This window comes from Dermacentor andersoni, chromosome 9, assembly GCF_023375885.2.
Source record: "Dermacentor andersoni chromosome 9, qqDerAnde1_hic_scaffold, whole genome shotgun sequence".
NCBI lineage: Eukaryota > Metazoa > Arthropoda > Arachnida > Ixodida > Ixodidae > Dermacentor > Dermacentor andersoni.
This window is the reverse complement of record NC_092822.1, coordinates 83,865,922-83,938,010: the sequence shown is the minus strand read 5'-3', so window position 1 is coordinate 83,938,010 and position 72,089 is coordinate 83,865,922. Positions and strand designations below refer to the sequence as shown.

The window sequence follows — 72,089 nt, the reverse complement described above, 5'->3', positions numbered from 1 at the left end:
TAATTAGTATATGCCAGGAAATATACTAGTCATTTTAAACATCATTGTCTACATACCTTAAGATACCCGTAATTTAAGAGAAAGGAGTGCTTAAATTTATTTTTAATGTGAGGCAAACTTCTTACTTAGCACATATTGCTAATTCAAGTTCCCATTTCAATATTCCCATTTCCTCCCTCGCCTTTTTTCCCCTCTTCTGTACAGGTATTGCTTGCCTATGTCTACAAGAACCGTCACGCGTGGCCTGTGACAGCAAGCTTTAGTGGGCAGCAAGTGCTCTCCTACGAAGGCTGGCCTGCTCTGGCAGCGGCGGTAATTATCTTCAAGATTTATCCATGATCACCTTTGCTGCTATTTGTCACTCTTTTTAATTACACTTTCTGCATCTTTTCTCATTTATTCGATAATAAAGTATGAGTATGTGACGTGGTGTGAAGTTGTGTTGCTGCATTTTCGCTTGCAGTCATATTTTATGCATGAAAAGCTCATCGTACAGTTTATAAAAAAATAACAGCATATTATGATTTATCTTTCAGTTCTGGTAACGTGCAACGTACAAGGAATTCACTAATGGACAATATGCCGAAGAACTGACCATTCTTTCTGCGTGATGCTGTGCAAGCATGTGGCGTTACCTTACAAGAGGCACCCACAAAGTAAGTTACAATTTACTTTTAAATGAAGCATGGACATCAGAAAAAATATATTTATATTGGTAGTTAGAGTGGTTCGCAGAGTGTTTTTCCAGATGTGTACTATCCTTTATTTCTTAACTCATTGCAGCACAGCGTTCTGTTTCGTATACTGGTGTAAGGCTATTGTGCCCCCTGTAGCTGAAAACAGGGTGCAATTATTGCCTGAACTGCAGCATCACTCACAAAATTTTTCTTTGCTAGAAACTACTTCAATTTGGCGGAGACCCAGCAGGGCGAAGTTTTATCAATAATGACGTGTATCATGCAGAGATGTTCTTGTTTAGTTCAATGGGCAAACATTGGAATGATATCAGCATACAATAGAGATCTTCTTTTATTTGCAAAATAATTCTGACAGGCGGCATGCAATTGATTGGTCTAATTAAAAAGCACTAATTGACCAATGAGGCTGTACTACACTATTCCCATGGTTCACATCTGGAAAAACTACCTGTGCATCACTCTATCCGACAATATAATTTTTTTTTCTGATGTCCATGCCTCGTTTAATATAAATTGTAACTGTGGGCGAACGTCGGGTTACTGTAACAGCTGCTGCAAAAATTTGAGGGAATGTCTAACAAAAGTCTTCAGTTGTTCTTTTCAAGCTGTCCATTAGCCAACTTTTAGCGTAGCGTTAGCAGGGCTTACTGAAGTACTTCTAGACGTCCATGGCTACAAAATGTCTTGATCAAGACAGCTACTACGCTTTTGAATTAGACGTTCAAGAGATATTTTAGACACCAAATAGCTGCTTGCGTGTTTCGTTGGAAGTAACCCGCAAGGTATAGGAGGACCGTCTGTTGGGCTAGTTGGTCTAACATTGTAAATTACAAATGCACTGAGTATTTTTTTGCGCTGTATTTGGAATTTGCAGCCCATATGCACCCACCATCCACTCCGCACACCCACTATTCAATGAACAGGCCCATCTCTTAAGCTGGAACCGCATGGCGCGTTTTCCGCGAGCGACATACGTGAGGCGCGGTGAACGCCCGCGTTGCCGCCGACGCGCGAGCACCCGCACGAAAAAAAGGGAGCGACGCTTTCGCGTCGCGTTTTCCGGGTTGCCAGACAACATAACTCCCAACAACATAAATTGTCTCTGTTACCGCATATATAATATGCCCTTAAAGTTACTGAACACTACAATAAAAATAATCTTAGTGTAATTAGACAGCGACGTTTTTGTCCAAAATGCATTTATCAAGCTTAATTTCAAGCAGCAAGATTGTGTGCGAAACTGCGACTATGTACCTTCCGCATGCTGAGAGGCCGCTACCTGTTTACAACTTCACATAGAGAATAGTGTGTCGGCCGCTTACTACCGAGCAGAAGAGGTGATCACTACTATTACGGGGGATGCTGAGGGCATCTGCTATACCGTCTACGCTGAGGGTATCTGCTATAGCTCGCCAAGCCTGGTCACGTTTGATGTTGTTCTTGTAATTGAGGTCGCGTACGTCCCACAGGACGCGACGCTTCTCCATTTCAGTTATTACTACCTCGTTGAAGGTTGCTTTGTCCATTTTAGGTGAACATGATGTGCGAACCAACACGATGCGCGAACGAAATCACGGTAACACGTGCTTTCTTTGACGCACACGCTAGTTCTGCCGAGAAAAAAAAATTGCGCCAGAGAGGTTCCGTCGAGATGCGTAGGGTGCCTCGATTTCCTCCTCGCCCACCGCTCCGTTCAGGGTGGAGACATTCTTTCAAGTTGGAACTGCATGGCGCGGCGAACGCCCGCGTTGCCGCCGACGCGCGAGCACCCGCACGAAAAAAAGGAGCGGCGCTTGCGTCGCGTTTTCCGGGTTGCCAGGCAACATAACTCCCGACGAAATGAATTGTCTCTGTTAGCGCATATATATTATGCCTTTAAACTAACAGAACACCACAATACAAATATTCTTAGTGTAATTAGAAAGCGACATTTTTGTCCGACGTGTATTTATCAATCTTAATCTCAAGCAGCAAAATTGTGTGCGAAACTGCGACCATGTACCTTCCGCATGCTGAGAGGCTGCCGCTTGCATACAGTTAGTAGAACAACCAGGCCCCGCACACTCTCAAGTTCAACAAATGGCCACAGAGGGCGAAAAATCAATCGAGGCGCGTTTCAGCGTAAGCGCGCAAGTGGAGCTACTGTAATTTGGTCGACTACTTTAATTTGTGCGTTCTCTGCTAGGGGCGCTGAACATGCTGAATTTTTTAATTTACACAAACCATTGACATGAACAATCGAGGTGTCTAAGGATGCTTTTTTACCTCAGGCAAATAGGCAGTTGATTTTTTAAAAATTTGATTGTTGAAGCTGCTTTTTAGTCATAGCGTCAAGGTTTTTGTGCTCGATTAACCACCGACAGCCGACAGCCTATCGGTATCGATGTGTTTCCTGGCCGTTGGCGTTCGAATACTACGGCGGTAAAACATTTTCGAAAGCATGCTGGTTTCGTCTGCGAGTCATTACATAGACTTGCTGTAAAAAGGTCTACTCTTGGCAAAGAATAGTGCCTCATTTTGTTTAGGCGTTGATTATCATAATGAATGCGGCGGAGGTCGAGGGAGTACGCTTGGAGGTACGTTTTTATGCCGTTGATCTCCATAACACCGCAAGTACGCAAACCGATGTCACAGAACACCCGATGCATCATTGTGTGTTCTCCGTCATCGCTTGTTTGCTGTATGCCTACTAATTCTTCATTTCTTCAAGTGTTGTATCCTCCTTTTGTCCTTGCTCTCTTGTGCTTCACTTCCAGTATGTCGTTCCGTCAGCTGTAATGCGCATTTGCAAAACCAATACGTTTGATAAGACGCAGTGGTTATCATAATTTCACTACACGTGTATTAAGCTGGCACATATGGTTCAGATACAGATACCTGTATGCGAACTTGCACGACGTTGATGCGGAGATTAGGATAATTATGACACCCGTAAGGAAGAGGCAGCTGACGGCCGTATAAGCGGTTGCGTTCTTTCCGCCAAACTACCCGGCCTGGTAGTGCTGTAAAGATGCTGTATAAAAGTGACACGCGGTGACAGGGAAATTATTATACTTAGCAGCCGACCGTACGTTTTGTAGCTTAGGTCTTCTTTCTTGTGCGTTTGTGCTACCCTTATTAATGAGCCATTTCTTGACTATGTTCTTGACTATGTGACCGCGTTTGTGTGGATGCGTAGACGTGTGCTTTTTGTTGTACTTGTAAAATGCAAATAAAATATTTTCAGGCTTACTCAATCTTTGGTGTCGTGTGCGTTTATTCCAGTCGAGGCCATCGTGCCACCTGGAAACCGCATTCTGTCAGTAGCCCTACACGAAATGCAACAGCTGGAGCGCGGCGGCACAATTTAACTCAGGGCAACGGCGGCGTAATAAACGAAAAACCGCTCGGGATGCCCTTAAAAGTCAGTTTAGAGTGTGCCTTAACTCGATATGACTCAGCGCTACATGTATTCTGCTGCGCCTCGATCGTGCTCCCGCCAGTTTGGTTGCTGTGTGGCAAACGTAGCGCCTACATAAATATGTAGGCGCTACGTTTGCTACACAGCAACTGAACTGGCGGGAGCACGATCGAGGCGCAGCAGCCAGAAACCCAGTAAAGCCACAGAACACCTGGTAAAGCGTGTGCAAAACCCCGTTTCCGTTTCCTGTTGTACAGCGCCACCTGTGGTCGCATACTTTAGTTCACGACGCCACCGCTATGCTTATTTCCGTAGCACTGTGGAAGGTACAGTTTCCCTTCTCTAAATTTGTATAGGTGTTCTGTGGAACAACTCTAGAGGAAAAGCTGGGCCGGAAAAGTGGGAACCTCTAGGGGGCCGCCCTGTTGCTACTGGTCAATGTGGCCATCGCAATTACTATTGAAAGAGCTGAAAACAAGTACAGGTCACTTATGCTTTGTCATCTAAAAACGCATACCTGATGGCTTTATGAAGGTGGTACGTAAATATTAAGTTTACAGAAAGCGATCGCTAAGTCCGTGAATTATGTAAATCACGATGTACGCATTCATGCAATAAAGGTTGACGCGAATTTCGGTTTCGAATCTGTTTTGTGGACGCGTAGTAGTTTCGTACAGTTTAGGTTTGACATGAGATCGTGCGTCAACATCAGACGCTATGGCACACTCGTGCCTTATGTGCCACCGAAGCCCCGAAGTGCTCTGGCATATACCTTCACATGTAAGTAAACGAATGTATCTCCTTGTTGAGAATATCACGCGAGTAGGCAGCTCTTGTGGTGCATCACAATCGTTTGAGAAGCGTCCCAGTAGAGCATTTTTCTACATGTGGAGCAGTGTTTTTATTTGCAGGATTCCCTTCAGTAGGAAATTGCTGGACAGACGGACCAGCGCACTGGAATTGTACTGGCGAAGCCACAAGCAACTCAAACAATCTGTTTAATTTTTGCACTTTGAACAAGCATGCTTCTACAAAGGCCACAGCAGAAAAACAGCCTGATGCCGAGTATTTCTGCGCCACGAAGTAATCAAGAGGCGAGTGCCTAAAGCGGACGAAATCGAGTGCATCGAGACTTAGAACGACAGAAAGCTGAGCTAGTTGGTAAGGATTCATTATGCAAAACAGAGGTGAGGCGTGCAGACAGGACACAAGAGTAGAGAAGTGGGCGGCGCTCGTGTTGTTTGCTTGTAAATACTCTACTCTTGTGTCCTGTCTGCACGCCTCACCTCCGTTTTGCATAACGAGTGCATCAACCCACATATTAATAGCGTAGGTGTTTTATTAACTGTGCAATATTTTCAACACTTCCTTGCATGCCATTTCATGTGGAATATCTTTTTTAGTCATAAATTTCTGCAGCGAATCTACTGGCATGATCGACTCCGGGTCTGTGGGACCGTTCATTTGCACTTGATGCTGAGTTTTTTACATGTATCCATAAACTGCAGATATGCACATGAGATCCGTGCGAGCATTTTCAAAATTCAATCATTTTGCACTACAGGCACATATGCAATACTGACATAATCTCAAATGCCACTAAGCATCTGGGACACATTTTTGTTGACCATACTCGCAGGTAAAATAAGTAGATCATGTGGACAGCTCCAGATCATTTTCCTTAAATCAGTGTGTACAAGGGGTATGCAAAAATGTTTTTCTCGCGCATCGATTATTTTGCTGTATAAGCAAGAGAACCCACCACATTAGTGTAACGTATCTTGTACATCACACTAATATGTGCTTTAATTTACCAAGTGAGATGAGTTACTTTTATGGCTCATTCAGTCATATCACACTACAAGCCGCATTCATCAATCTTCAATTGGATTTTGGAAATGTTTAATGAAACATGTTTCCCTTTTATGCAGATATGCAATGGCAAGCCCTTATGTGTGTTCCAAAGGTAAAATTTAAACTCTAAATTAAAAAAGACATTTCTAGTCAGAAACAAGCAAAAATGGTGAATGATTTTAACGAAAGAGTCGTATTTGAAAATGCAAGACTCTTTAGTGGAGGTCAAGCTAGTCAATATAGGCAGAATACTCTGCAAAATTATGCAAGTGAGGGGATGTCAAACAATGGGTCAGGAAATGCGTTGTTTTTCTGCAAAACAAAAGCTGATTGCCATTACATAAGTCACTTTAGCATCATGAGACTGCTGCTTGATAAATTCAGAATTAAACCAAAAAACAAGACACGCAAAAGTAAAAAACAATTTAATGATGCTCTCTCCACACTGGGATATATAAAAACAAACATATCACATCCAATGTGTACATATCAGACGCCTTGTGAAACACTAAAGGAAAAATTCAGTTTCGAGCTATGTCACTTGCCGCATAGATGTGGGGGGCCTTGCACTAATAGTGATAGTTACCAGTGCATTTAGAGATTGAAAGCATTCATGCAGACAAGGATGATTCTTTATATTTTTGGCTACCACTTCAAATGCCTCCACCAAGTGTTACAATGCTGCACGCAGCCATGCTAAGGATCCCGCAGCAACACCTGCAGGTAAAAAGCAGCGCAGTCAAAGTGCTGGTGTGTACTGGACACTATGTTTGAAAACTTTTAGGCCAGAAAAGTGCAAGAAGCAGACATAACTGCTTTTATTTCCATAATTCCCCATTTGAATGGTCTTTTTTTTTTCTTAGACAAAGCCTACACCTAGCCACAGCAGCTCCCTCATAAAGACTCCGCAAGCCAAGAGGCCGTGAGGCAAATGCAGGTGAGAGGCAAGAAGCAATAGCACTGGTATCGACATTCATCTAATTTCTTTCGTTTAGGCAGCCAGCACACCTCGAAAAGCCACCTTGACTGCGGGTGTGTCACCCTAGTCGTCAAGGAAACATTTGAGGGAAAGCGACAGGCAATGTGAACAGCCACTTCTCCATGTAAACGATACTCTTGGATGACTCCTACGCCTAGCCACGCCATCACACTTGGCACAAAAATGCCGCGGAGGCACGTGCAGGTCAGAGGCAAGAAGCAGTGGAACTGGTGTCGACATTCGCCCAATTTCTTTCTCTTACACTGAAGCAGTCAGCACACCTCGAACAGCCACCTTGACTGCGGGTGTGTCAGTAGATTCCTGTTGTACATATGCTCATAATAAACTTCAGTAAACTTGAACTTGATTATGAACTTGACGGCAAATGGGACATTGATGCATTGTCTTTTTAAACATTTTTTGTACACGTACAATATATGTTATACTTTGCAGTGCTACGGAGCGTATTTTGAAGCTTCCCCCTATATTTTGCACCTTTAATTACGTATGTGTTGTGTGGCCCTCAATGCGGTTCATATTTGTCGCAGCTGTTTTGTCTGTGTATCGCACATTGGCTTAAGCTCGTGATATCCATATACTTCTCTCACATATACAAAATAAAGTTCTATGTAGTCCTCAGGGTTACAACAAAACATGAAAGTAAACAATCCGATCGTGGAATTGTGATTGTTACAGTGATTCCTATGACAGTTACTGACAAGTTGACAACTTGAACTGGTCAATCCGTCCATAACCTCCTCTATTTTTCAAAAATAAAGGAGGCTATGATCCGTCATGGCAAGGAATTGTATGTATACATAAAAAAGGGGGGTATGTGTGCGTGTTTGTAGTGGGGGGTATAGGATTAGGGCGGTACGAAAAAATGTAGGAACACCGTCCTCTAGACGCATTCCGTTGAGGTACGGCAACAAAGCGTATTATGCATAAAGTTCATACAACCAACTCTGATATTACTACACACGCCAGGCGACGCGAGCTACATTTGGCATGACGCCTTCGCGACTGCACCGGATGCCCACCATATTATTCTCGTTAATCGTGCTCACTGCACCGAGGCAAAAGAAAGATCATGGGCGCAGGTGCCTTTAAAGTATCTCGACCTTGCGAGGCACTGCTGCGCGTGCCAGGGGAGCTGTCCGTGCGAACACTCCCTGGCACACACCTGCCTCGGCGGCCCCAACCTACGTACCGTTCTGCTTCGAGCTTTGATCCCCCCCCCCCCCCCTCCTGTCCCTTGGGTGCCCTGGAGTTCCTGCGCCGCCTGCTTTATTATAATCTCAGGTGCTCTCCTGAGACCCGTTTGTCGGTTACATGCGCCCTACAGCTGGATCAGTACTTATAATAATAAAAAAAAACCGATCTATCGTCGCGACGATAGATCGCGAAAGCGGCTTTTCCAACATACCGCGCCCGTGCGAAGAGAATTACGGAACGCCAACCGAGAATCTGACCACAGCTTCGAGCTCGTAACCTCGTTGAGTGACACTCCTGCAATAGGCGTGACCGCTGAAAACCGCATACCACCGGAAACTGCAACAGGATCATCCCTCGGTTGCATAACTGCCACCTGTACGGCCAACATGGACCACACCCGCACCGTCCCGCAACATATAATAAAGAACCAACTTATAAAGCCCAAACACACGGCTGCACGCACACATCCCGACACTACAAGCGAGACGCCATGCTGCTACGCTGCTACTGTTGCCGGATTAAACCTGACTACTGTCACCAAGTCTAGCAAGCGTCTCAGGAGCTGGCAACCTCGGCGCGTAACAACATGGCGGCGCTCTTGCGGTTCCCGATTTCAATGCATGGGCCCTATGGGTGGCTTGTCCTCTAGAGTGAGTATAGGAACTCTATGGCCGCTTGTTTACAACAGCACATAGAAAATAGAGTGTCGGCCGCTTACTACCGAGCAGAAGAGGCGATTGCTACTATTAAGGGGGATGCTGAGGGCATCTGCTATAGCTCGCCAAGCCTGGTTACGTTTGACGTTGTTCTTGTAATTGCGGTCGCGTACGTCCCACAGGACGCGACGCTTCTGCACTTCAGTTATTGGGGCCTCGTTGAAAGTTGCTTTGTACATTTTAGGTGAACACGATGTGCGAACCAACGCAATGCGCTAACTAAATCACGGTAGCACGTGCTTTCTTTGACGCGCGCGCCAGTTCTGCCGAGAAAAACAAATGCGCCAGAGAGGTTCCATCGAGATACGCTGAGAGCAGGGCCATCTGGTGGAAAAACCAAAAACCAAAATGCCACGTGACCAAATGTCACCTGACTTACCTGAACTCTGATTGGCGCATGCGCCGTGCGACGCGTTTTTTTTTTTTTCTACTCCAAGCAGCAGCACGCGGCGGCGCGATTTCGTGACGGATCATGCCGGGCACGCGTCAAGATGACGCGCGCGTCCCACCATCCGCGCGTCAATCGCGCATGAAATCGCGCCATGCGGTTCCGCCTTTTCCACCATGGCCAGCACATTTTCCATCACGCCCAGCATAAAATTGATGGTTAATGCTAGGATCTTCAACAGGTTGTGAATTGGAAATTTAACTATTCGTTGGGCCTAGTATCGTGAGCACTCTGAGCGGAACACGCGAACGCGTGGTAAATAGCCTTAAAACGGAGTTAGCGCGATACGCGGATGGCGCTCTCGAAAACAGAGGGGAAAGGCGCTCTTCCGCTAACTGTTTGCACTCCCACCTCACTAGTGTTGTTACGAAACGGCAGATGATTGCGTCTCACCGGCCGCTAGCGACTATAAGGCGGTTGGTTATAGCACGCAGAGGGTGGCAATGTGTTGCTCATAGTCGCAAGCAAAATAGCTCTCTATTCTCACTATGACTTCACGGAACGTATGAAATTGATGCCGGCTTGATACTATAGCGCCTGTAATAGCGTTCATGCGCAGGAAAAAGCTGTATTCTTTCTTATATCTATTTGGCTGTATCCTGGTTCCCGTGAATGGAGAAAAGCGGCCCACAGCAGTCGGTTAAAATGTCTTTATTGGGTGCTTGCGACAAGGTAACAAACTCTGAATGCACATAAAATAATGTACCGCATTTTATCAGAATTAGCTTGCCCTTGCGCGTTTGGTGGGTAATAACGGGACACGGCTCCGCCGGCTCGAATGACGGCTTTCATTCTTTCTGGCAGAGATAGAAGCGTGTCTTCTCCATGCCAGAGACAGAAGCGCGTCTTCTCCATGCGGCAAACTCTTTTCTGCTGGTCCCAGTGGCTTGAGCAAGTAGATTTGTCGGAGAAGATTACATATTTTCAACCGGCCACCTCCAAGCTCTGGTCATCGACAGCGAACTTCATGCGGGCAGTTTTGTTAGCAGCTGTGAGGAGGGGCTTCTGAGAGGCAATGCGACTTCGGAGTGCGGCTGCCCTTAACCTTCGCCATACCATGAAATGTTTTCTCATTGACTGCAACAATAATTTGTTGGTCTTTGTGCATCGTCATAGCTAGCGCGGGGTCGTCTCCTGCGCGGCGCATCCTTAATGTGTTTTTCATCTCTGTATGCATGGGCTATCGTAATGATGGTCTTTAACTGGCAGTCTGTCAAGGCAATAATGTTGCACTGCGTGTACCCTTTCGTTGACGTTTCTTCCCGCTCATGCAAATGCACTCGCGACATGGTTAGGCGCTGAACCACAGATGGCTGACTGCAAGGCACGGAAAGCCGTGGTTTACATATTAAGCATATTCCACGAAAACGTATATAAAACAGGCGTACCAATGCTCAGCCAAAACCACCTAGAGATAAGCAAATCCTGTGTATCACGGCAGACTAGGTCACGGCCGATCTCTCGGTAGCTACGCACTCATGGGTCATTCGATGTGACTGCACGCGCTGATATTACTGTTGAGGCCGTGATGAGTTAGGGTTTCGGTCTTCAGATGCGGACGCGTGCAGCCGCGTAGTGGGAGTCCCCGGAACTACACGTGAACGTTCCTTACTGTGTCGATAGGTGGCGCCACATCCCTGGCAAACCCTGTTGTGGGACAGTCACGTGGACACTGTGTTCGCGCCGCGTGTGTCTAGTTGTCGTACCAAAATCCTTCACGTGACCTGATCCTAGGTGCCTAGGGACGGCATCGTTTAGGGATTCCTGAGAAGGCAAGATGCTGGCGCCGAGCGACGCCGTGGCGTGCGTGTTCGTCCTCGGCGTGATCGTTCTCTGGACAGCGCGTTGTTCAACATTGCTCTTGTGATTGTACTACGTGCGTTGCTTGTGTGTTGGTTGTAAGTTCCGTGTTACTTGGCGGGAAGCCGTGGGTGGTAGCGGTGCGGCATTGGCCTCGGTGAGCTCTGGCAGTACATAACCTGCGTTGTGTGACCCGTGCTTTCTTGAGAACCCGGCGGTGGTGACAATTGAAATATCGAAGTGGCCTAGCGCCTCGGCAGCGAAGTTCTGCGAACCGCGATGTGTCGTCGCCGTGTCCGACTTTGCTTAACGCACATCGAGGGATGTGCTGCTCGCTGCAAGTCATGTAAATGCAACTGCGTCGACCGCCCACTGTTCAGCGCTGAATGTGTGTTTGGTGTGCTGTGCTTGAAACGAGTGGTGCAGCCGTGCAGCGGGAGTGGCGGAGAAGCAGAGTGGCTTAGGGGCTCCGTTTGCGCGTTCACAGACATGTGCTCCCGTCTTGGTCTCATTAGCGGCTGTCGCGGGATTGTGGTGTGCTAGCTCCTTGCCTAGTATGAAGTTTACGACGCTAACACACAGCATTCACGTTTTTCCGCGCTATATGTCATTTGCATGACGGCCGAGTTGAAAACGAGACGTATGTCTGTGTTCTTTGTGTTTGTGCGCTGTAAATTACTTTCTATTGTGGAAGTTCTGGGTGACTTATTACACAAAGAGTGCGAACGTAAACATAAACACATATGTGTGTCTGAAATTTTGAATTACCCATAATACCCTTTACGACTGATAAGTTGGCTACACGGCCAGTGTGAATCAGCTACCGTATGTTGCGACGTTCTTCCGTGTGGTAGACCGATGCATGGTGCGCGTTTATTTCTGTACTGTTGTAAAAACCGTTTGTTTATTCACTCAATACAAATGGACGGCTTCTTCGCCGCACTACACTTTAGTTACGTGGTGAAGCATACTAAAAGTGAGAGGGGTCCGCTATGGGGAACCAGCGCTGGAGTTTTCACGGCGCCTGCAGCGCCGCCCTGGCGGTCAGAACGTGCACAATGCAGCCTCCCCAGCGGACGAAAATTGCGTTGCGTGCCCTGAAAGTCAAAGGAAAACAAAAGGGCGCCGGCGATACCGTTGCGTATACAAATGCCACAACTTAGTCGGGATGAGGGAGGATCTTCTGCGTCTTTCCATCGAAACCCTACGAACAAGAACGGAGGCGGCGTGGATCCAAGCAGTCAGGCGAGCGGAGTAAACTCCCGTCTTGTCGCCCTGTCAAGCGGTGTCGGGCTGGTTTCTAAATCAAATTTCGCGTGTATCCTTGGTTTATTCGATAGTGAAGACGGTCAGCCATGGCAGATAGTACCAAACAGCAGAATCTGCAGTCGGTATTTCGTCGGAAACAAAATGAGCAATAGCATACACCATCCGGCATATGTACCATTTTTCCTTCGCAATGCCACCGCCAAGCCCCTTCCAACGCCACCGCACCAAGTGAACGATACGAAAGGTAAAAATTATCCATTCATTGCCAAGAATTATGTGGGAGGGAAGCTGCCTTGTAATACGAGTTGTATGCGCATAGTGCCGGCGCACGCGCGACTAAGCCACCTATGTCTTTATAAAACTGCGCATGCGGATGAGGAATCGGCGCTGAGATGCATCCGGCAAATTTATGTCATCATCATCATCATCAGCCTAGTTACGCCCACTGCAGGGCAAAGGCCTCTCCCATACTTCTCCAACTGCCCCGGTCATGTACTAATTGTGGCCATGTTGTCCCTGCAAACGTCTTAATGTCATCTGCCCACCTAACTTTCTGCCGCCCCCTGCTACGCTTCCCTTCTCTTGGAATCCAGTCCGTAGCTCTTAGTGACCATCGGTTATCTTCCCTCCTCATTACATGTCCGGCCCATGCCCATTTCTTTTTCTTGATTTCAACTAAGATGTCGTTTACCCGCGTTTGTTGCCTCACCCAATCTGCTCTTTTCTTATCCCTTAACGTTACACCCATCATTCTTCTTTCCATAGCTCGTTGCGTCGTTCTCAATTTCAGCAGAACCCTTTTCGTAAGCCTCCAGGTTTCTGCCCCATATGTGAGTACTGGTAACACACAGCTGTTGTACACTTTCCTTTTGAGGGATAGTGGCAACCTACTGTTCATGATTTGAGAATGCCTGCCAAACGCACCCCAACCCATTCTTATTCTTCTGGTTATTTCAGTCTCATGATCCGGATCCGTGGTCACTACCTGCCCTAAGTAGATGTATTCCCTTACCACTTCCAGTGTTTCGCTACCTATCGTAAACTGCTGTTCTCTTCCGAGACTGTTAAACAGTACTTTAGTTTTCTGCAGATTAATTTTCAGACCCACCCTTCTGCTTTGTCTCTCCAGGTCAGTGAGCATGCATTGCAATTGGTCTCCTGAGTTACTAAGCAAGGCAATATCATCAGCGAATCGCAAGTTGCTAAGGTATTCTCCATCAACTTTTATCCCCAATTCTTCCCACTCCAGGCCTCTGAATATCTCCTGTAAACATGCTGTGAATAGCATTGGAGATATCGTATCTCCCTGTCTGACGCCTTTCTTTATAGGGATTTTGTTGCTTTCTTTGTGGAGGACTACGGTGGCTGTGGAGCCGCTATAGATATCTTCCAGTATTTTTACATATGGCTCATCTACACCCTGATTCCGTAATGCCTCCATGACTGCTGAGGTTTCGACTGAATCAAACGCTTTCTCGTAATCAATGAAAGCTATATATAAGGGTTGGTTATATTCTGCACATTTCTCTATCACTTGATTGATAGTGTGAATATGGTCTATTGTTGAGTAGCCTTTACGGAATCCTGCCTGGTCCTTTGGTTGACAGAAGTCTAAGGTGTTCCTGATTCTATTTGCGATTACCTTAGTAAATACTTTGTAGGCAACGGACAGTAAGCTGATCGGTCTATAATTTTTCAAGTCTTTGGCGTCCCCTTTCTTATGGATTAGGATTATGTTAGCGTTCTTCCAAGATTCCGGTACGCTCGAGGTTATGAGGCATTGCGTATACAGGGTGGCCAGTTTCTCTAGAACAATCTGACCACCATCCTTCAACAAATCTGCTGTTACCTGATCCTCCCCAGCTGCCTTCCCCCTTTGCATAGCTCCTAAGGCTTTCTTTACTTCTTCTGGCGTTACCTGTGGGATTTCGAATTCCTCTAGGCTATTCTCTCTTCCACTATCGTCGTGGGTGCCACTGGTACTGTATAAATCTCTATAGAACTCCTCAGCCACTTGAACTATCTCGTCCATATTAGTAACGATATTGCCGGCTTTGTCTCTTAACGCACACATCTGATTCTTGCCTATTCCTAGTTTCTTCTTCACTGTTTTTAGGCTTCCTCCTTTCCTGAGAGCCTGTTCAATTCTATCCATATTATAGTTCCTGATGTCCGCTGTCTTACGCTTGTTGATTAACTTAGAAAGTTGTGCCAGTTCTATTCTAGCTGTAGGATTAGAGGCTTTCATACATTGGCGTTTCTTGATCAGATCTTTCGTCTCCTGCGATAGCTTACTGGTTTCCTGCCTAACGGCGTTACCACCGACTTCTATTGCGCACTCCTTGATGATGCCCATGAGATTGTCGTTCATTGCTTCAACACTAAGGTCCTCTTCCTGAGTTAAAGCCGAATACCTGTTCTGTAGTTTGATCCGGAATTCCTCTAGTTTCCCTCTTACCGCTAACTCATTGATTGGCTTCTTGTGTACCAGTTTCTTTCGTTCCCTCCTCAAGTCTAGGCTAATTCGAGTTCTTACCATCCTGTGGTCACTGCAGCGTACCTTGCCGAGCACGTCTACATCTTGAATGATGCCAGGGTTCGCGCAGAGTATGAAGTCGATTTCATTTCTAGTCTCACCATTCGGGCTCCTCCACGTCCACTTTCGGTTAACCCGCTTGCGGAAAAAGGTATTCATTATACGCATATTATTCTGTTCTGCAAACTCTACTAATAATTCTCCTCTGCTATTCCTAGAGCCTATGCCATATTCCCCCACTGACTTGTCTCCAGCCTGCTTCTTGCCTACCCTGGCATTGAAGTCGCCCATCAGTATAGTGTATTTTGTTTTGACTTTACCCATCGCCGATTCTACGTCTTCATAAAAGCTTTCGACTTCCTGGTCATCATGACTAGATGTAGGAGCGTAGACCTGTACAACCTTCATTTTGCACCTCTTATTAAGTTTCACAACAAGACATGCCACCCTCTCGTTAATGCTATAGAATTCCTGTATGTTACCAGCTATTTCCTTATTAATCAGGAATCCGACTCCTAGTTCTCGTCTCTCCGCTAAGCCCCGGTAACACAGTACATGCCCGCTTTTTAGCACTGTATATGCTTCTTTTGTCCTCCTAACCTCACTGAGTCCTATTATATCCCATTTACTACCCTCTAATTCCTCCAATAACACTGCTAGACTCGCCTCACTAGATAGCGTTCTAACGTTAAACGTTGCCAGGTTCAGATTCCAATGGCGGCCTGTCCGGAGCCAGGTATTCTTAGCACCCTCTGCAGCGTCACAGATCTGACCGCCGCCGTGGTCAGTTGCTTCGCGGCTGCTGGGGACTGAGGGCCGGGGTTCGATTGTTGTATTCATATAGGAGGTTGTGGCCAAGTACTGCACCAGGGTGGCCAATCCTGCTCTGGTGAGAGAGTGCGTTACCGGTTCTGGTCACCGGGATCAGGCCGCACTCCAGGCCTGTTTGTGCAATTTTCTCAACACACGGTTTTTTTTTTTGTATTTTCCGGTGGAGAATAGCGCGGCACCGGGATTTGAATCACGGTCCTCTTGCACTGGAGACGGATACTCTACCGTCCCCGTAGGAGTTAAATTAAAAATTAATTTATGGGGTTTTACGTGACAAAACCACTTTCTGATTATGCACGCCGTAGTGGAGGACTCCGAAAATTTCGACCACCTGGGGTTCTTTAACGTGCACTTAATTCTAAGTACACGGGTGTTTTCGCATTTCGCCCCCATCGAAATGCGGCCGCCGTGGTCGGGGTCCGATCCCGCGACCTCGTGCTCAGCAGTCTAACACCATAACCACTGAGCAACCACGGCGGGTCCCGCAGGAGTTGTACGCCCCATTTAACCTACAGTGGTGCCCTACTTGGTCAGTCAAGGTGGACCAATCTGAGCTCGGTTATACCGCATGGATGGCACTCGCCTAGAGAACCTCGTATTTATGACCTGCACATGTGAGGCCTTACATATTTGAAGATATATATCTATTTTTTTTTTTTTAGGAGGGTACCCGTACAGTGATAAAATAAAGGAAAAGACATGAAAAGAAAGAAAAAAAAAGAAAGAAAAAGGGAAAAAAAAAAAAAAAAAAAACGGAACATAACAGGTGATTTGAACTCGTGACCCTTCGATGTTGCCCGGAAAGATAGCTCAGTCGGTTGGTTCGTCAGGCCCCAGGCTACTTTCAAGCGCCACAGCTCCTCCTCTGAGCCTCACACTTACGTGGAAAGAGACTCATGTTGTCCGCGATAGTCGGTTTTTGCTGATTCCGAGTAGTTGGAAGGCATACTTTCTAGGAAAAATGGCCGCTCAAGGAGAAGAGCGAACTCGAGCGGCTTTAGAGGCTAGGAAAACTGCCTTAAAATATTTAGACTTGAGGGAAAGCTTCGTTAACAAACTATAACACGGCAATCAGCACTCGAATACGACGAGAGAAATTACTGAGACGTGGAAAATTCCCTTGAAAAAAATCTGGTTTGCTAGACAAATGCTCGTATGTATTGGACCTCTTAAAAGATGAGGGGTGAAATATGCGCTCACCGAGAGGGCATCTTCAGCGCGAGACATCCACAAGGCACCTTACAGAGATGTGGAGAGCTTCGCGGCCGGAACGAAGCATCCCTTCTCCGCCGGCCAAGAGGGGGAAACGTGCTTTCCGATCGCTCAAGGTTGCGCGGACAACGCATATCTCTAGCGTCTAGGAAAAGCTTAACCAGGTGCGATGGCGGCACGCATAGCGTGGGAAGCTAGCCGCCAGAATAACTATACCAAGGACTGCTGCTGATGAGGGCGAAGTACCTTCGTGTAATTATAATAACCCTAATAGGACTACTTTCGAAAAAAAAAAGGAAACGGCCCAGAGGGCTATACTACGAGAGCTATGACTGATAGTTTTCTATATATATATATATATATATATATATATATATATATATATATATATATATATATATATTCATCTCATCTATGGGATCGCATTCGCGCGCTGTTTCTTTGTCTCTGCGTGTAGTACAGTTAAGAGAGCCAGTTTAAGGGCGGAGAAGAAGAAAGAAGAGAAAAGCAAAAACTGCAGCGCCGTGGTTTTAAAGCGCACCCGTGGTAGAGAAACGGAATGCGATATAAGCGTGCGTAGCCATGATACGCACACGACAAACTGCCTTAAAATATTTAGACTTGAGGGAAAGCTTCGTTAGCAAACGATAGCACGGCAATCAGCACTCGAATATAATTATAACCCTAATACTAATTGTAAATATTCATCTCATCTATGGGATCTAATGCGCGCGCTGTTTCTTTGTCTCTGCGTGTAGTAGTTGAGAGAGCCAGTTTAAGGGCGGAGAAGAAGAAAGAAAAGAAAAGCAAAAACTGCAGCGCCGTGGTTTTAAAGCGCAGCCGTGGTAGAGAAACGGAATGCGATATAAGCGTGCGTAGCCACGATACGCACACGACAAACTGCCTTAAAATATTTAGACTTGAGGGAAAGCTTCGTTAGCAAACGATAGCACGGCAATCAGCACTCGAATATAATTATAACCCTAATACTAATTGTAAATATTCATCTCATCTATGGGATCTAATGCGCGCGCTGTTTCTTTGTCTCTGCGTGTAGTAGTTGAGAGAGCCAGTTTAAGGGCGGAGAAGAAGAAAGAAAAGAAAAGCAAAAACTGCAGCGCCGTGGTTTTAAAGCGCAGCCGTGGTAGAGAAACGGAATGCGATATAAGCGTGCGTAGCCACGATACGCACACGACAAACTGCCTTAAAATATTTAGACTTGAGGGAAAGCTTCGTTAGCAAACGATAGCACGGCAATCAGCACTCGAATATAATTATAACCCTAATACTAATTGTAAATATTCATCTCATCTATGGGATCTAATGCGCGCGCTGTTTCTTTGTCTCTGCGTGTAGTAGTTGAGAGAGCCAGTTTAAGGGCAGAGTAGTTGGAAGGCATACTTTCTAGGAAAAATGGCCGCTCAAGGAGAAGAGCGAACTCGAGTGTAATTTGTGCTAAATGTAGCCAGGATTGTTACGGATCAAGCAGCGGAGCACTCAAACCTTTGCTTGCGCGAGTCAGGTGATGCGATAAAGCTTTCTTCTCCATTGACTGCTGTGGCGAAGTAACATCAGAATTTTTTATGTCTAGCCAGAGAAATATGGAATATCTTCAGGCCAACTAATACTTACGAAACTATAGCGCAGCACGACCGGAGCCATAACTGCTCGATTTGCGAGGCAGGCAGCCACACAAGCATGGCATCGATACACGACGCAACCGTTATAGAAACACGTGCTCGCCGCGACGCACTGTGAAAAACATATAAAGCTTAAAAAGCTTCTTTCGTCATTTCTTCACTTGATGGCGCTAGCTTCTTTACAAAAACTGTCCACTTGAAGCGGCACGAAAACGGAAACATACGAACTATAATACCTGAGTACGTGTGTGTGTCGTCTGGTTGTGTGGCTGGAATATGCCGCGTTTCGTCGCCAGGGCGGCGTGCAACGCACTCTTTTCGACGCGCCGCCTATCCAGCGCTGGTTCCCCATGGGCCAGCATAGTATGTCCACTTAGGTGACCTGAGAGGCGGCGGGTTCGCGAGTGTATAATTAAAGAACTCTTATTATGTCTAGTGACAATGGCCCCTTTTCACTTTTAGTATGCTTCACCGCAGTATATTGCTTAGGCTTCACCGCGAAATATTGGTGTGTTGCGAGAAAGATAATCGTAAAAAGCCTAATTATGCAACGTTTCTTTTGTAGCTTGCTACACCGCAATACAGGGGTGTAAATCAGCATCCTGCAGTAAAGCATAAGAGTGGAAGGCGCACAGGTTTACATTGTGCTCATTATTTTCAATTGTGACACAATTTCCAAGTGCATCTGTGCTCATGGTAAGCTTCATTGACAAGTCTTCGTACATTACAAATTCATATTGCAGGGAAGCTTACTAAAGCACATTCGCCATTATGGTACGTGTTAATGCAGGAGCACAATGCGAACGAACTCTTGCCCCAGCTTTTGGCTGGACTGCACATGCTCTTTGAGAATTGATTCATGTCATTGATTCATTCTTTGATTAAGCGCAAGAGCTAGCAATGGGTAGTCCAAATATAGATTTGAGAAAACCAAAACGAATTCAGCAGTAAGAAGCTAAAGGGTTGTTTTGGTGTAGACCAGTGGACAAGTCCGGATATGAAAGAGGAGGAAGAAAAGCCAAGTCTTTACACTTCAACACAAGAGTCGTGCAACGTCTGCCCGACTCTTGGCCAATTCCCGTGAGTGGGTAAGCGCCAAACTCATCAAGGACATCATCATCATCATCAACACTGGGAGGCACAACTCCCACAAATAAATAAGACTTATTTTACTTTTTTAAGGAGATCATCGACTTGCATTGGCAAGTGTTCTCTTCAACAAACACTGGATGAAGTAAGCTTCCTGTGCATGTTTCACCAGCTACTGCATCATTGTTTCACATTATGAGTGAAACTGCAATTTTCTTTATGCCACAACTTGCCCAATTTTGTGGTAGGATGCTAGCAGTGCTATTAAGGCACTTAAATACTCATGAATAGTAGTAGAGAGAAAAAAATAAAAAGTAAGAAAGCAGTGGCTTTTCGTGCGTAGACTATGCATACACCTGGTGCTCTCATGGTCACTTTTTCCCTATCTGCCAAAATATTCTAAACCAGAAAAGTTTATACACAGACCACAACTAAACCACAGGTATCGTTGGTAAGTAAAGTATATTTATTCGGTGATATTTTCTGCAGCCCAGCTATTGGGCTTTCCTTCCTTTTCAGCTGTGCAGGTTCATTAAGAGGTGATGAGACAGTTTGACAATTTTAATTGTTGAAAGACTTAGCGAAACCTCTTTCGGTATGTTTTTTTTTGGTTTCAGACTCTGCTCATTGCATTTTAAGGCGTGTTTTCTGTGTTTGTTGCCTTTTCTTTATGGGTAGGGCATGTCAACATTTTTTACACCATGTCAAGTATGTGGTGCCATAGACTGTTCTTAGATGGAGTCTTGCCCTTTCATTGTGTACAATATGATGTCGGTTTTTTGTGTCCAAGGCCCTTTTACAGTGATTGTAGTATTTTCTCAAGTTTTGCCTCTGTCACCCAAGCTTGAAAGATTGTTACCCACTGGTGGTGGCATGACACATGTGACATTTCTTTTTCAATAAAAGGACGTCTATCACTTATCCTGTGCACTGGTTGTCTTTTGTCTCTTTGAATTGCAATTATTTGCCTATATTTGCTCTTTTGTTGCATTTCAGATTAGGAATGGCTATCATAATTGACATTTAACCATATTGTACACAATGTGGATGATATGTAATTGCAATATATGGGCACCATAAATATAATAGATGTTGATGATTCAAGAATAGTGCCTTTGCATGGTGGTGCAGCCATGAATTGTGGCTACAAGGTACCAGTGCTGCAGGTAGCACTGCTTGTGCAGAATATAGTTCAACTCTACTACTTTCAAACATCATTGTTTTTATCTACATTTGCATAGCTCCAGTTTCTGTGAACAACACACACCTGGTGGAAGAGTGGCTTGCACCTGCAGTTGGCTCCAATGAATAGCCAAATTTTTGCCCGTTTTCATGTTATTAGCATGTTAGTAAAGGCAGTCGTTTTTATAGTAGCCTGTTTGCTCAATGTAGAAGCCGCTGCAGGGTGTTAGGATCTCATACATATCTTCAGCTTTGCAGGGGACACAGCACCTGGCACATAGTTTGTCAGAGGCCATGTATTCGGGGCAAGTTGAGTTTACTCACTAGCAAAGGGAGAACCAAGCTTGTTGGATATGAAGTAAACTGCCTGTATACTCAGTGGCCTTCTTCATTTCGTGTGACATGTGGTTATAACGATCCTTGTTTTAAGCACTTCTTGTCCTGCAGCGGTCATTTGCTTTTGAAATACTCAGGATAGCTTTCAGCAAGCTGGACAGGAATAACACTGAAAAACCAGCAGATGTTAATTGTCGCACTTATCATGCGAAGCTTCGTACAGTATGATGAGGGCATAAATAAATGAGGGTGTTCCTCAAAACCTTGTAGCCCATGTCACGAGTTTGGAGGAACATGATGTATAGCACTTTTTTGATTGCATGCTATAGGTTTAGCAGGTGTGGCAATGGTTGAAGTGCCGTGCAAGGTCAAGAAAACAGATATTTATGAGCAGCACCCTGGTAAAGGAGACTCTGGGAAAACTAGTGGGAAGCCTGTTGAACATCTGGTTGACCCACTTGCTGGCTTCATCAGGCAAAGTGGGATAAAGAGAAGGAAGTCGTCAACACATCAGAAGGTTTTTACATATAAACACTGTGCTAAGGTCATAACATGCCAACAAGTCTTAGTGCGCAGGCTATGCACGACCAACTACATTGGCCTTCTGTTCGGACATTGCTCATTGTAACTAACAAGGATGGAGTGGACAAAAAAAGAACAGCAGCTCCATTAATTTGGTTTCACTGGTATTAACAGTGTTTTGTACGTGTACATTGTCATACTCCCCAATGCTTTCTTGGGTGACATCAGCAAGGACCAGCTTGAGGCAAGGGGTAATAGACGTCTTTACAAGCTAAAAATGCATGCATGCATGGAGAGCACATTGTGTCCAAAAAGTAGGCACTTCACAGGGGCACTGGCGAAGGAACAGATTATTAACAGTGGGCAAAGACAAGCTACTAAACGCCCAACACTGTTGCCATGTAACAACCTCTGAAACAATCCCTCTTAAAGAGGAAATCATCTTTGTGTATCCATAAAGAGGGCAGATGGGCAAAGCCCCTTCAGTAATGCTGCCAGCTTCAAAAGCCCACTTTGCACATCCTGAATGCTTCCTTCTTACGACTTTGCTGGGTGCAAGCATTCTACTGTCCAAAAGCTGTCATTGAGAGCACTGTTGGTTTGGTGGCAATACAGTTCAGAAGCGATTGCAACAAACCTCCCTTCCTAGTTAGACTGGATACTCACGGTGCTTATGAAGCAGCACCATGAGGCAAGCAAGGTTAACGGATGCCTCGAAGCCCTTGTTCGTTTAACACACTGTTCTGTTAGTAACAACCATGACACTTGAAAGCAACAAGCTCAAGTTCGGCACTCCAATAGTTACTGCGGAGGATCCATAAAAAGCACAAAAACAGAAAACTCAAGGGAAAGGATAAAGCACCATTTAACACTTAGTATTGCTGCAGCCCACCCCCTTCTTTTATTTTGTCTCGTCGTGCTACATCCTTTTACTATATATAGGCATGAACTTAGGTGATGTTCCCAATCAGTGTCCAATTTTATATACGCTATGTGCTGGTTCAAAGAGGCTTGAAACACTGCAATGGAAGCTTCAAGTAAAAAAGGTGCCTGGAAGAAAAAAAAAAAGCTCTGCTGCAACCATCTCAGCAACATCTTGTCCCCTTAATAAAAACTGTGCTTTCATATCAACTTGAGCCCTCCAGTTTAGAGTAAAGTACCAGTGCACTTATGAACAATGAACCAATTCTCAAAGAGCATGTGCAGTCCAGCCAAAAGTAGGGGCAAGAATCCGCATTGTGCTCCTGCATTGAAGGTGAATAACACGTACCATAATGGCGAATGTGCTTTAGTAAGCTTCCCTGCAATATGAATTTTTAATGTATGAAGAATTGTCAATGAAGCTTACCATGAGCACAGATGCACTTGCAAATTATGTCACAATTGAAAATAATGAGCACAGTGTAAACCTATGTGCCCTTTCCGCTCTTAGTATGCTTTACTGCACGATGCTTATTTACACCCCTGTATTGCTGTGTAGCAAGCTACAAAAGAAACGTTGCATAATTAGGCTTTTTACGATTATTTTTCTCGCAATACGCTAATATTTCGTGGTGAAGCCTAAGCAATGTACTGCGGTGAAGCATACTAAAAGTGAAAAGGGGCCACTGTCACTGGACATAATAAGAGTTCTTTAATTACACACTCCGCACTCGCCGCCTCTCAGGTCACCTAAGCGGACATACTATGCTGGCCCATAGCGGCCCCCTCCCACTTTTAGTATGCTTCACCACGTAACTAAAATATACTGTGGCGAAGAAGCCGTACATTTGTAATGAGTGAACAAACAAATGGTTTTTACAACAGTACAGAAATAAACGCGCACCATACATCAGTCTACCACACGGAAGAACGTCGCAACATACTGTAGCTGATTCACACAGGCCGTGTAGCCAACTTATTAGTCGTGAAGGGTATTACGGGTAATTCAAAATTTCAGACACACATATGTGTTTATAGAGAGTTTTAGTTTAGGGGACGCAAGGCGTTGGGGCCCCTAGCGCTTGGGTGCGTTTGTGTACGCAAGCAGAAACACGTTATAGGTTAGCGGCCCCAAACGCAAGCGGTAGTGATGTCGCATGCGCTCGCAGTGCCATCAACGTCTGTTCTTTGCTGCGTTATCATTTTTAAAAAGATTATGGGGTTTTACGTGCCAAAACCACTTTCTGATTATGAGGCACGCCGTAGTAGAGGACTCCGGAAATTTCGACCACCGGGGGTTCTTTAACGTGCACCTAAATCTAAGTAAAGTCGTAAAATTTATGAGCGTGAACACGGGAAACCGTGCCGAACTGTACAATCAGCGCAGTCTAGCGCTCGCTGGCAGTAATTTCGCGAACGAGATATTCCCGGCTAAGGCTGTTAGATTAGCGGATGCACCCCCTGCCACCAATGCGGTCTGTTGTCCCTTCTAGACCCGCAATCTGCTGCGTTAGCAATCTGCAACACGTGGTGATAACAGGTCAAGAAAGGCGCACTGATATGAACCCTACATGCCGAGCGCGTAACGATAAGAATACTGACGTGCTGTCCAACTCTGGAGTTTTTCTGCTTTTGTTTACAGCGCAGCTCTTATGCGCCCGTCCTTTGGTTTAACCGCGCCGCCGTCGGCGTTCCCGGTGTAACCGAGCGAAAGGGCCCGTGCAGCTAAAAACGGCCGAAAGAAGAGCTCTGCGTCGCTCGCTGGTTGAGACGTTTGTGATTGGTTGAATTTCTTGATCATAAAATAAAACACACATGCTTTGATAACGCTGATACAGTTTTGCGTATAAAAACATTCCTTGAGCGGTTTTCTTTCACTTCTTCGGGAGCCACACCATGGCGCGTGTACCCGACGAAGAGCGACGGCACATCATTGACCTAGCGTTGAAAGAATACAGCCAACGGTCTATTGCGGCCATGACCGGCCGACCGCTCAAGACTGTCAACAGAATATGTCAAGCCTATAAGACAGAAGGAAGAATCGGCGATGCTCCACACCGGCGCCGACCAAGAGCAACGACGGAAGAGGAGGATCAATTGATCATTGCGGCTGTGGCAGACGATCCTTTTCAGACAGCGAATGAAATCATGGAAAATACCGGAGTCAATGCCCACCCAGCCACTGTGCGGAACCGGCTGAAAGAAGCGGGCTTGCACAGTCGCGTCGCCGCACAGAAGCCCTTCCTGAACAGTACGCACAAAACCAAGCGACTCCAGTTTGCAGAACAACACGCGTCCTGGACGTCTGAGGAGTGGAAAAGAGTAATATTTACAGATGAATCCACCTTTTGCACCAAACAAGCCCAAAGGAAGAGAGTCTGGCGGCTAGAAAACGAGAGGTGATGCTTGCATTTGTATTTTATTTCCCGTTGAGTTGTCTCAATAGAATTATCCTAAATGTAGGACGAGGAAGAGGAGAAAAGCTTCACGCAATCAATGGCTTTTTAATTAACGATGTCGACTGCAGCTCGAAATTGAAATCTTCGGCTGCAAATGCTATAATGAGTTTAGTGTTCGCCAGTCTCATTCAAGAAGCTTTATATCCTCTTTGCACATTTGTGCTTATTGTCCGTGCGCGCACTCTTTATTTGCAGGCACCATCCGACCAATATTCAAAGCGTAGCCGCAAGCGGCCGCACAACAGTAAATACCTGGGGAGCCCTCTCGCATCTCGGACTGGGACCGCTGGTCCGTATCGAGGGCCACTTGACATCCGCCCGTTACAGCGAACTTCTAAAGGACGTTATGCTGCCTTACGCTCGCCAAGGACCCTTTCCCAACGGCAGTTTCATCTTTCAACAGGACCTTTCCCCTATACACACGTCTCGCCGTGTCAAGGAGCTGCTGGAAGACGAAAGTGTAGAGGTCCTGCAGTGGGCTCCAAAAAGTCCTGACCTGAATATTATAGAGAATGTTTGGGGGCGGATGAAGCAACCCTTGGTGCGGCGTCCGCTTCAAAGTACGAATGCTGACGGCCTTTGGCAAGCGGTGCAAGAAGAATGGGAGCGGCTCCGAAAGATGGCGCATTTGTTGCCTCCCTCTACTCTTCTTTACCGAAGAGGATGGCTGATGTCATTCGCCTAAAAGGCTGTGCTACTCGCTACTAGAAGCAGGCGAAAATGTTCACAGTTACCTTAAGTGCAGGATGCTTTCCACAGTTCTCACTGTAGTGCGAGTAGCAGTTGATTTTCGCTAAATTCTTCTTTCTCCTCCACTCTCAATAAAATGATTCTCCTAACCGCAAACTGTGCAGTGCTTGTGTTTTGTCTTTGACATATATGCACGCAAACTAGTCAGTAGTGTTTTACTTGAAAACATATCTGTATATATAAAATATATTCACGCATAAGAGAACGAAAAACGTGAGCGTCTTTGCAGACTTAGCTTATGGTCAATTTTTCACACAACTGAGGCCACTACAATGCGAAATATTGAGAGAAGCAGCAATGGCATTCCTCGAGATGTCAAAACGTATCTTTAGTTGTAGTAGTGCATGACTGTTGAAGGCGCCACCTCGATGAAACCACTGGTAAAGGTTATTTTAAAACGTAATTTTATTATTTTCTTTTCCCACCCGGGAAGTCGATCTGCAATTATAAGGTATACCGTACTCCACTGTTGAGAATATCTGAGCGGCGATGAAATGGTAATAACATCAAAATGACCATATGCATAGGTTTCCTTGCCATTGGTTACAAATTCGCACGCCCAAGATCCAGGCACTCCTTTTGGAAAGGAACACATGTTGCTTTAGCGGCTGGGAACCCGCATCAGATTATCGTTTTGCGCATGCATGGGAAAGTGACAGCCGCTTAGTGCCCGCGCCTTTGTTATCAGTTATCCGTTATCGCTGTGCGAAGTAGACAGTGAGCGGGAGCTGGCTGGGAGTGCATCCGCTGATCTAACAGCCTTAGCCGCGAATATCTCGTTCGCGAAGTTACTGCCAGCGTGCGCTAGACTGCGCTGATTGTACAGTTCGGCACGCTTTCCCGTGTTCACGCTCATAAATTTTACGACTGTACACGGGTGTTTTCGCATTTTGCCCCCATCGAAATGCGGCCGCCGTGGCCGGGATTCGATCCCACGACCTCGTGCTCAGCAGCCTAACACCATAGCCACTGAGCAACCACGGCGGGTTGTGATCATTTTTAAAAAAAAACCTGAAATCAAGCATATGAAGTAAAGCACATAAAACTATTTTTATTAAAAACAGTTAATAGAGACGTTTAGAGTGTCCGGTAATAGGGTAAACGCAGGCTGGGGCGTTGGGGCGGAGCCATGAACTAGAGCGGCCTGCGTGGTGCTGCCACCTGGTGGCGCAAAGCTCAAACAGACAAAAACAGCTAATATTGCAGTAACCAAGTGTATTTTACATTGCTGCGAGTATGAATTTTTGGCAGCAACACAATTACCCCAGTGCCGAAAGTTTACACCAGCAGCGAAGTAGAATAGACTTGGGTCGGTATAACGTAAAACTATTCCGTTCTGTTTCTATTCCAACATGGCCGACACCGCTCGCTCATTGGTCGAATTTTTTGAGGCCGCGCCCATTTTTCCTGCCTGTCAAGCGACATTGGGAATGCACAAAAACTGCTACGTCAAAGTGACGTTTACGCACTCATTATGCTAAATTATGCCGAACAAACCCGGCAAATTCGTGGAATAACCGGTGAGTGCCCCGTTCCGTTTGGAATAGAAAAAAATGGCGGCCTTCGTGATTGCGTTGGCGGCGGCGGCTCGTCAGTCCGGGCTCGGGAGGAGGGAGCCCGAGGATGCGTTTGACATGCCAGACGATCAGTTTCGGCGGCACTTTCGCCTGAAGAAAGAAACTGTGCGGTGGCTGTGCGACGAAGTGGCGGAGGAACTCGGAGGCGTGAGAACTTCAGCGCTGTCGGTGGAGCGGCAAGTGTTGTGCGCGTTGCGCTTCTTCGCAACGGGCAGCTTTCAAGCCTCGGTAGGGAGCGAGGAGACGATCGGCGTTACCCAGCCTGCGGTCAGCAAGTGTGTGCGACGCGTGGCGGAGGCAATCGTCCACGCCGGGGCCCGCAACAAGTGGGTCCATTTCCCGAGGACGTCGGAGGAGAAGGCGGCCGAGAAGGAAGGGTTCCTTCGACGCGGCTCCATTCCCGGCGTCATCGGATGCGTGGACGGCAGCCTTATAGCCATCATCGCACCGAAGGGCGAGCAGAAGGCGGCATTCATGTGCCGCAAAGGCTACTACGCCCTCAACACAATGTTCGTAAGTATCTTGATTTTTGTCTAATTTGCCCGTCATAGCAACGCGTGGCTTATGCTGCTGTGCGCGCTCTCGTCAGATCTGCGACGCAGGCATGCGGATCCTCGCCGTCGACCCTCTGCGACCGGGGTCAGACCACGACGCCCACGTCTGGAGAACTACGTGGTTGCGTCGTCGGTTCCTGGAGGGGCATATTGCCAAGGCCGGCGAACACCTCCTCGGTGAGCAGCGGGAAAATTTTGTACAGTTGCAATTCTAGCAGCATGCAGCAAAGCGTGCTCGCGCCGTAGGAGAATATTGTAGCCCGAACCCCTTATGTCATAGTCAGGTTATTAAGTATAGGCGACATGTAGAAATTTTCCAATGGTATCTGCACAAAACAAAGTGACAACACACCTGCGTTCTACTTTAAACTAATTATTAATGCGAGTGTACAGTGCACGCGTTGTCACATTCTTTTTTACACTGGCAGTCATTTGTGAATAAAGACTACACAAAGAGCTGCCTTGCTGCAAATAGGGATGCTGCTATGTCCCAGCTATTGTTATCTGTGATCACAGATGCGTCAGGTGCTCAGCCTGTATATTCCTTTATTACAGTCTCTCTGTAGTAGGTGCATTTTACATGACCCAAGCTTCGCCTACTAAACTTTGTGCAGATTTCACACCCTGTTTTGTGATCCTGCAGGTGACAGCGGCTACCCCCTGGAACCATGGCTCCTGACCCCAGTCACAGGCCACCCTCCCATACACACTGCAGAAGGCAGGTACAACACTGCACATGCTGCCATGCGGTCCCTAGTGGAGCGGTACATTGGGCTTTTGAAGAGCCGCTTCCGCTGCCTTCAGCGGTACCGCGCCCTCCACTACGAGCCAGACCGCGCTGCCAACATCGTTGCAGCATGTGCAGTGTTGCACAACTTGTGTCTTGATGAAGGTGACGTGTTGTTGGATGATGTTAGTGATGACAGCAGCAACAGCAGCAGTGACAATGAAAGTGGCAACCCCTCCCCACAGAGAGTTCCCCGAGTGAGGGCAACACGCATGATGTACCTGAGAGGCTGTGCTGCCCGGGATAATGTTATTAGCTCATTTGGCACGACACGGCAGCAGCACCAGCACTACCTGAAAAGGGTGCGAAGGCGGCTGCGTCGACAGCAGCACCGACAGCAGCAATAAACACGTGCCTGACACTGCAGGCAGATGTTTATTACTGCTGTCTACACACCTAATAGAGAGCAGGAACCAATGTGAAGAAATGTGTGCAATTAGTGGATAGCGTGCTGTTTCTTTATCGAATCTGCTCAATCATAACCAGCGTTTTCACGTGTCCTCTGCCAGTGAGCTGTTACTACCGGAGATGATTGCATCATTCCACTGTGACACTACATAAGAGCCTTTCATTTAGTACCTGTGGATAGAACACTGTGTTCATCAGCAGAATGCTGTAGCCACTTCTCTGGGCAGCTGTGGTTTGCCAAATGATTTGCTGCTGCTGCTGTTGCTTCTGTCATCACCGACACTGTCACCGCCATCTGCACTGTGTATGGGAGGCTGGTCTTCGTCTCCTCCCTTCCTATTTGGGCTGCTGTCAAGCACAACACTTCTCGCTCCACCATGTGTACTGTTCTCACGCACCTTGTAGGTCCTGCGCTATTTTGCCACACAGCCACCGCACAGTTCCTTGACAGAAGGCCAAGTTATGCCGAAAACAATCGCCTGGCATGTCAAGCGCGTTATTCTCCCTTGGGAGAGTGTACATATGTAAATAGTTCTGAAATTGAAGGAACACACATTGTAAATATTCATTTCAAGTGCCACTTGCATTGTTTAAAATTGTTTATTTATATCTGCATTGTAAATAAAACCATGTGACCCATCTTCAATGCCATCTTTCATCAAAGCAAATGACAGACAAGCACACAGAGCATGACTTCATGGCGCCAAAATAGCCGTGTGATGTTCAGTACATGGGATCCCAGTTGGCAGATGTTAAACTGCATAAATATGACACGAGCATTATGATGTTTTAGAGCGCAGCTCTTTGGCGTCCGTTCCTGGGTTTCGCGTCGTCGTCGGCGTTGTCGTCGGCCTCGTAACCAGCTCCGCCCCCCTTTCATCCCCCCAGCGCTAGCAGCGACCGACTGATACCGCTGGATGCCGCTGACGCCGCTAGAGAGTCAAGATAACGTGACTGCATAGAACACCGTCGCCGCCATGCAGAAAGAGGAGGAAAGGGTCCCCCCCCCCCCCTGTTCTTGTGTGGCGGATAGGGTGCTCTTCAGTTGCCGACGCGCCGGTTATTTCACGTAGGCCCCGGCACGTCGACGAATACGTGACCACCTTCCCACGGCTAGACCTGGTTCTTAGCGCTGCGGAAGCGAGGGTATCATATTGTTTGTGCCGGCATCGGCGGCGTTGTCCCTGAAGCCAACTCCGCAGCTGAGGTTGACTCACTATCGGCGTCAGCGGCATCAGTCAGTCGCTGCTATCTCTTCCCTCCTCCCTTTATCGTGTTGTCCGCTTGCTGCGCGCGCTTCTGCCCCCATCGTTTGCCGCTGGGTGTACACGCCGCCCCCCTCCCCCCTCTTCCTGCGAGTCTCCGGTTGTCAAAGCGCCGGCTCGAATTTAATTCCTTTCTTCGCTCCTCCTCCAATGCAACCCCTGTGCGGTGGCAATCAGAGAGCCAGATCGGTGGCGGCGGATGTGTATATGTGCACCGCCCGAGCCGAAATTGCCGCTGCCGTTCGCCCTGTGCGGTGGCAATCAGAGAGCCAGATCGGTGGCGGCGGATCTGTATATGTGCACCGCCCGAGCCGAAATTGCCGCTGCCGTTCGCCACTGCGAAATTATCTTGCTGGTAGTAGCTGCCTACTTCGCCCCTACCGCACTCACGAAAGACGTCGTGCACTTCCTGCAACGCGCATTAACCGTCCATCGATCCACACCGATGTTAGTAGTGGGGGACTTTAATGTTGACATAAAGACAAACAGCAATTTCCTAACACTTATGCGGGAGAACATCCCGTTCCTCTCGCTCGTAACGCGTCCCACGGCTGTGACAACCTCGCGAGGCACTTGTATAGATCTCGTCTTTGAGAATCAAGCATTGGTGTACCAAGTCGAACATATATCAGTCTATTTCTCCGACCACAAAGCTTCCTTCATGACTGTCAAGAACTGTTAGTGGAGTCTTTGTTAAAGGAATACGTGTGAAAAATAAAAAAAAAAAAAATCTGTGATAGCGCATACATGCGTTGCTCGATTTCTTTGCCTCAATCTATCGAAAAGGTGAAACAGCTTATTTGCTGCGCTCAAATTTCGCATTAGGAAGTAACGTAATCGTCGGTAATTTTTTTTTTTTGAACTCGCACACAACCATTTATCTTCATTCAGCAACTTAACAGCAAGAAAGATGTCTTGTCTATTATGTAGTCAGCGTGTTTGTAGCACGAAATAGTTCAATGACTAGTGCCGTAATAAGATCACAATATAAAACAGCCATCACATGCTTTTAAGGAAGGACAAGTGAGAAAACGTTTGGCACTTCAACGGTATTTCATATAACGGCTGCAAGAGCAGCCTGGCAGCGAATGTCAAAATAGTGGCCACATCGATGGCTCCATTATGTATGTCACAAACTGTGATCAACTACAATGGGGACTAGATTGTACTGCTATCATTGGTAAGGACACCTGAAATATCACAATAACTATCACAAGTAACAGGCGCTTGGTGTTAAAGAAAATTCAAATTCGGCTCCCTTGCATTGCGTAGGCGTTGCAAACATGACATACATATGGCATGAAAATTCATTTCCAGTTATCACAGCATTGTAGTTAAGTGCACCTGTATGTGTGCGAGACAATGTCGAAGTTGCTGTAAAAGTGATTGCATAGTGTATATCTTCCTTGGAAAAACGGTGCGCATTGAAACATATCAGTAACAGCAAAACAGAAGTGAACAACACCTAACGGAAATATGGCAAATATTCTACATATAATTTATGTCTCACTTGGGCAAACTGGCACTGCAAGTGAAAATACACATGAAAAGAAATTACCTTGAAAAAAAAAATGATTAGGTAAAGAAATGTAGGGAAAACAGTCATATCATCCTTTAGTGCTACATAAAAAAAAAACACGCATTTGTGTTTCAAGTGACATCACAGCACTATCAGCTTTCGCTGCCATGGTCGCACATGACCTGCACATAATTTCACAAGACTGGCTACAACTCGCCACAACAGCTTTCGCGGAGGTATGGGCACCACCACCAAATGCTGCAGCGGTGATTTGAACGGAAAGATGGGCAACACTTGTACCTATTAGTACTAAAGGATTATAAGGGGGGACTGTCCCTCATGGCTGAGGATGCTCGCAGAGGCGAGCCAGGAGCTGGCGCAGTGTTGTCGCGATGAGGCCGGTGGCCTCTCTCAAACCACGCATCTCTGCTGCCAGCTGCTGCTGCACCACCCGGGCCGCCCTCAGCTCCTCCACCAGCTGCTGATGATGCTGCGAAACAAATTCGCTCACTTCAGCTGCAGGTTATGCAATGTAAACGTTTATTCGCACTGTTTGCAAGTGCTACAGGTTCAGCAAGGTTACTCTTGAGGGCAGCGAGATCATTTACATATGACATGAGAAATGGCCGTGCAAACGTATATGGTCTGTTATGTTTAAAACATGTGAAACGTAGCAAATCCTACCAAGCTGCCTCTGCCTGTCAGAAGACAGTATTCGTGACTAGTTAAATTGTTAAACAAATGATGATCATGCTGTGGTGATACATGCAACCATGGAAATGTTTTGTAAGTTGCTATGTGTTAAAGAACACCTCAAAGGAGATGTATAAACGTGCATGAATCAATGAGCCAAATGACTACAGATGCCTCTGATGTGTAATATGGTTGTAATGTACATTACCATGCGCACTAATCACCTCTTTAAAAAATGACCTGGCCAAGTTGTACGTACCTGCCTATTTTGCTGCAGCAGCAGCTGGTGGAAACTGGCGGCCTCCGCGTTCACTGCCTCAGCCAGCTGCTCCTGCCCCTGCCGTGCATACTCGGCGGTTGCCCTGCAGGCCGCATCCTCCAGCGGCTGTTGGCGGAGTATCTGTACCGCCCGCACGGGGGAATGTACCACTTCGCAGCAGTGTGTCGCAGAGAAAAAAAAATGAGCCTCTGTTACAGACCACCTTCGATTTAAAACATGACCTACATTCGGAGATAGTTGCGATCGTTTATAGAAAATGTTTACTTACCAGCTATCTGTTGAGATGCCTTCCAACCTTCATCGATTCTTCCGTATCCTATGCGAATAAAAGCAAGAGTGAACACCGTGCGATCACCGCAGATGTTCAGATGCTACTGCTCAGTCATTAAGCACAAGAAAGAATGATGTTTACTCACCGAGCACTACGCTTTCACAGTCTTCATGATGTTCATAGCTTCCACAATTCTTCTCGGGCGAAAGTACCTCGTACGCCGAGATTTCATCTCATCAGGCAGCGTTACGGACAAAAATACACCAAGAGCGGCCCACAGAACCGATCAGCTGTTTTCACGTAGCCGCCATCTTAAGTGTGCGTAGCAAAATGGATTGGATGCGGAATTGGCACGTGTGTGGCTATGACTCGAAAAATTAAAATATTTGTGTTTACATTCAAGCGCGCTTCAACTTCTCTTGCGTTAAAAGATTACAAAACACTTTTACTCTCAGCGACATACAATTGTTCTTTTATCAGACGTTTATATCTAAATGTCACTTGCTATACGGTCCCTTTGCAAATAAAAAACAAGCAAAACATGCTTCCGGCAACGATGGAGGCTGCTGATTGGGCAGATTGAAAAACGTCGCTGGTTCCCGCCCCCATACGCAGAAACTGTCGCGTCATTTTGACGTCCGGAGTTTGGAACACTTTTTGTTTGGAATAGAGTTACGTTATCGCGCCCTTGGTTACAGCAATATTAGCTGATTTTGTCTGTTTGAGCTTTGCTCCACCAGGTGGCAGCACCATGCAGGACGCTCCCGTTTATGGCTCCGCCCCAACTGCGTTTATCCGAATAGCGGACATGCTAAACCTCTCTTATACAAAAACGACGTCTGTGGACACTTGGCGAAAGATTTATTAAATTATTTACCCGCTAGCTAGCCGTAAGTTCTCCTACACCGCGAGAGTCACGTGGGTAACCACTTAGGGGCAGCGATGTTTCCGGCCGGCCAAAAAACCCAAGGACGCAAGTAGACGTAGCGGTCTGCGCATGCGCAGTACCGTCGCCCCTAGTACTTGCGTACGCAAGCCGCTTGCGTCCCCTAAACTAAAACTCTCTTATGTTACGTTCACACTCCTTGCGTAATAAGACTCCCAGAACTTCCACAATAGAAAGCAATTTACAACACACAAACGCAAAGAACACAGACATATGTCTCGTTTTCAACTTGGCCGTCATGCAAATGACATATAGCGCGGAAAAACGTGAACATGCTGTGTGTTAGCGTCGTACACTTCATACTAGGCAAGGAGCTAGCACATCACAAACCCGCGACAGCCGCTAATGAGACCGAGACGGGAGCACATGTCTGTGAACGCGCAAACGGAGCCCCTAAGCCACTCTGCTCCTCCGCCACCCCCGCTGCACGGCTGCACCACTCGTTACAAGCACAGCACACCAAACACACATTCAGCGCTGAACAGTGGGCGGTCGACGCAGTTGCATTTAAATGACTTGCAGCGAGCAGCACATCTCTCGATGTCCATTAAGCAAAGTCGGACACGGCGACGCCACCTAGCGGTTCGCAGAACTTCGCTGCCGAGGCGCTAGGCCACTTCGATATTTCAATTGTCACCACCGCCGGGTTCTCAAGAAAGCACGGGTCACACAACGCAGATTCTGTACTGCCAGAGCTCACCGAGGATAAAGCCGCACTGCTACCACCCACGGCTTTCCGCCAAGTAACACAGAACTTACAACCAACACACAAGCAACGCACGTACAATCACACAAGCAATAGAGACTTTTAGCGTGTCCGGTGTTCGGGCAAGCGCGGGCGGTTTTCCGGTTTAGCGGGGGCGCCAACGTGAGCGGCCAGATTGGTGGCGCCAGCTGGTGGCGCAAAGCTCAACCACACAAACACAGAGCTAATTACTATATTCTGCTTAGCTGCTGGCGTAAATTTTCGACAGTGGCGTAATCGTGTTCACAATTACGCCGCTGCCAAAAATTTGCACGGGTGGCGAAGCAGGATATGGTGAGTTACTGCAGTTTAAACTATGCGTTTGTCTGGTTGAGCTCTACAACACCAGGCGGCTTCACCACTCACGTTTACGCCCCGACCATCCGGTAATCCGCCCAAACCGCTCCCGTTTAGCGGAATAGCGTACAAGCTAAAAGTCTCTAATGTCGAACAACGCTCGGTCCAAGAACGATCACGCCGAGGACGAACAAGCACGCCATGGCGTCGCTCGGCGCCAGCATCGCGCCTTCTCGAAAATCCCTAAACGATGCAGTCCCTAGGCACCTAGGATCAGGTCACGTGAGGGATTTTTGTACGACATATACACGCACGCGTTCGCGCCAAGTGATATTGTGTGGTCGCCACATAGGGTTAGTAGAACAACTCTAGAGGAAAAGCTGGGCCGGAAAAGTGGGAACCTCTAGGGCGCCGCCCTTTTGCTACTGGTCAATGCGGCCAGCGCAATTACTATTGAAAGGGCTGAAGACAAGTACAGGTCACCTTATGCTTTGTCATCTAAAAACGCATACCTGATGCCTTTATGAAGGTGGTATGTTAATATTAAGTTTACAGAAAGCAATCGCTAAGTCCGCGACTTATGTAAATCACGATGTACGCATTCATGCAATAAAGGATGACGCGAATTTCGGTTTCGAATCCGTTTTTTGGATCGTAGTAGTTTCGTACAGTTTAGGTTTGACATGCGATCGCGCGTCGACATCGGACGCTATGGCACACTCGTGCCTTATGTGCCACCGAAGCCCCGAAGTGCTCTGGCATATACCTTCACATGTAAGTAAACGAATGTATCTCCTTGTTGAGAATATCACGCGAGTAGGCAGCTCTTGTGGTGCATCACAATCGTTTTAGAAGCGTCACAGTAGAGCATTTTCCTACATGCTGAGCGGTGTTTTTATTTGCAGGTTTCCCTTCAGTAGGAAATTGCTGGACAGGCGGACCAGCGCACCGGAATTGTACTGGCGAAGCCACCAGCATCTCGAAAAATATGTTTAATTGTTGCACTTTAAACAATCATGCTTCTGCAAAGGGCACAGCAAAAAAACAGCCTGATGCCGAGTATTTCTGTGCCACGAAGTAATCGAGATGCGAGTGCCTAATGCGGACGAAATCGATTGCATCGAGACTTAGAACGACAGAAAGCTGAGCTAGTTGGTAATGATTCATTATACAAAACAGAGGTGAAGCATGCAGGTAGGACACAAGAGTAGAGAAGTGGGCGGCGCTCGTGTTGTTTGCTTGTAAATACTCTACTCTTGTGTCCTGTCTGCACGCCTCACCTCCGTTTTGCATAACGAGTGCATCAATCCACATATTAATAGCTTAGGCGTTTTATTAACTGTGCAATATTTTCAACACTTCCTTGCATGCCATTCATGTGGAATATCTTTGTGCAGCTAATCTATTTGTATGATCGACTCCGGGCCTGTGGGACCGTTCACTTGCACTTGATGCTGAGTCTTTTACATGTATCCATAGACTGCAGATATGCACATCAGATCCCTGCGAGCATTTTCAAAATTCAATAATTTCAGACAGCAGGCACATATGCAATACTGACATAATCTCACATACCACTAAGCAGCTGGGACACATTTTTGTTGAGTATACTCGCAGGTAAAATAAGTAGATCATATGGACAGCTCCAGCTCATTTTGCTTAAACCAGTGTGCACAGGGGGTATGCAAAAATAACATTTTTCTCGCGCACCGATTATTCTGCTGTATAAGCAAGAAAACCCACCACGTTAGTTTAACATATGCTGTACATCACAATAATATGTGCTTTAATTTACGTAGTCAGATGACTTACTTTTATGGCTCATTCAGCCAAATCACATGCAAGCTGCATTCATCAATCTTCTATTGGATTTTGCAAATGTTTACTGAAGCATGTTCTCATGTTAAGCAGATATGCAATGGCAAGCCCGTCTGTGTGTTCCAAAGGTGAAATTTAAGTTCTAAATTAAAGGAGACATTTCTAGTCAGAGACAACAAGCAAAAATGGTGAATGCATGGTATCAGAAGCCCACGGTACAGAAATGATGAGAAGTGTTGAATGATTTAAGGAAAGAATGGTATTTGAAAATGCAAGACTCTCAAGTGGCGGTAAAGCAAGTCAATATAGGCAGAATACTCTGCAAAATTATGCGAGTGAGGGGATGTCAAACAATGGGTCAGGAAATGCGTTGTTTTTCCGCAAAACAAAAGCTGATTGCCATTACATAAGTCACTATAGCATCATGAGACTGCTGCTTGATAAATTCAGAATTAAACCAAAAAACAAGACACGCAAAAGTAAAAAAAAAAACAATTTAATGATGCTCTCTCCACACCGGGATAAATAAAAAGAAACGGATCACATCTAATGTGGACATATCAGACGCCTTGTGAAACACTAAAGGTAAAATTCAGTTTCAAGCTATATCACTTGCAGCATAGATGTCAGGGGCCTTGCACCAATAGTGATAGTTACCACAACATTTAGAAATTGAAAACATTCATGCAGACAAGGATGATGATTATATTTTTGGCTACCACTTCAAATGCCTCCACCAAGTGTTACAATGCTGCACGCAGCCATACTAAGGATCTCGCAGCAACACCTGCCGGTAAAAAGCAGAAGCAGTCAAAGTGATGGTGTGTACTGGACACTATGCTTGAAAACATTTAGGCAAGAAGAGTGCAAGAAGCAGACATAACTGCATTTATTTCCATAATTCCCCATTTTAATGGCCTTTTCTTTTTGCTTAGACAATGCCTACGTCTAGCCACAGCAGCTCCCTCATACAGACTCTGCAAGCCAAGAGACCGTGGAGGCAAATGCAGGTAAGAGGCAAGAAGCAATAACACTGGTATCGACATTCATCTAATTTCTTTCTTTTTCTTTTGTTTAGGCAGCCAGCACACCTCGAACAGCCACCTTGACTGCGGGTGTGTCATCCTAGTCGCCAAGGAAACATTTGAGGGAAAGCGACAGGCAATGTGAACAGCCACTTCTCCATGTAAACGATACTCTTACTCTCGGATGACTCCTACGCCTCGCCATGCCAGCACGCATGTGCACAAAGATGCCGCGGAGGCACGTGCAGGTCAGAGGCAAGCAGCAGTGGCACTGGTGTCGACATTCACCCAATTTCTTTTTCTTACACTGAGGCAGCCAGCACACCTCGAACAGCCACCTTGACTGCGGGTGTGTCAGTAGATTCCTGTTGTACATATGCTCATAATAAACGTCAGTAAACTTGAGCTTGATAATAAACTTGAAGGCAAATGGGACATTGATGCATTGTTCTTTTTAACATTTATTGTACACGTACAATATATGTTATACTTTGCAGTGCTACAGGGCATATTTTGAAGCTTTCCCCTATATTTTGCACCGTTAATTACGTATGTGTTGTGTGGCCCTCAATGCAGTTCATGTTGCAGCAGCTGCTTTGTCTGTGTATCGCACATTGGCTTAAGCTCGTGATATCCACATACTTCTCTTGCATATACAAAATAAAGTTCTATGTAGTCCTCAGTGTTACAACAAAAAATGAAAGTAAACAATCCGATGGTGGAATTGTGTTTATTCCCGTGATTCCTATGACAGTTACTGACAAGCTTACAACTTCAACTGGTCAATCCGTCCATAGCCTCCTCTATTTTTCAAAAATAAAGGAGGCTATGATTCGTCATGGCAAGCAATTGCATATATACATAAAAAAGGGGGTATGTGTGTGTGTTTGTAGTGAGGGGTATAGGATTAGGGCAGTACGAAAAAATGTACCGACACCGTCCTCTAGACCCATTCCGTTAAGGTACCTAACAAAGCGTATTATGCATAAAGTTCATACAACCAACTCTGATATTACTATGCACGCAGGCGACGCGAGCTACATTTGTCATGACGCATTCGCGACTGCACCGGATGCCCTCCATATTATTCTCGTTAATCGTGCTCACTGCACTGAGGCAAAAGAAAGATCATGGGCGCAGGTGCCTTTAAAGTATCTCGACCTTGCGAGGCACTGCTGCGCGTGCCAGGGCAGCTGTCCGTGCGAACACTCCCTGGCGCACACCTGCCTCGGCGGCTCCAACCTACGTACCGTTCTGCTTCGAGCTTTGATCCCCCCCCCCCCCCCCCCCTGTCCCTTAGGTGCCCTGGAGTTCCTGCGCCGCCGGCTTTATTATAATCTCAGGTGCTCTCCTGAGACTTCCGTTTGTCGGTGACATGTGCCCTACAGCTGGATCAGTACTTATAATAAATAAAAAAAACCCAATCTATCGTCGCGACGATAGATCGCGAAAGCGGCTTTTGCAACGTACCGCGCCCATGCGAAGAGAATTACGGAACGCCAACGAGGAATCTGACCACAGCTTCGAGCTCGTAAGCTCGTCGAGTGACACTCCTGCAACAGGCGTGACCGCATAAAACCGCATACCGCCCGACACTTCAACAGGATCATCCCTCGGTTGCATAACTGCCACCTGTACGGCCAACCCGCACCTGCACCGTCCCGCAACATATAATAAGGAACCAACTTATAAAGCCCAAACACACGGCTGCACGCACACATCCCGACAGTACAAGCGAGACGCCATGCTGCTACGCTGGTACTGTTGCCGGAATAAAACTGACTACTGTTACCAAGTCTAGCAAGCGTCTCAGGAGCTGGAAACCTCGGGGCGTAACAACATGGCGGCGCTCTTGCTGTTCCCGATTTCAATGCATGGGCCCTATGGGTCCTCTAGAGTCAGTATAGTAACTCTATGGTCGCCATCTCTCCGACAAGGCTACGTTCATTATGTGTACTAGGTGCGGAATAAAGTAATTCCCAGTACATAACATTGGCGACGAGGCGGATCACCCGTGGCAGGGAAGCCCAGATGTCATCGTGGACCATCCAGTGAGTCATGGCTGAGCGCCAGCTTGATTTTTCTGCACGTTTGGAGTTTACTGGCTCCAACTGGGCATCGTGGTTCGGCCGGCTACAATTTTTCTTCGAGCCCAACGTTGTGACTCACCCTATCAAGCAACAAGCACACTTGCTTACACTGTGCGATGCTCAAATTTACGACGTGGTTTGTACGCTGCTTCAACCGAAGACGCCTGATCAAGTGAGCTATGCCGAGATCGTGGCGGCACTTCAGGCACATTGCGACCTTCGTCCGTCCAATGTCTACAGTCGTGCGATGTTCCAAAGGCGAGATCAGCTCCCAGGCGAGTCGGTAAACGACTACGTTGCCGCTCTACGCAAGTTGGCTACGAGCTGCGATTTCGGCACGCTGCAGACGGCAACAACAGCTACGGCGACGCCAGCTGAGGCAACGGCATCACCAGCGCAGCAGGGAGCTACGGGCTGCATTCCAACGCTTCTTCCATTAGATGTGATGTTGCGCGATCGCTTCCTGTGTGGTCTCCGCGACCAGAATCTTCAACAGCGACTGTTTGCAGAGAAAGATCTGACTTTTTGCAAGGCTTATGATTTCGTTATTCGAGCTGAAAGCGCCGTCCAGCAGCAACGACAGATAAAAGCTGATCATGCGGAAGTCAGCAAGGCGGCAACGCGCGCCGGCGACAGCGCTTCGACCTCCAAGACGCATTCTCACCAACAAGGACAACGCTGCTGGCGTTGCGACGGTTCGCGCAGTCCAAAGAAGTGTAAGTTCAGCACAACTATTTGCAATTACTTCCGGAAACAAGGGCACATTGCCAAGGCTTGTATTTCCAGAAAGAAGGCTGAGAAAAAGACATACCAGCGTAGCATCTCCTTAGAAACTTCACGGGCTGCTGAAGTGACTAACGAAACCAAACATGAGGTTTCAACGTTGCATGACCTCTGTGCAGTAGCAGACGGATACAGCGCCCCGAAGTTTACTGTGACGCTCACAGTGCATGGCAAACCTGTGGCTCTTGAGGTCGACTCCGGTCCAGCGTGCACCATGGTTAGCAGATGCACATTTCAAACCCTATGGCATGCGAACCCACCCTCTCTGAGGTAGGACAAAATACATCTGCGCACCTGGTCAGGTCAGCAACTGCAGGTTGTCGGAACGGCGGCAGTAATTGTTCGCCACAAGAACGCAGCTTGCAAGCTACCACTTCTCATTGTCGAGGGCACTGGATGCAGCTTGTTGGGACGCAATTGATTTGACAGGCTGGGCATCGAGCTTCACGGCATTCACCAGGCAACGGAGGAAGACAGTTTGACCGAGCTGCTACAGAAGCATGAAGACATTTTTTTTTGAAGACATCACAGGACACACGGGTGCGCCAGTGAATTTGGAACTGAAGGAGGGGACAAGCCTCAAGCTTTAACGCGACAGCGTTAAGGAGCTCGTGTCGCAGAAAAGCCGGTGTCCTCGGCGTCGGTGTCGGCGGCGTTGGCCGTGAGTGACAAATCCTGGGAGGCACTAGATTAAAAAAAAGCACCTTGCAGGATGGGCTCGGTGGGAATCGAACCAGGGCCTCCGGAGTGTGAGACGGAGACGCTACCACTCAGCCACGAGTTCTTTTTTATTGTTATTACCGGCTTGGCAAAAGAAAATACAATGTGAGTATTACATGGTACATAGTCAATGCCGGATCAGTGTGGTGCGATAAGAACGATGTAGGCTAGTCACTTTGTCCAAAGCACTTAGCCAATCAGGAGGATCACTCTGTGCACAGAAAAATTCGCGTATATATAACACACTTTCAATGAAGTATTCATGTGCTGGGGCCTGAACAATGCGCTCATGTCTAATATCCATACGCGTTCGCCACACAATGTGCATGCACAGAAGCATTAACAGATTGACAGGCACTCTCTCTGGCTCCGCACATGGCAGGAAGCGTATCCCGAAAGCACTTAACGGCAATTCCTTTTTAAGGCTACGTTTTAGAATATCCCACAAAACACTGCGTCATGACAGTCCAAAAAGCTATGCCCAATCGTCTCCGGTTTCTTGCATATAAAGCAATTCACAGACCAAGGTACAAAAATGCCTTTGCTTTGCAGCCACGGTTTGACTGGGAGAGTGCCTGTATGTAGTTGGAAAAAGAAAGATTTAACAGAAGCTCTTACCGGCATTCGTTTAACTCTCTTAAGAACATCTCGTTCTGAACCTAAAACAAATACTGTACGATACAACGGTACAGGCAAGAATACATCAACAAGATCTTTGTACAACTTCTTACTACTAACAGCGGCCAGATATTCACTAGAAAATCTTGCTTTTAGTAATCGGAAAGACGTGTCCACTTCACGCAAAAAAGCACTTAGAGGCATTGGCCCCGTATACATGGGCGACACTACATAATCAGGCAATGAATCGCGCAATCTAGCTTGAATCATTGTTCTCAGAAAAGCATCCTTTTGATCACGCAAAAAAAGAAACCTGCTTACAATCTGTTTGAGGAACAAATGTGACAACCCCAGCCCCCCATTAAACGTTCTATGGAACAGATTACTACGACTTGTACGTTCCCATGTTGAGGCCCAAATAAACATCGCAAATACTCTATGCAGCTTTTGCACAGACATCCTCGTCAGACATAACGCTTGCATCACATAAAAGATCTTAGCAGCTAAAAACAAATTACACATGGTAGCTCTTGCAAACATAGAAAATTTATGCCCTCCCCCTTTGCCGATCTGGGTTTTCATTCCCACTACTTCGTTGTCCCAATATTCTTTGCTATCTCGACAATGTTCGAGGGGGACACCTAGGTAGGTGCCTGGAGTTACCGCCCATTGCATGTTACAAAAAGTCTCAGGCTTGTATTGCCAATTCCCATGCCAAAAACCAAGACACTTGTTACAGTTAATAGCACTTCCAGTTGCAGTACAAAATTTTACAGCCTATTGTACAACTGCTTTAACACTGTCATGGTCCGTACAAAAAACTGCTACATCAGCAGCATAAGCTAAAACTCGAACTTCAGTTTTATGAAAAGTGTAACCCCAGATGTTGGGGCTCTTAAGCAGCCGCAAACAAAAGGGCTCGAGGTAGAGAGCGAAAAGCAGGGGGGGATAAAGGTCACAGACGACTGCACAGGAATACCATCACTTAACTGCCTATTAATTATCAGCTTCGCTATACAACCATTGTACATCATTTTAACACCTTGTGTAATAACGGTTCCAACATGATATGGTTTAGGATCGAGAACAGAACTTCGTGTACGACTTTATCGAACGCCTTGTGCAGATCTAATTGCAACATGGCCACGCGCCCATACATTCCGTCACAGCATTAAGGACAGTTCTAGCTGTGTGAACATTGGTAAAGATTGACCTGCCTTTTATGCCGCATGTCTGATGTTGCCCTACAAGTGACTTAATAACACTTTGAAGGCGTAGAGCTAGAATCTTCATGAATATCTTATAGTCCACGTTTGTTAGACTGATGGGACGGTATGATTCAACAGACTGTAACTTAATGGGATCATTCGTTTTAGGAATTAGTACTACGTGGGACGCTCGGAAGGATGGAGGACTTGCATTCATTTCATAGAATTCGCTAATCAGCCTTTCAAGTGCGACTGCCATTTCTGTTCTAAAGGCTTTAAATAGAGATGCACCGAGACCGTCTGGCCCAGGCGACTTGTTTGAACTAAGCTCCAGAATCGCTGATTCAATTTCCTCAGCCGTAATACTGGCTTCTAGAGCGTGCACAAGGTCATCCTCCAATCTCGGCATCAGCGATAGGAATTCTGTTCTGAAGTAGTCAGTGTTCGGAGTATTAAGGCTGAATATATCTGTGTAATGTTCGACGAATGCCTGCTTGATTATTTCTCTTCAATTTGTGAGTTCGTTTTGATAGCATATTTCCGTTATTTCTTTTGACAGAGCGTGCCTTCTTTCATCACTGAGCGCGCGTTTGGTAGGCGTCTCTCCGGACCACAGTTTCTCGTTACGCGCCCTTATCACTGCGCCACGGTACATTTGTTCGTCTATTGCCTCGAGCTTAGTTTTAGTCTCTTTAATTTCTTTTGTGAACAATCCCGGTTCGTAGCACTCCGTACTTAACATAAAATCTAGGGCACTCTGCAGCTCTTTAACTCGTTGTTTTTCTTTTCGCCTAAGTGCACATGATCAATAGCGGCTATTTTAATATCACATTTGAACTGCTCCCATACTTGCATAAAACTTCCGGAGTTACTTCGCAGCATGTTAGCTATATAATCCTTGACTTTAGTCACGTACTCTTCATCTTCCAGTAATTTATCATTAAACTTCCACAAGTCCCAATTAAATTTTGCAGTATTCTCTTCGTACCGATTGTAACCATGACTAGGCAGTGATCACTAAAAGAGACATAGATCGTCTGGTAGTCAGAACATAACAGCGAACATTCGACAGGAACATATAAACGATATAATCTAGCATGACTGCCTCCCTGAAAGTGAGTGTACCTTGTCTGGCATTCATGCGTCGATATCAAGCCTACATCTTCAAGGTCGTGCTCACCTACAATTTCGGAAAGTAACTCGGCGCTCCGGTCTCGAAAGGAACGGTTTGTTGTCCTATCCTCTGGTCTACAGACGCAAATGAAATCACCAAGCAAGATCACCCGCCTTTTAGTAAGCAGGACAGGCTTTACCTGTCGGAAGAAACGCTCCCTTTCAGCAATTGCATTCGGAGCGTATACACACACAGCTCTCCAAGCCACTCCATCCGATTCAAAATCACACATTACAAGACGCCCACTTTCACAGGAGAACACAGTATCAACAGCCCCAATACCATTTCTGAAAAAAATAACGCATCCACCCGCTCTTCCAACAGCATGACATACGCAAACGCTGTATCTGCTACGATAGACCGCTACCATTCTGTCTGTTTGTTCTTCGTCTTCAATTTTAGTTTCCTGAACCGCAAGCCAATCTATTTTGTTTTCTAGCAGAAGGCGGTTCAGTTGCAGTTCCCTTCTACGCGCCGACAGTCCCCTTACATTAAGCGTAGCAACACGTAGGCTGGACGTGAGGTCGGTAGCCATCTAAGGAAAAGGGAGACGCCGATCAGTCTATTCACACGTCAAACAGGGTGAATCCATAACCGCTAAGGCGTTTGAGCTTAGCACTGACCCGATCAAAGACCGGGCTTCAACCGTTGTGGCAAAAGAAGCCTCCGCTAAGGCGGAGGGAGAGCAGACGCAGTACTGCGTTCCGGTGGCAATTTCGGTTTGGGCTTGAACGGTCCGCGGCGCGTTGAAGGTGCCTTCGGCGGAGGCTCCTCGCCGCGTTCACTGACCAATCTCGGTTCCTGATTATCCGAATCCTCATGAGCCCGCTTCACTGGTACACTTGACGCTGCGGGCATCTCGGTATCGGCGTCTTTCTGGTTGTCGCCGTGCTGCCGAGCCGTAACCAGGCTTACAGCAGTCACGCTATCCGCTTTTTCCGGAAGGAACGCTGGCTTTGATGCGACGGCCGGCTGGGTTTGGTCCTTACCGGCTTGGCTGGTATCTGCAAGGGGTGCGGGTGTGGTTTCCTTGGATGTTGACTCCTTCGTAGCATCATCTCCCCCACTTCCGCGGTTTGCTTCGACCGCGTCTGCTTCATCCATGATGTGCTCGGCCGCTTCATTACTTCGCGCCTGGCACGTAACATTAGCGTAGCTACGCACGCACTGGCTCTCATCGTGGCCGAAACGCCGGCATAGTCCGCAGCGTGGCACCCGACACTCACGGCGTATATGACCTTTTCCACGGCACCGAAGGTAGAGCGGAGCCCTACCAGGAACATGAACGAGAGCAACGTCCTCACCAACACGCAACTGATGGGGCAAGTCCTCGATGGTAACACCCGCTTTCAGTTTCAGTGTAACCGACCGTGTTGTTGAAGCCTCGTCGACGCAGCCTTTAACCTTCCATTTATCGCGGGTTATTTCGGTCACTTTTCCGAACGCTGCTAATGCCACTCGCACGTCGTCGTCTTGCACACCGTGGAGCAGCCAAAACAGCTTCAGCCTGACGCCTCGGTTGGTTGGGTCAATTACCGCGCAGCGGTGGTCTTTCACATTGAAAGCTTCGGCCTGCAGAATCTTTGCCTTCGCTCCTTCGCTGTTGAAAGTAACGGCCCACAGGTGGTTCATCTGATATGCCCCAAGGGCAACCACATCCGGCAGCAATGACAGACGCGCTAGGGCGTCGCGAAAATGCTCGACGCGATATGGCCTGGCGGTGACATCACCATGCAAAAATACTGTGTTCAAAACACTCGAACCTGATGGCAGATGCGGGACGACCATTTCATAATCCTGGGCAGGCATTTCAGTGCTCCTGATACCGCGACCCGGCTGGGCCGCTAAAGCCGCTCCTTGGGAGCCCATGAAGCACACGTCCGTCACGCTCGGTGGCCGGAAGTCGTTTCCACTCAGCCAAGAGTTCGATGCTTCGAAGCGGTACAAACGCGCCTGTAGTGAATGCGGTGTTGCCTTAGAAACGAGCCGTAGAAAGTTATACTGCGGTGTATATCGGTAATTATGAACGTGTAACTTACAGAAGGCGCAGTTACACGAGTAGCGAACTGCGTTTCCACTACATTTCTTCTGCGCTTTCCGCACACACAGAGCCATCTTGCGGCAAACACAGAAGACGCCTTCCTCTCCATGTACAGCGCTGCCCCGACAGGTGGCGCGCCACGCGCGCATTGGGGCCAGGCGGGGACCGGTGCGAGGCGCGTCGCGGCCCGGACTCCCTCTCCCCTGACGACGCTTCGCCGTGTTCTCCTATGGGTTGCAGAATCAAGCGTCCTTCCTTTCTATAGATCACTATCTGTCTATCTCTCTGCCCGTGCCGATCACGACGTTTGGCTGGCGTACATCGTTTCCCCCTGCGAGACACCGAGTTCTTTGGTTCATTCCGCTTGCTCAGGCGCATGTTTTGTTGCCGCGCCGAACGCTGCGTTGCTCGACGCTCACCGCGTGATTGGTGGGTGCAAAGTCCGATGCGGGGCACCTCGTAAATGATCGCTGCTGCCGTAGCGCATTGTCTTACACCCCTTGGCGGGTCGACGGGAACGCTGTCGCGTTCCACTCTTGAAGGCGAAGCTTAAGCGACCTCCAATTTTTTGAAGGCACGGCCTGTGCCCTTTGCCATGCGCGCATCAACAGAGGCACAGATTGACAAGTACGTAGAAGACGGTATTTGGGAGCCGGTCCAACACTGAGACTGGGCTACACCGCTGGTATGGGTGCGGAAAAAAGACGGAAGCTTGCGCGCCTGCGGTGACTACCACTGTACAGTGAATGAGGCGGCGAAAAAGGCTTCATACCCCCTGCCCACAAGAGAGGAAGTGTTTAGCTCTTTGAAAGGTGGCCGGGTTTTCAGCACATTGGACTTGGCTCAAGCTTACACTCAACTTCATGTGACTCCAGCGCAGCACAGATTCTCACAGTAAACACTACAAAAGGGATGTACAAGGTAAACAGGCTTCCATTTGGTGTTTCAGCCGCCCCAGCAATTTTCCAGCTGTTTATGGAGACCACCTCGAGCGGCTTGCAGGGAGTTTGAGTGTACCTGGACGCTATCATCGTGAGTGGAGCAACAGCAAAGAACACAAGGACCGCCTAGCGTCAGTTCTCCAGCGGCTGGCTCAGGCAAACCTACGATTGTGCAAATCGAAGTGTCAGTTTGTTGTGGCGGAGGTTGAATTCCTGGGTCACAAGATTGATGCAGCAGGGATTCACACATCTGAGGGAAAAGTGGAACCTATCTTGAAGGCACCAGCGCCCACAAGTAAGCAGATACTGCAGTCATTTTTTAGGCATGTTGGCCTTCTATGATCGCTTTCTGAAGCGCCGTGCTACAGTGGCAGCAACCCTGTATGAGCTTCTGGCAAAGGACAAGACTTGGAAGTGGGAGCAACGGCATCAAAAAGCGTTTGATGAGCTCAAACAGGGCTTGTCGAGGATTGTCCTGTCACACTATGACGAAAACAAGCCCCTCTTGATTTCAGGTGCCGTGTTTGCTCAGCGGGACAGCGAAGGCAGAGAGGCACCGATTGCGTTTGCATCCCGGACATTGGGTGCTGCTGAACGTAACTATGCACAATTTGACCGTGAAGGACTCGCTGTGGTTTTTGCAGCCACCCACTTCCACAAGTACATTGTCGGTGGAGAAGTCACGTTCGTGACTGACCATCAGCCGTTACTGGGGATTCTCGGACCATGGAAGCCGGTACCGGAAATGCTTTCGCCCCGAATGAAAAGGTGGTGCCTTAAACTTTCAGCATACAACTACAACCTCCTGTATCGTGCCGGTAGTCGTCATCAGAATGCAGATGCGCTGAGTAGACTGCCTCTGCCAGACCGCATTGAAGAGCCTAACCCACCTGCAGACGTGCTCATGTTCGAGGCGTTACAACGACCGCTGTTGCCAGCTGAGATTGTGGCCACATGAACGCAAGAGGATCCAATTCTAGCAGAGGTCTTTTCAGCAGTACAGAATGGCGCCGTGCAGCCTCTGCAGGGATAGTTTCACCCCATACCGCAGAAGAGCCACCGACCTTGCTATCCATCGGGGATGCATCAGCTGGGGCTCAAGATTTGTCATACCAGCAGGAGCACGAGAACAGGTCATTTCATTGGTTCACGTGGGCCATCATGAAATTGCAGCCATGAAAGTTTGTGCGCGCAGTTATCTTTGGTGGCGTGGCTTGGACACCAAGATCGAAACAACTGTCAAGTGATGCGGCCAGTATCAGCGCACCCAGAGCGATCCAAAAAAGGTTCCAGTTCCAAATTAGACGCAGCCAACGACACCATGGCACACATTGCATGTGGACTTCGCAGGTCCGGTAGAAGGAGATACCTTTTTGGTTGTCGACGCGTTCACAAAGTGGGTGGAGGTGCGACCAGTGAGCAGCCCGACGTCAACAGCAGTCATTAGTGTGCTGCGCTCTTTGTTCGCAGCATTTGGCGTACCACGCGAGGTTGTGTTGGACAATGGGGCTGCATTTGTGTCTTTCGAGATACAAGACTTCTATCAGAGAAATGGCATTCGAAGCTTAACGTCAGCCCCTCACTACCCTGCTACAAATGGACAAGCAGAACGTTATGTGGGAGAACTGAAGAGGGCACTGGCCAGAGAACCGTCCGTTTCGCTCAGTGTTCGCGTGTCACGTTTTCTGTTTCGGCAGCATACCACTGTGCATCAGTCAACCGGGCTAACACCGGCTAAAGCCATGTTAGGGCGGGATCTGCCAAACCAGTTGGACCTCGTCATTGCATCGGAAGGACAGGAGGCTGCACAACGTGACCTACCCAAGAGTCGTCGACTCATGCAAGGAGAAGCCGTATGGGTAAAACAATTCAGCAAGGGGCCAGACTGGACAGAAGGAACTCTGGTTAAGAGGATGAGCCACAGATCTTGGCTTGTGAAATGCGCAGGGAGAATTGTGAGACGCCATCTAAACCAGCTCAGGAAGCGCACCGCCGAAGCTGGACAGGAAAGCCTCAGCAATGCTCACGTGGGGCATGGACAGTAATCCAGCGGAAAGCACACCAGCTATGCCTTGTTCACGTCCACTCGAATCCGAATCGAGCATATCGAAACGACCAGCACGGATCAGACGGCAGCCTACTTGGTACAAGGCATCCTTCTAAGGGGGGAAAAGTGTTGTGTCCGTGATGAGTTCGGGTTTCGGTCTTCAGATGCGGACAGGTGCAGCCGCGTAGTGGGAGTGCCCGGAACTACACGTTAACGCTCCTTACAGTGTCGATGGGTGGCACCCCATCCCTGGCAAGCCCTGTTGTGGGACAGTCACGTGGACAGTGTGTTCGCGCCAAGTGATATTGTGTGGTCGCCATCTCTCCGACAAGGCTACGTTCATTATGTGTACTACGTGCGGAATAAAGTAATTCCCAGTACATAACAATGACCTCATATCATCGCTAGCGACCGGTGACACGCAATCAGCTGCCGTTTCGTAGCAACGCCATCGAGTTAGTGGAAGCGCGGCACCCTTTCCGCTCTGTTTCCGACAGTGGCTGCCGCGAATCGCCCCGGGTCTGGTTCGAGGCTATTTGCCACGCATTCGCGCGTTGCAGCTCATATTGCTCAAGATAGTACTTGTGCCCATCAGAACAAGTAACACTAAAAGACAACGATAGCGGCGAGCAGAGACGGTGATCGTCGCAAATCTGATCTGATTTCCCCTCGGAATGTGGAAACGATGTCATTTGTCTATCAGCCTTATCTCGAAGACGGGCAGCTAGTTGCTCAATTAACTGGCAGTGAATCAACTATTTTGTTATACATCGTCACGCCAGAGCTCGTCCGCGTTCTGAATATGATGATTAGCCGAGATAACTGCTTCCGCGAACCTTCTGTCGATTATTTTCTTGAAGGCTCTTCTTGTTTATTTGCGCATCCTTGTGGCGGCAGGCTTGCGTATACATCGGCGTTCCCTTTCACGGGTTTCCTATGAAATAAGATAGTGGCTTTTGGAGTTCACCACATTTTAGCTTGTAGCTTGTGTAGCCTCACACGTGTCAGCATCGTGTTGGTGTTGCCCTTCGAAAAAACTAAAACCGCGCGAAATTGAAAATTTCTTGTCAGGATGTGAGACCACCATGGTGACCTATTCAGCCACTGTCAGTTCATCATGCGCGTCTCTAAATAGGTCTTCTATGTGCATGAAGGTGTAGAGTCTGCGCAAGGCGCGAGCCAATCCCAGGCGTCCCCTCCCTCTGGTGGAGGAAAAGGGTTTGATCGCGTGTTCGCTCGCCTCGCGTCCGCCGTTCCCCGCCAGTTCAGGCCCGGCAGTCAGGTGGGCACGCCGTGGTTGGTTCGTTCTGCCTAAGAGCTGGTTACATTGAAGGAACGGGAGTGGGCCACGGATCCCGCGTTCGGCTGAAGTGCAGGTGGCATTTCATGAACGCTATCGAAAACTCGCTCGAGAAAGGGCTCGTTGTCGACGTGCCAACCTCGCCGTGAGGGAGTGCGAAGTCGAGGCGTTACGACAACGAAGAGCCACGAATCCAGAGCTTTACTCTCACCCCTCTTCACAGTAGTGGATGTGCGGCCAATTTTAAAATTTTAGTTTCAACATATATTATAAATTTTCGAAGCAGCGGTTGCTCAGAGGAATTAATGCCGATTTTCCATGTATTTAGATAAGGACCCTGAAGTTCGGGAGCCTTCGTAATTAATGTGGGTGAAACTTCCCTACCCTCCACGAGTTTTAGTAGTATTACATTACTTACGCGCTTACGCTAATAGTAATACCTCTTCTTAATTCAACCTATACAGTCATACGCTTTAGTATCAAGTGTAATACGCACTCATAAATCATTCTCATGTATGCCCCCACAAGACTCCATGTATACCATGGAGATGCATCGTGTAACGCCTTACAGACGGGCGGACATAGAGATATCCGAGAGATGTAGCACTAGAATGCTTATGCATTAAAAGCCTTGTCGAGTATTTAGAAGGAATGATCGATGAAAGCGATGCCGAGAGTACTTATGCGTGGATTGTCCTCGTTTTACCTCCAAATGACGTGTTCGAAAAGAACTTCTCTCTAGCCAGCGTCAACTACCTCTGGTTGTGCTATCGTCACTAAGTGAGAAGGTCTGTTGACATCATCACGCGCCTCCAAGGATTGAAACTTACACGAACATTATCGTTGATTGTGTCTGTAGTGCATGTTCTCGCCGAACCATCTGTAACAAAGATATAGACGCGACACGAAAATTGTATGGGAAAGTATGGGAGCACCAGGGATCATGCAAGAACAATCGGCGAGTCATGTATACATCCGACGTACGTGACCGCCAGATCAGATTTAGGTGATCGGCGAGTGTGCTCATTTCTCTGGGAAGAAGATATATCTGTATAAAGCACTGCTTTACTTAACGTGTATTGACACATTTCGTTTGCTTCGTTTACTGATGCACAGTAGCTTGCCTGACGTTGTTGTAACTAAGAAACATTCTGCTGATCCTAAACCTGTGTTCGATACGCCTTTTGAAAATCATGCATTTCGAGTTTTGCTATAAGCACATCCCTTAAATGATTTGGCGTTTCGTATCACAGGAGATATGTGTTCCACAGTTTTTTGTGCATTAGGAATAGTGAAACATTACCCGCCCTGTGATGACTCAGAAAATAAGGTTGATGCTATCGAATACGTAAATGTACAAACAAATAAATGACCATTCACACAACACTAGGAAGAAAATTCCTGGCGTCAGCTCTGGGTGGCACAACGTGTCCTCAAGAAAGCTCGACAGAGCACCCCGGCAGCATAAACGCCCCATACATGACGAGTTTTGCAATAGGGAGCGTTGATACACTGTATCAATATAGCAGTTGTGATCAACACCCTTTCGTAACTTCACTAAGTACGCGGAAAATCTCTGTCGTTTTGCCCCTCTGTCCGCGTCTAGCCTATTGCGAGCTAATTTCGATCACTTGGTAGTCCATGGTCCAATGGTGAGATTATCTTAGTAGTGTGATGGAGGGAGCAGTATTTTAAACTGACCACCAGAGCAAATTGGTTAACTGTGTATGTGGGACTCGTTACGTTAATCAAATAAATGCCAACTTAGGGTAATCCACACGTACTGCTTTTCAATATGTCTAGCTCAAGAAATGGCACAGTCCACTCTTGGGGATTAGCCATGAATCAGGAGGTGAAAGAACTGTTGTAATATTTGTTAGAGCGCTGCTCTTAGACATCCGTTGCTGCTTTGAGTGTCGGTGTGCCTTGCCGTTGTACCTCATAACCGAGCGAACGAGCACAGTGATATATCAAACCTCTTGTGTGTTGTAGCCGCTGACACTGGCAGCACGATTTCCCATCGACGGAGGACCGTTCTCGTTGATGGTGGAACGAAAGCGTGCGAATAAAAACGTAGTGCTGCGTAAGACGTGCTGTACTGCGACAATGGCTACGATATGGTGCCAGAGTATCACACATCGTCTTTATGGAAACAAAGCACTGCATGAGCGGAGATATGTCTGCGGCGGCTACTGTGAATTGCGCCCCCGCGTCACCCACGCGCTGGCTCTCCCGACCTCCCGATTATTGAGGCAGTGGCGCCAGACCTCTCATTTTGCAATGTACCGCATGAGACAAAGTCCGCGATGGCTACGCTACTAAAAGCGTTGTCTGCCTAATATAAACTGTGTACTTACATAATCAAAATAGAAAACATTTACGCACCAAAAGAACACACGTATAGAGCTGTTCTCAAATTTTGAAGTAGAGTGTAGCGTCATGTTGGTAAATTTTTTTAGCAAAGTAAGATGCATTAAAATAATTCTCTTGTGAATGAGACAAAGTTTCTACTTTTGCATATATGAATGGTGAAATATCTAACTATTACAGGAAAAACATGCGAACATAATAAGCATTACGAATTTTAGCATTTCGTTCTTTTTGTGTCACGCAGCAAGATGCAGAGAGCTTCAGTGACGTTTGCGTGGCTTGATCCTGTAGGGTGGCCCCAAACGAAAGAATTACAGGAAGAGTCAAATTCAAGCCGAGGTTGTGGAAGAGTTCTTGCAAAAATATTTTCCTTTGAATAATGAACCGGTGGCGTGCAAAAAAATTGTAGAGATTCACTCTCATTGCACAAAGGCCACAAATGATATAGCCAAACCACACCTGTGAAGATGAAAGTTCCGTGCGGGACTCAGCTCCGTAGTCTCCAGATTGTTACTTCAAGTTTCCTAGTTGAGCACCGATTGTTCTTACAAGAGGAATTGAGATGCCGGAAATCACATGTTGACAAAGAAGATATCGCGAAGGTACTTGCTGTACTATATTTTCCGAATGGCGCCGCAGAGATGAACGCTGACATAGGTATATAGGGATTTAGGAAAATTGTTTGACACTACTGCCAGTGCATTTGCATATTCATTTAAGGCTAGATTTTTATGGCGTGGCACCCACATTAAACTAACGAGGCGTAAATGTCTTGAGAGGATAGAATAGACAGTTTCTAGTGAATGTGACAATCTGGGCGTGCTTAGTGAACATTCGGCAGACATTCAGTTAAAATTATTGCTGATGATGGCAATCAAGGTAATTTTCGTAAAGCTAACTGCCAATAATTCCGCCTGAAATATAATCGTAAAGTCAGGTAGCCGAATGAAAAAAAACCAATTTAGAGATGATGATAGAATGCCCCCCACTTCACACAGAAGCATCAGTTGCTATCATGGCCTTTGTATTCAAGTGTTGTAATGTGGTCTTCCTAACTACTGTTCAGATATTTATAGGGCAAGCAGTGTTTATAAATATATCAAACTTAATTTCAGCGACTGGAACACACACTGGAACACGCATAGGTGAATTTTTAATGGAATCAGTAGTTTTTGTACAAAAACAATTGGAGGGCAACGTGAGCGACACCACTAATGGTTGAAAATAAGGCCGATTGAACAATGAAAACGTATTGAGACCTCCTATGTGGGTATGTATATATCTTTAGAAAGGTTTCTGGTTTCTATTGTTAGGATATGAACGGCATGACAAGAGAAGAGCGAGGAATGATTCTTGATATAATATTTCACTAGCATGAAATTAACAAGCCCTAGACGTAAAAGTAATGCCCCTCGTTTAAAAGAACCAGAGGCCGTGTTTTGTACGCAGATCCGCCAGAAAACAAAACGCTGCCGAACTCTAATAAGGGGTGAAGGTACATGCAATAGATCATAATGAGGGCACGCCGACGTAATCCTGACCAACTGCTGCTAAGTCTACGCAGCATTCCTATTGCGCATGCTTTCTTTGAGGTAACATGCTCTATATGGGAACTCCAATTAGGCTTTCGGTATACATTACACCAACATATTTAGGTGCATTCATTTGCGGGATACTCTTCTCGATAAAGAATTCAAATTTGCACAGCAAAGATTACGAAGAGAAATCACAATGGCGCTATTTCTTATATTAGTAGCGAGGTTAATGCCATCAAGCCACAATTTAAGGCTACTCATATAGGACTATACATTTTGATACAAAGGACGTAATCTACCGATGCAACAAAAAATGGGATGTGGTCTGCGTTTACATACACTTGCATATCCTGTTGAAAAGCTACAGTACTTAGTAAAACATTAAACAGCAATTGTGACATGACGGATCCTTGGGATAGGCCCCTTCACTGCTTAGACTTTAATGAAGACAATCTGGGTTGAGACAAGTGAAATACTCTGCTGTTTAAACATTTATAAACCCACGCGGCAAAATAATTTGGCGGTCTTGCTTTCTCAAGCTCGTTCATTAGGCTTACATGCTCTACAATATCATACGGTTTAGTGGTATCCAAAGTGACAAAGGCGGCGTGTTCTATCTGAAATCGAGCTAGTTCATACGACCTTGCAGGTCGACATGGACACAACAAATCGAGCACCCACCTCTAATGCCCAGTTGACATAGGCTTAAAATCATGTTCTGTGTCAGCCGGTTATCTATGCGGTCGCGTAAGATTCTTTAGATCAGTTTTACTAGGTTGTATGTAAGAGATATTGACCTAAAGCTAACATGTAACCAGCTCCTCCTTTTTTTATTAATATAGGGCGGGAAATCAGACATACTCCCCCGTAGCCATTGCCACAATAGAAACCCATACGGGTTCCTCGAAAGATAAGCCTCGCATATGGTAGAGCGGCTGCCCCAAAAGGCGGTGGTCCCGGGTTCGAGTCCCGGACCAGGACGAATTTTTCTTCAACTGCGAGGCTTATCTTTCGAGGAACCCGTATGGGTTTCCTTTGTAGCAATTTCTACGAACGGGTAAATGTCTGATTGTCCCTTTATTAATTTCTTCTGTCCACCTTGCTGGTTTCCGCAGAACTATTACGTCAAATCCTTTTTTCATAATTGGATTACTTAAAAAGAAACAAAATTCTGGTGAAACTGACGGATTTTCGCAGAATGGTTTACCATGGGAAGTAATGCCTCAGGCGATATCTTAAACAAAGATTTTCTTATTGTCATAGTAATGCCTTCGGGACTTGGCTCTGAATTAGGCAGCTGCGTTAATACATTATTTAGCTGCGAAACTGCAACTTACTCGAAGTCTTCACGATGAATAGGCGGCGTATAGTAACAGGGCAAAATTAAGTTATTGCAACATAATAGACCTTTAGAAATATCTTCCATTTATTTCGCCAATACTCAGAGTGGAGCTGGAACCACAGAGACTACGTTTATTTGTGTCGAACTACCTTTTATTTCTCAGAAATTGAAAGAGTGCTTTTCTGTTGATGCGTTTGAAAGAAAGCCGAAGTGCAAGCGATAAAAGATGTCTTTCGCATTTTCAACTCTTCTTTTAAATATTGTTGCCGCGAGCTTATAGCCACTGCAATGGCTAGGGCACTTATTATGAAGTAGTTTATGCAATGCTCCTTTTCTTATCCTGTAATTACACGAGAGCTCTGCGTTCCACCAAGGGTTAGATCTACTTTCAGTGGAATGCACAGTTAATTTAGACTTCTTTACAGAATCTTTTAAGACAGCCAATAAATTTATGGCTTTTTCTTCTATCCTATTGCTGATTAAAGCCATGTGTAAGGCAATTTTAAATTCGGGATCTCCGGGAACGGTCCACGTATGGGATGTTTTTTGCTTACCACGAAGACACGAAAATTTCCTTGGACAGTAGATGCATACAGCTTCACTGTCAAACCACACGACAGTGCACAGCCGATAAAAAACAGATATAGATTCTTGGAGGAGAAGCCCAGCAGCAGGACAAACCTAATTATACGCCGAGAGCGATGCGCGCGGCAGTGTGCCAGCACGACAGAGAACTTGGACCGCTTCTATGAAGCTTAATGTCCGCTACCGCGTGGCTCCGATAATCCGGCGCCATTGGTGTGCAGCGCGTAGCGTACAGGGCCTTGCGCGCACAGCGCGGTAGCATGTGGGTAGTCAGCTTCTTGCACGCGTCATTCCCCGCCACGCAAACGGTGCTCAAGTGCGGCGCTTATCTTCAGGCGCTACGCCGACTGGAGCTCCTTTTGCTTCTGCAAGCACGCACATTCGGTCAGCTCCAGCTCAAACAGGCTGCAGGCGGTAGCGTGTTTCCGTTATCACCTATTAAAAGTGTGCAGTAGGCCTTCAATGCCAACAGCCCACGATTCAAAAGATGCTTACTGCGGTAGTTCGGGCGGTGATAGGCGATAAGGCGAGCCCGTTGGCGGCTGCGTTCTTTGCCGACGTCGCCACAGGGGTGACTCTCCGCATGGCTGCCGTTGGCTGTTTTCGAGCAGACGCTCTTTCGACGCTAGCGCCAAGGTCCCCTTCAGTTACGGCCCTAACAGCAGGGCGATGCAGAAGCAAAATGGCGGCGCTCACGATTGTTTACGTTGTCATGGCAACAGGAACAGCAGCCGCGAGGCACCTCCTCTCCCAAATGTTTTTCCTTTTGCTTTTATTACGCCGACCCACTCCGCTTCATTTCCCCCTTTTCCCCATGCAGCGCGCCCGGCTTATTTCTTTTTTTTTTTACCAATACGCGGCGCGTTTCTTTTCAACATATGGCGCGCGCGCGCGCGCTACAGCGCACCATGCGCCAGCTCGCAAGCAATGCGCGCGCTACGCCATGTATTGGCATTGCTTGCAGGTGGCGGGTGGGGCGCCGTGGGCTATGCGTTGGCATGCAGGCAGTCTTGCCCATACCTATATTATGCCAGCATGTGCCGGGACATAAAAAAATTCCACTTCCAACACAACAGATCTTTGGTCTCGCTTTATTGACTTTGTTTCCGAAAACAAAGATTTTTCTTATAAGGTTGTGTGATACGGGCTCAAAAAAGGAGCAAAAGTGAAAGGTGCATGACATGTACCAGAGGTGTAAATACAAAAATTCCCTGACGGGGAAAAAACGAAAAAAGTGCTAGAAAACGCGAAGTCCGTTTCATGTAAACACACAAATAAAAAAACAAGATTTTTATATAATGCCCTCAAAACCAAAATGTAGACGAGCTTCTGATATATGCACTAAGATATTGCACAAAACTGGACGATGTGTATGACATAGTCATGACAACTATAGAAAAGGAAAACTCACTGGGAATGACAAAAACCATGTAACGCAAAATACCTAAGAAATAGAATAAAATGCTGACATTTATTAACAGCCATACCAAAAAAATTACTTACTTATAAACCTGTACGAAAGTATATGAAATGCGTGACATGTTCATTACTACTCAACAAAATGAAAAAGACAAGGCAGAACAAAAACAACACTGTACTAAAAACTGAAAAAAGCATTATCACAACATTTTGCACTTGGCCACAACTTGAGTAACGGTGGCGAGGGGCAACATAAGGTAGTCAGCTTTTGCAGCAGCACATAGAAAACATTCGCAGAAAGGCCTATTCCTCAATCAAAGACCAGGTAAAATGAGCCAACAACATACCCTTTCTTTCGCCCAGAATGCAATGCTTACCAGTAAAATTACGTCACTTAAGGCACGAACTCGTACCTATTGGGCACTCCTATGTGTAATAAACACGAACTGCAAAGATCCGCATTTTGCACACTTGCAAGAAAAAAAAGCATATAATGCCTACACATGAAGGTTCACGCGGTTTTCCAATCGGCGATTGCTGAAATAATACACAAACATGAACAGTAATTTTTCAGCTGTTAGTACGTTTGTAAAACGTGACGCACATAAAAAGCTCTGAGGGCGGAATGGAAAGATGGGCAAGTTACTGAAGTTGCAGAATTAGCCTTGGCACAGAAAAGCACAAGCAGTAGACCAGGTGACAATGAGGAGGAACATCTATTTGTAAGCTTTCTCTACCGGCAAGAGCGAAGTGTAGCACAATAAAGGCGCAGCGACATCCGGAGACTCATGAAGGACACACATGGACGGGGCCGTGTTCGTGTACATATGCCTTCTGATGTCCTTGAGTCTGCGCGCTCACGTGTTGTCTTTAGGCACCCGGAACAGCCTTGCAGGGCTTCTTTTGAGGTATTCGTGCACCACTGCATGAGCGGTGGGAGTCGTGAAACGGATGAAACATCGCGGAGCACAATCACACAGCTATTGAAAACCATGAAACACAATACTGCCCACGCCGGTCAAAAAACAGCAGCGCACGCTCCGGACGTCAGACTGTGGAGTTTTGCAAGACGCGTAGCGTCACCTGCCGTTGCGAAGACGCAGTAATTGAGTAGTGAGAAGCCCGGCTCCCTTGCTAAGTTGCCAATGCAGCTAGCGACTGCTAAACAACGATTTAACTAGATTTTGGTACATATTGCGAGTGTTTTGCGCATTTAACACCCAGACAGAGAGCTATGAATATCTACGCTAGTCGGACGCGCCGCCGAACTGCCATAAAGAGCTTGCTAGCTCACTCGTCAGACTGATGGCGGAAACGGGGGCAACCGCGATAGCTCCGCGCGCTACGAAGAAACGCCGCAATCGACGCTACTGTTGTGTTGAAAATTGCCATGAACGCGAAGAATGGAATAACAACGTTCAGTTTTGGCGATTTCCATCGCGATCGTATGAAGGGGAAAGGCGAGAGCGCTGGATACGGGCCGTTCAACCTGTTGGGTAATCGGATTACTTGCATTCCCCACAACACAGCGGCTCGCATGAGAAAGTGCGACAATGTTGCCCTTCTGTAGTTTTGTTGCGTAGCCCTGATGGAGGACCGTGGTGACCAAGCAAAAACTCAAGAATCTGCAGCTGCCACTTCGTTGGTAACAGAAAAAAACAACGTTGCGAACCATCCTGCTTATGTGCCATCGATATCTCCATCTTTTAACAGACGTCCGCCTCCGCTTCACTCAACAAGTGGAACGGAGAGATTTGGCAGGTCAACTTAAGCAAACTTTTTGGTTCGTTTATGAATTGAAAATCCTGTTCTAGAGCATCGTTGTATCGCGAGTTCATTCCTACTTTCGGTATTTTGTATGTCCTGCGCCGATACAACAAACACGCTTCCCAATGTGCTGAGCCTGCTCGACTGCGTTTTTCAAATGTGAGCAATAGAGTTGCTGTAGGAGCACTGGATGAGTAATTGCGAAGTAAAGCACGTATGCAAAAGAAAAAAGTCGCGTTTATTACCTTTATTTGTGCGCGCTTGTTGCTCGAAGGGCCTGCGGAAAGTTCAAATTAAGGTACTGAGCGATGCAGTAGCTCCTGCGAGAAAGAAAGATGCAGCCCGTAGACACTGTAGGAAGCTTACTTTCGTTATGATCGCACGCTGTTTGCTGCCTTGGAAAACGTTTTCTGTCTGCTGCCCTGGAAAAGGCTGTGAAGGAATTTACTCACTGTAAATAATTGCTAGACAAAACATTATGATAAAATACATAAAAATATAGGAGATACTTAAGTCTTGTGTTCAGGACATATTCAATATGAACCAACTTGAAATGCTTAGATGTTTATGCTGATATACCTACAGACAAACCTGATACTCTCTGTACTTGCTAGTTGCAGCACGCCGAAATAACACTTGAGACTTTATTTTATATTGTACACGTACTTCGCCCTGGTGAGCTTCATTTCCGAAGCGTGGATGGGCGGGAGAAGCTTTACAGGTAATTGATTTTTAGGAAACCGTGCCTCAACACAAACGAAAGAGAAGAGTACATTGTGGCCTATGCACCTTCGCTTGCGGACAGCTCTCCTTGCACTACTCAGTTCGTGCGAAGGCTCCGATGGGGGCGCTGGTGACGGGTTTTTCCGCAGCGCCGCCTGGGCAGAGTCTGAGGTCTCTAATACCAGTTAAGGAAGCGTGAAACGTCATGCAGTGGGTTAAGCTTCCGCCGGGCCGCCGGGCGCGTGCCGAGACAGTCGAAGGTGAGGGCGTTGCCTTAGGGGGCAAGGAGAAAGGAGTTAAAAGGAGGAGCGAAATTGCAAGGCTTCCTGCGCGCGCCGATCTAATATGTCGTACAAGGGCAGCGGATTTGCGTTCGGGCCCTCCCGATGAATGGCTCCAATTACCTCTGCCACCTAGTCTTCCTGGATATGTTCCCGCAGGGAGCAGAGTTGCGCATAACTATTGCGCCACCGCTCGCACCGCTATTCGCCGAGCGCGAGCACGTGGTGCAAAATGACGTCAAATGATCAACTGCGTGCTCCTCCTAAGCCAACTTTACGGGAACGGCGGCGACTCGTTTCTGCTAGTGCCGTCGAAATAGCAATCAACGGACCGTCGAGCGGGCTTAGCAACGACCAGCTTGCAGGTACGGAATTCGAGGACACTAAGTTAATGACTTTGGTGAAGTGCTGCGAAGCAGATCATTTTGACACTTGTATTCCAGTATGACGGGTTGCAGCGCACCAAACTGCGCAAATCGCACGAAAGGTGGGAAAGTTTCTTACGCGGTCCCTTGCGGTCGGACGAGACCGGCCGGCTCCTAAAGGGACGAGGACATGTGAGGCCCGTTCGCCTTGTTTACAGAGGTGAGTTCAGCTTGTTTACACTAGAGCGGCATTTATCTCGAGTAACACTCCTGTACACGCTGAAATGCGTACGCCCTGCATGAGAGGTAGTTCACTTGGGCAATTTTTGCTGTATACGGACGCGGTACAAAGAAAGGACGACACGTCAGTGTCGCGCTGCACAAATACGCCAAAAATGTCAACTTACCAACTCGCTCAATTCGCATTGTTGCTTGTACGATATTTCTGACTACGCGGCTCCAGAAAAGTGTGTTCAGAACAGAGTAAATACTAGCAGGTACAATTTGCCCGCTACACCCTGGCTTTTCTCTGCTCCATCTCTCTTTCTTTATCGGCGTTCTGATTTTTGATGTAAAGTCAATTGATGTACTGGTGTTCATTGTTTTGTACTAAGCGGAAACACCGTGCGCTCCCGCTTATGAGACAGCTGCGATAGCTTCAGAATTTACCGCCCGCAATATGTTACTTGTTCGATCAGCCTTAGTTGACGTGAGGAATGTGAAATTATTTTTGTACGTTTAATAAACGCGGTAATATAGTGTGAAGAAGTATTGACAAAGTACCGAGCGCAAGAGCAGACGACATTGCGGACGGCCTCAACAAGAGGAAAAGAAAGACAAGGGAGGCTCGTGCAGCGAATGAGAAAGGGGGCTCGCTCAACGGAGATTGTTGGAACGCCGGCACGACTAGGGCCGCCGGGCCTACGGAACCCACATCTACCGGCGAGGTTCACTTGACCGAGCGTCCGTCTTCGGGACAGGGAACGTAACCTAAAAGTCTTAAACTCACCGCACACATTAGAAACTCTAACAATCGTTTTGAGGCCCTTGAAAAACGCATGGATGCCGTAGAAGCCAAGCTTGAGTCCCTCACTACTAACGTACATAGCCTCAGCGCCCATATAAATGCTAAATTTAACCAGGATGACGCGCGACTTAGCCACATTGATGAGCGATTCAATCAAATTATCGAAAGACTCGATCGACTGCATGGCCGCATCCCCTAAGCGCTCCAACCTAGTTGTTTGGCAGTGGAATTGTAGGGGCTTTTCGAAAAAGAAGGCCAGTCTGCAACAATACATAGCCAATCTCACGCAACCGCCCGCAGTCATTGCTTTACAAGAAACGAATGGTTACGTTAAATTCCCCGAATACAACACATTCCAATGCAAAAGATGCGAACGTCCCAATACCGCGATCCTAGCACAAGAACATTTGACTGTTACTTGCTCCCATTTTGAGAATATCGACATTGATCACGACTTCGAAGAAATACTTCCTAAAAAGACCAGGTCAGCTCCTATTTACATCCTTAACATTTACAGCAGTCCCAGCTCTAAACACTACCGTTTTACTACCGTTTTTGCTCGTGCTAAACAGGAAGCTCGAAGAAACCCGCTCCTCATTGTTGGCGATTTTAACTCTCCAAATCAACTATGGGGTCACACTACTTCTACACCTGAAGGTCGAGCTTTATGGACCCACATTCAGAATCATCAACTCACCCTCCACAATGATTTCGACACACCCACCCGCATAGGAAATAGTGTCTCCATGGATACATCACCAGATCTCACCCTCACCTCTCGGGTTAACTTAACTAAATGGGAAAACCTTCAAATCAATTTTGGTAGCGATCACTACGTTATACAGATTTCTGTTACCTTCTCTCACAAGCCCTTTCACACTCTGCCTCCCAAACTTACGGATTGGGACAAATTTCGGAAAACTCGCGCAAATAATGCTCCCACTTCCATTCTTGATCCACAGCAATGGATTAGTCAACTCCAAACGGACGTTGATAATCATAGTACAACTATGCCACCTGATACTCCTTTTCAAACAGCTGATGCCAAAGTATTACACATGTGGCAAGCGAAGGAATCACTATTAAAGCGGTGAAAAAGACGCCGCCATAACCGCAGGCTTCGCATACGTGCAGCTAGACTTGACGATGACATACAAGCACATGCGACCCAACTAGTTAATCAACAATGGGGCCAAGTATGTGAGAGCATGCATGGTAATCTCAGTAGTAAAAAGACTTGGCAACTGCTGAGACATTTGCTTGATCCCTCGACCTCGCGCGCGCAACACAGTCACTACATCACTCAATTATTGCACAAACACAAGGATAATATTCCCCATCTTTTTCAGGAGCTTGCACGATTACACCTCCCTCCTACCACAACTCATGAGAATTCAGATTATACAGGCGATGTTAACGAACTTCTTGACGCCCCAATAACAGAGGCAGAAGTGCAAGATGCCTTAGCTTCCCTTAAAACTACATCTGCTCCCGGTATAGATCATGTAAATAATAAATTACTCCGAAATCTGGACGAGAAATCAATCTCTGCCCTCACAGAATACTATAACAATTGCTTCGATAACAGCTCTCTTCCGAGCTCATGGAGAACTGCTAAAGTAATCTTTATTCCCAAACCCAATAAACCCTCTGACATAGCTAATCTTAGACCTATTTCCCTCACGTCATGCTTGGGCAAAACGCTCGAACATGTCATGCTTAATCGCTTCAATAAATACGCGGAAGACAATCAGTTATTCCCACCGGAGATGATTGGCTTTCGCCAGTCGCTTTCTTGCCAGGACGCCATGCTAAGGCTCAAGCATGACTTTCTCACTCCTACGTTTAGTAAAGACAGCCAAGCCACCTTAGGACTCGACCTTCGCGGTGCATTCAACAACATAGATCATGGATCTATCTTACGTGAGTTGAATGTTATTAACTGCGGTAGAAAAATGCATGACTACATCCGGGAATTTCTTACCAATCGGACAGCTGTCATAAGTCTCAATGACCAATCTTCGCCCCCAATCACCCTAGGTAGCTTTGGCACTCCTCAGGGATCTGTGCTCTCGCCGTTTCTATTTAACCTAGCTATGAGGTCTATTGCTGGGAAGCTAGCACAAATACCGGATCTCCAATATTCCTTATATGCAGACGACATTACCCTATGGATTAAGGGTGGCTCGGATGGTTACATTCAAGATACCTTACAAGAGGCTGCACACGCAGTGGCTACGAGAGCCGGGTTCATGAACCTCGAGTGCTCGCCCACCAAATCTGAGCTGTTAATTCTATCCGCAAATAAACGTGTTACGCCGAACATTCAGATTAACATTAACGGGAAGCAAGTTCCCGTAGTAGACAAGATCCGTGTACTTGGCATGCACATTCAATCTAACAGACTCAATACGTATACACTTCAAACGGTTACTGCCAGCGTGGGTCATACCACACGGCTAATAGGAAGGGTGTGCAATAAGCACGGAGGTCTCCGCGAGGCAGAATTGCTAAGACTGGTACAGGCGTTTTCTGTCAGTAAAATCACATTCTCCCTACCATATCTCCACTTAACTAGGGCCGAGGAAGATAAAGTTAACTCACTGATACGCAGACTCTACAAATTTGCCCTTGGAGTGCCAAGTAGAGCTTCTACTGAGAGACTTTTGGCTACAGGTACCTTGAATACTTTTAGTGACCTCGCAGAAGCCCACCTGACCGCTCAATACGAGCGCTTATCGAACACCCACACTGGTAGGCACATCCTAAACTCCCTAAGTATTGCCCCAGCACCCATGACCAATGAGAAATTCAATATTCCCCACTCGATACATGAGCACTTTCATATCCCTTGTCTACCTAAGAATATGCACCCTGTTCATCACGAACATAGAAGGCAACAACGAGCGAAAGCCCTGCAGAAAAAGTTATTTAACTACAAAGACGTGCTCTATGTCGATGCCGCAGAGTATCCGTGTGGACACAAATTCGCCATATCAGTCGTTGACTCCACTGGCAGTATTGTGACGGGAGCATCCATTATAGCCTCTTCTTCGGAGGAGGCAGAGGAGGCGGCGGTGGCACTCGCCGCAACAATACCCAATTACTATGTCATAGTAAGCGACTCCAAAACTGCCATACACAACTTTGGAGCGGGTAGGGTTTGCAGGACAGCCCTGGCCATTCTATCTCACAATCCGCCAGCCCAACTTCTGAGTTTAATCTGGACACCTGCTCACGCAGGCCTAATCGGCAATGAAGCAGCCCACCTAAGTGCTCGAGCTTTCACGAACCGAGCACAGGCAGGGGACGGTTCAGACGCCAATAATCTCCCTCCAGCATTCACCTCCAAAGAGAGATTACTTACATACCACGACATTTGCGGGCATTACCGCCTAGGTCGCCTAACCCTCCCTCCTTTAATGACTCGGTCGTCACGCATACACGAGGTACTATGGCGTAAACTACAGACTCGCACTTTTCTATCTCCTGCCTTACGTCACAAAATTCACCCGGGAATATACCCTACTTCAGCCTGCAAGTTTTGTCCTGCTAGCAGAGCGGACCTTAACCACATTATGTGGCAATGCAAGAACCACTCCCCTCCCTCTAACCTTTGTAGAGCTTTAAGTAGTAGGGAGCTGTGGGAGGCTGCCATGCGCAGCTACAACCCCGAACTTCAGCAAGCCATCCTGAGGTGGGCTGAGGTGGTAGAGGAGGCCTACCGCGAGTAGGATAACCTCCCTCGCCTTCTTCCCGCAGCCCCTTTCCCTTTAAGATCGGATAAATAAAGTTGTCTCTCTCTCTCTTTCTCTCGGAGTGGCCTGTTCGCGTCTAAGGAGCTGTGGGCCGTCCACCTGTTCCTGCCCTGTGCTGCTGCGTCTGCTCTTCCACGCCGGTCATCCCTATATGAGCGAGTGTTCCACATCAAGGACTCTACTCTACGTCTCACCACACTCCGGACTTCAGTCGCATGCAACGTCGTGAGACTACATTTTTCCTGTTTACGAACAACCTTCTATGTGTGGGTCTAGTTAAGATATTTGTCGTGTTTACGTGCCGTGTAATATAATTATCGTGTGTTTGCTCATCATGCACCGTCTCCTCCATCTTCCTCGCGTCACACGCTTTGCAATGTGACGGTCCTAACAACATCACATATCTGGCGTCCGCGACAGGACTGCTCTTACGCTATCGAGAAGAGCAGCACATTGCATATGCGTGTCTGACGGGTGAGGATGGAGACAGACAAGCTTACGGCAATTGGAAAAGAACTGAGGTTGACTGGCCCGGCACTGAATCAATGGGTGGACGAAGAGCGCGCTCGCGAAAGAGAAGCGCGTGAAGCACGTCTGGCTGAACGCAATGGAGCAAAAGAAGCTGAAGCCGAAGCGCTCGCTCGATTAAAGGCAGAAAGGGAAGTGCTCGAGCTCAAGTTAAAGTTGAGGGAGTGGGATGCGACAGCGGGTAGCATGACTACTGGGCAGCTTACAGAGAGTGTGCACGCAGGTGCTACTGAGAGCTACCAAAGTCCGCACAAACTACTCCCAGCATTTCACGAAGAACGCGATGAGTTGGATGCATACATTCAACGATTTGAGCGCGTCGCAAAGAGCCAGGGCTGGCCACAAGACAAATGGACCCTATCTCTAAGCCTCTGTTTGACAGGCGTAGCCCTAAGTGTTCTCGGCAGATGGCACCGGATCATGCCATGGACTATGCGACACTAAAACAGACGCTTTTGCAACGCTTCAGGTTCACGGAGGAAGGCTACCGAAGGAAGTTTCGGTCTGCGAAACCCGATAATGCCGAAACTGGTAAACAGTTTGCCGGTCGTCTATAGGGATATTTTTATCACTGGCAAGAAATGGCCAATACGGACCGGACATATGATGCTCTTCGGGCCAAAATTGTCTCAGAACAGTTCCTGTTGTCTTGCCATGAGAAACTGGCAGTCTTTTTGAGAGACAGGAATTGTCAGGGACTTGACAAGCTAGCGGAAGCTACTGATCATTACATGGAGGCGCAGGGGTTAGTTAACCTTGGCAAAGGTAAAAACGAGAGAGAACCTAGCAAGTCACCAGCTCAAGCTCGAACTGCTGAGCGACAAGGAGAGAAGGAAAGACCACGCTGCTTTCTTTGTGGTAAACGCGGTCACAGAGCTGCTGATTGCTGGACCAATATGAAGGGTCCAAATACAAATACATCTGTCTGTGGAAAGTGCCGCCGCCGCACTGGGCATAAGACGGGTGACTGCCCCAAAAACCCAGCAGTACCGAGAAGGCTTCGTGCTCGATGCAGCAAGTAGACGTGTCCAAGGCAGTAACCGAAGAGACACAGACCTTGCGTCGAGTTCCCGGAAGTTCGGAACGCGCGAGAACGCAGACGCATAAACGAGACGAAAAGTCTATGCCTACTGCCAAAGGTGTGCTTGAAGGACATCCCCCTACTGTCTTGCGAGATACGGGATGCCAATCTATTATTATCAAAGGTCCCTCGTACCAGACAGTACGCTGACAGGAAAAATTTCCTCGGTGTGTCTTCTGGACAGAACATTGTTGAAGCTCCCTGAAGCAACCGTGGAGGTCGCGTCACCGTTCTTCATAGGCAAGACTAGGGTTTTATGCATGGACAATCCTTTATATGATATTGTCCTGGGAAATGTGAAAGGTGTACGGAATGCCTCCAATCCTGACAATGAATGGAAAAGACAACTTTATACACCGAGCGCTGCGGTTGAATCATTTAGAGCAGAAGGTGGAAACTGTTCTACCAATGAATCCATTTCTGCTGATATTTTATCATCGGCTGCTAGTGAAACCAGGGATAAGTCGGAAGTGGCAGCGACAACTAGAAAGCCAAGATCAAGTTCGCATTCGTTACGAGTACCAGCAATAAACCCCCTAGACATCAGCCCAGTCGACTTGAGAACCAGGCAAAGGGAGGACAGCAGTCTACGTAAATGCTTTGAAGTAGTAGACCAAGAAATGAAGACGAGGTTCGCCGACGTCCAATTCTTTGTAAAGCAGGGAGTTCTTTACCGAAAATACACACTGCGGTCAAAGAAACAAATGGAACAGCTTGTCGTGCCCAGAGGCCTTCGTCATTTTGTGATCAAAATGGCTCACGAAGGGATCCTTGCCGGACATCAAGGAATAAAGCGAACCACAGACCGTGTGAGCGAAGAGTTCTACTGGCCTGGATTCCAATCAGACATCACGCGATTTGTTAAATCGTGCGGTACGTGCCAGAGTACGTTTCCCAAACATTTAATAGGCCGAGTACCATTGGGAAACACTCCCGTCATTGATACCCCGTTTAAGAGAGTTGACATTGACACTGTGGGACCATTATCCCCATATCAGAGAGGGAATAAGTACGTTCTGACAATGGTCGATATGGCAACGCGGTATCTTGACGCTCTGGCACTGCCTAGCATTGAAACAGAAAAAAATAGCTGAGACACTTCTAGAGATGTTCTCTCGTGTGGGAGTCCCACAGGAGATCATCAGTGACAGAGGCACATCATTCTCGTCACGCCTGATGAAGGAGCTAAGCCGTCTTGTCTCTTTCACGCAGTTCCCAACAATTCCATATCATCCGATGGCAAATGACCTTGTGGAGAGGTTCAACGGCACCCTTAAACAAATGATAAGACGAATGTGTAAAGAGAGCCCGAAAAAATGGGACCGGTACTTGGCAGCATTGCTTTTTGCTTATCGCGAAGTCCCTCAGTCAAGCCTGGGTTTTCACCCTTCGACTTGTTGTATGGCCGTTATGTCAGAGGACCCATGGCGATATTGAAAGAATTATGGACAGCTGCTCATATTGATGATGATGCAAAAACCTCATACGGGTATGTAGTTGAGCTACGTAAGCGTCTTGAAGACACTTGTCGTTTGGCCGAGGAGGAGCTTCAAAAAGCAATTTTTTACAGAAGAAAGACTACGACCGCAACGCTAGACGACGCCATGGAGCTCTTGGAGACAGGGTTTTGCTGCTGCTACCTTCGAACAACAACAAATTGATTCTTACGTGGAAAGGGCCATTCACTGTACTTGACAGGAGAAGTGACGTCGATTACGTTATTGACCTCGGGACAAGGACGACACTGTTCCACAGAAATTTACTGAAAAAGTATGAGGAACGACCCTCTATATCACCGCCATTAAGGAAAGCGTCAGCTGCTTGTCAGACTGATGACACCGAAAATGATAATGCCTACCATTTGAAGGAAAAGAATCGGCGGCCAACGGGAATCTGTCGGCATCGCTCTCTCATGGGGTTTTAAACATAGTGTTTCAAAAGCATGAACTTCAATCCGGTGTGACTTTATTGTCAAGCAACATTTGCTGGCATGTTAGTTTTGTGGGTTTTTGTTTTCACCATATATCGTGGTGTTGTGACTTCTTAATGTTGTCATCATGCCGAGTGTGCGGTGCTCGGAACTCTAGTGTTGCAGTAATTTTTAAGGGTACTCTTACATACCGAGTGTGCGGTGCTCGACACTGTAGTGATGTGGTAATTTTTATGTGTACTCATATGTACCGAGTGTGGGGTGCTCGGAATTGCAGTGCAGTGGTTATACTCTTGTGGTGCGTGTGTGCTACGGTGGACCAGCAGATATCGAGTACCCTTAAGTACTTTGAACGAAATAACTTTCTTAAGTAGGGGGGATTGTGAAGAAGTATTCACAAAGTACCGAGCGCAAGAGCAGATGACATTGCGGCCGGCCTCAACAAGAGGAAAAGAAAGACAAGGGAGGCTCGTGCAGCGAATGAGAAAGGGGGCTCGCGCAACGGAGATCGTTGGAACGCCGGCACGACTAGGGCCGCCAGGCCTACGGAACCCACATCTACCGGTGAGGTTCACTTGACCGAGCGTCCGTCTTCGGGGCAGGGAACGCATCGGGTCGTTGCATGGCATGAGACCTCGGAGCGGCGCGCTGCAGCCTCAAACCCGCATCTACGCTCGAGGTTCGGGAGAGCGAGCGTCCGTCATCGAGACGAGGAGCGCCTCGGGCCTTCTTCTTGCTCGAGACTTCGGAGTGGCCTGTTCGCGTCTACGCAGCTGTGGGCCGTCCACCTTTTCCTGCCCCGTGCTGTTGCATCTGCTCTCCCACGCCGGTCATCCCTATATGAGCAAGTGCTCCACCTCAAGGACTCTACTCTACGTCTCACCACACTGCGGACTTCAACCGCATGCAACGTCGTGAGACTACATTTTTCCCGTTTACGAACAACCTTGTATGTGTGGGTCTATTTTAAGATATTTTTCGTGTTTACGTGCCGTGTAAAATAATTGTCGTGTGTTTGCTCATCATGCACCGTCTCCTCCATCTTCCTCGCGTCACACGCTTTGCAACGTGACGGTCCTAACAACATCACATATAGTAAATTAACCTGAGTGGCATGAAGAGATAAAGAAAAATGTGCTGCCTTATTACAGTGTGCATTGTGTGAATAATTACTTTGCCAGTTTGTCATCTTATCTGATTAGTACAATAAGAATAACCTGTTGTTACTCTCAATAACTTGTTGCCTTTCCAGAAGCTTTGAATTCTGCCCCCCAAGGCTCCAAGAACCAGAGAAACAGCACTCATCCCCTGCTGCCACAAGCCATTGCTCATTAATTCCCTTGTACGAAATAAATTTGATCTAGAAGCTCGTGCATCTTGAATCTTTTTCCACGTGCAGATTTGCTGCTACGAAGGAGCTGTTTAGTTTGCGGTATGAATCGTAAAAATAGGCTCTGCATAAGATGTGCGCATGAATGAGTTTAAATTTACGTGTCTGCACCGCCTATATCGAAAATGTGCAGCTGCTGTGAACGACGTTTAGTGAAGAATGACGGTCAACGGTCGCTGACTTAATTCCAGACACAATAGTTCTGTTGGCGACATTCATTATTCGTTTCATTTGGGCAGCCAAAATGTGCTCACATATTTGTCTACCACACATGTGTGAGGTTTTCTTTAAACACCCTTTAAAACATTTCTTGCCTTCGCCTCCGCGAGAAAACTTCATATGCATGCTGAAAAACAATGCACCCCTTTTTGTTGCAAGTTAATGCGCGTTCGCACGCGAACTTTTGAGCTCTTCGAGCCACGGGCGTAGTCAGGATTTTAATTCGATGGAAGATGTACATTCGTGCGTCTGTTTGTATATGTGCGTGTATATATGTACACAGAAACTAAAAATTTCGGGGGGTTGGCACCTCTCCGGCTACGCCAATTGTTCGAGCTTAGCATACATTAAAAAGTGTCCTCTTGCTCAGTGTTTGCGTACAGTTGCCGCATGTAGCTCGATATCTTGTCGCGTGGCTATGAACGCAGGTGTACCTGTGGGCTGTGCTTGCCGAGTGGAAACGCCGTGGAGAGCATATACTGCTTAGACGTTTCGAAGATCACTAAAAAAGGCAACGACGACTGCATAACTCAACACGCACACTTTTCAAGTCTTTGATTGAACCCAGCAGTATTAGAAGCGAATTACTGGGTAGTGACGGAAAATGGCACCAACTTCACGGGGGAAATCCACAAGTAAGGCCTGCAAAGCATGCTGTTGATGCGGCTTTCTCATGTGTACTTTTTGCTTACAGAAAAAAAATATCGCTTCGTGGGCTAACGGATGTTCACCCGGTGGATATGGAAGAGGCTTGGGCGACACAACCAAGCGGTGCTGCCTGCTTGCGTTGTAGCAAGAATAAGAG

At 47.1% G+C, this 72,089-nt stretch overlaps 2 protein-coding genes and 1 long non-coding RNA gene across 3 annotated transcripts; 1 reads left to right on the top strand and 2 right to left on the bottom strand.

Annotated features, from left to right (window-relative positions):
* Positions 1–27,410: 27,410 nt before the first annotated feature.
* Positions 27,411–29,350, top strand: LOC126520412 (putative nuclease HARBI1). Its single transcript, XM_050169333.3, has 3 exons — positions 27,411–27,947; positions 28,024–28,165; positions 28,632–29,350. Exons 1-3 carry the CDS (start codon positions 27,411–27,413, stop codon positions 29,120–29,122), a joined length of 1,170 nt encoding a protein of 389 aa, XP_050025290.2. The 3' UTR covers positions 29,123–29,350.
* Positions 29,351–32,998: 3,648 nt separating this feature from the next.
* On the bottom strand, positions 32,999–33,391 carry LOC129382129 (uncharacterized). Its single transcript, XR_008610210.2, has 3 exons — positions 33,357–33,391; positions 33,209–33,256; positions 32,999–33,089 (listed from the first exon to the last, which is right to left on the bottom strand). It is a non-coding gene; the product is annotated as an uncharacterized lncRNA (long non-coding RNA).
* An 11,913-nt stretch (positions 33,392–45,304) lies between these two features.
* LOC126520410 (uncharacterized) lies at positions 45,305–46,532 on the bottom strand. Its single transcript, XM_050169332.2, has one exon. The coding sequence runs from the start codon at positions 46,502–46,504 to the stop codon at positions 45,305–45,307; it is 1,200 nt and encodes a 399-aa protein (XP_050025289.1). The 5' UTR covers positions 46,505–46,532.
* Positions 46,533–72,089: the final 25,557 nt, after the last annotated feature.

Bases quoted from the DNA above. Each gene is read 5' to 3' on its own strand.
- LOC126520412 (XM_050169333.3), top strand. From the start codon at position 27,411: ATGGCGGCCTTCGTGATTGCGTTGGCGGCGGCGGCTCGTCAGTCCGGG. The intron at 27,948-28,023 runs GTAAGTATCTTG...CGCTCTCGTCAG, and splicing joins ACGCCCTCAACACAATGTTC to ATCTGCGACGCAGGCATGCG. The intron at 28,166-28,631 runs GTGAGCAGCGGG...GTGATCCTGCAG, and splicing joins GGCCGGCGAACACCTCCTCG to GTGACAGCGGCTACCCCCTG.
- LOC126520410 (XM_050169332.2), bottom strand. From the start codon at position 46,504: ATGGGCTCCCAAGGAGCGGCTTTAGCGGCCCAGCCGGGTCGCGGTATC.